The sequence below is a fragment of the Artemia sp. Qi Xiang Cuo genome, chromosome 12 (assembly GCF_049724085.1).
Source record: "Artemia sp. Qi Xiang Cuo chromosome 12, ASM4972408v1, whole genome shotgun sequence".
Taxonomy (NCBI): domain Eukaryota; kingdom Metazoa; phylum Arthropoda; class Branchiopoda; order Anostraca; family Artemiidae; genus Artemia; species Artemia sp. Qi Xiang Cuo.
This window is the reverse complement of record NC_142805.1, coordinates 61,879,830-61,948,669: the sequence shown is the minus strand read 5'-3', so window position 1 is coordinate 61,948,669 and position 68,840 is coordinate 61,879,830. Positions and strand designations below refer to the sequence as shown.

The window sequence follows — 68,840 nt, the reverse complement described above, 5'->3', positions numbered from 1 at the left end:
GTCGTTCTTAGGATACTGCTGTGATTCCTTATTGGGACTTAGCATTAGAACAGTGCATTTTGATTTAATCTTATGGCAACAATTAGTTTGGAGCCCTTTATGAAAATTCTATAACAGCTTTCTATATAAACTTTATATGCCCCTAGGGCATAACTTACAACCCTTGCACTGATGGCTCTGACAGGGGTATCATCAATAAAATGGATTTACCAAAACTTTGATTGGATGTGTTTGTGAAAATGGTGGGAGTGAGAGTGGCCTTAGTCACTCTCCAATCACTTTCAACTATTAAAAAAGGCACTAGCCCTTTCAATTTCCAATTGAATGAGCCCTTTTGAAGTTTGTGCGCTTTCAATAAAAACCTTATACGCCCCCACGGCATAACTTCCAACCCTGGCCCTTAGGGCTGTGGGGGGGGGGGGAGGTTGTAATCCTTAAAGACCTAATTTCCAAAAATTTAAACTACGTTGAATAAAATGGCTATCTAAAATATTGATTGGATGTGTTTGGAGAAAAGATTGGCGTGAGAGGTGGGTTAGTTGCCTTCAAGTCACTTTCAACTATTGAAAAGGGCACTAGCCTTTTGAATTTCCATTCGAATGAGCCCTTTTTCAAGTTTTTACGACAAAGATTTCAATAAAAACCTTATATGCCCACAGGGCATAATTTATAATCCTTGCCCTGAAGACTGTGGGAGGAGTGTCCTGCTCAAAGGTATAATTTCCTTAACTTTGAACAGCGTGGAACAAAATGGATATCTCAAAATCTGTATTGGATGTGTTTGGGAAAATGGTGGGCGTGAAAGGAGCGTTAGTCGCTCTCCAACCACTTTCAACTATTGTAAAGGCACTAGCCCTTTCGATTTCCAATTGAATGAGCCCTTTTGAAGTTTCTACGTTTTCAATAAGAACATTATACGCCCCCAGGGCATAATTTATAACCCTTGCCCTGAGGGCTGTGGGGAGGGGGGAGTTGTCATCCTCAAAAACCTAATTTCCAGAACTTAAAATTAGGTTAAATAAAATGGCTATCTCAAAGTTTTATCTCAAAGTTTCAATCGAATGACTCTTTTTAAAAGTTTCTACGACAACGCCTTCTATAAAAAACCTTATATGCCCCCCGGGCATAACTTACAAGCCTTGCCCTAAGGGCTGGGGGGGGGGACTGTCTCCAAGAACATAATTTTTACCTGGCAATCAACTACGCTGAAAAAAATGGCTATCTCAAAATTTTGATTAGATGTGTTTAGGGATATGGTGGGCGTGGAAGGGGTGTTAGTTGCCTTCCAATCACTTAAAAAGGGCACAAGCCACTCCAATCTCCAATTGAATGAGCGCTTTTCGAAGTTTCTACGACAACTTCTTCGATACGAAGTGCCCTGCTCTAATGGAAAAAATTAATAAATAATACACTGTGACGGTCTTATATGCCCCCAGGGCATAACTTAAAACTCTTGCCTTGAGGGTTGTGGGGGAATGTCCTCCTCTTTACTTAGTCCCCGTTTCTTGTCTTGTTCTCGAGTGCCCCCTTTCTTTACTTAGGCAGTGCGAACGCGCTGCCTAGAATTTATACAACAACTACCTATAAACACATTGTATACTCGCAAGTTATAACTTATAACCCATGCACTAAGGGCTCTGAGGGGTTTATTATCATCTGAGCCCTAATTTGCAGAACGTAAAACGAAGCAAAACAAAACAGCTGTCTCGAAATTATGTGTAGATGTGTTTGGAAAAATGGTGGGCGTGACAGGGGCGTTAGTTGCTTTCCAACAACTTTCAACAATTAAAAAAGGCACTAGCCCTTTCAATTTCCAATTGAATGAGCCCTTTTGAAGTTTCTACGACAACGCTTTCAATAAAACTTTTATACGCCCCCAAGGCATAACTTAAAACCCTTGCCCTGAGAGCTGTGAGGGGAGGGGTTGTCATCCTTAAAGACCTAATTTCCAAAACTTTCAACTACGTTGAATAAAATGGCTATCTAAAAATTTTGATTGGATGTGTTTGGGGGAATGATGGGTGTGTGTGGGGGGCTAGTTGCCCTCCAATCACTTTCGACTATTAAAAAGGGAAGTAGCTCTTTGAATTTCCAATCGAATGAGCCCTTTTTGAAGTTTCTACGACAACGCCTTCTCTAAAAACCTTATATGCACCCAGGGCATAACTTAAAACCCTGGGGGTCCTCCTCAAAAATATATTTTCTATATGGAAATCAACTACGCTGAACAAAATGGCTATCTCAACATTTTTATTGGATGTGTTTGGGGGAATACTGGGTGTAGGGGAGGGGACTAGTTGCCCTCCAGTCACATTTAACTATTAAAAAGGGCACTAGCCCTTTGAATTTCCAATCAAATGAGCTTGTTTTGAAGTTTCTATGACAACGCCTTCTATAAAAACCTTATTTGCCCCCAGGGCATAACTTAAAACCCTTGCCCTGAGGGTTGTGGGGGAGTGTCCTCCTCAAAAACATATTTTTTATTTGGAAATCAACTACTCTGAACAAAATAGCTATCTCAAAATTTTGATTGGATGTGTCTGGGGAAATGATGGGCGTGGGGGACCTAGTTGCCCTCCAATCACTTTCGACTATTAAAAAGGGTACTAGCCCTTCGAATTTCCAATTGAATGAGCCTGTTTTGAAGTTTCTACGACAACGCCTTCTATAAAAACCTTACATGCCCCCAGGGCATAACTTAAAACCCTTGCCCTGAGGGTTGTGGGGGAGTATCCTCCTCAAAAAAATATTTTCTATCTGAAAATCAACTACGCTGAACAAAATGGTTATCTAAAATATTGATTTGATGTGTTTGGAGAAAATATGGGCGTGAAAGGGTGGTTAGTTGCCTTCAAATCACTATCAACTATTAAATTGGCACTAGCCCTTTGAATTTTCAATCGAATGAGCCCTTTTTCAAGTTTCTATGACAAAGATTTCAATAAAAACCTTATATAACTCCAGGGCATAACTTATAGCCCTTGTCCTGAAGACTGTGGGGGGAGTGTCCTGCTCAAAGGTATATTTTCCTGAACTTTAAACTGCGTGGAACAAAATGGCTATCTTAAAACCTTTATTGGATGTGTTTGGGGAAATGGTGGGCGTGGAAGATGTGTTAATTGCTTTCCAATAACTTTTGTCTATTAAAAAGGGCACTAGCCATTTAAATTTCCAATCGAATGATCCCTTTTTGAAGTTTCTACGACAACGCGTTATATAAAAACCTTAATTGCCCCCTGGGCATAATTTACAACCCTTGACCTGAGGGCTGAGAAGGGGGGGTTGTGATCCACAAATACCTAATTTCCAGAACTTACAACTACGTTGAATAAAATGGTTATCTCAAAGTGTTGATTAGATGTGTTTGGGGAAAAGGTGGGCGTGAGAGACGGGTTAGTTGCCTTCTAATCACTATCGACTGTTTAAAAGGGCGCTAGCCCTTTGAATTTCCGATTGAATAAGCCTTTTTAAAAGTTTCTACGACAAAGCTTTCTGTAAGAGAACCTTAAATGCCCTCAGGGCATAACTTACAACCCTTACCCTAAGGGGGACTGTCCTCAAAAACATAATTTCTATCTGGAAATCAACTACGCTGAACAAAATGGCTATCTCAAAATTTGGATTGGATGTGTTTTGGAAAATGGTGAGCGTGGAAGAGGTGTTAATCAAATTCCAATGACTTTCGACTATTAAAAAGGGCACAAGCCACTCCAATTTCCAATTGAATGAGCGCTTTTCGAAGCTTAAAACCCTTGCCCTGAGGACTGTGGGGGAGTGTCCTCCTCTTTACTTAGGCCCCGTTTCTTGTCTAGTTCTCGAGTGTCCCCGTTCTTTACTTAGGCAGCGCGATCGTGCTGCCTATGATTTATACAACAACTTTCGATATAAACCTTATATACCCCCAGGGCATAACTTACAACCCTTGCACTGAGGGCTCTGAGGGGGTTATCATTCTAAAAGACCTAATTTCCAGAACTTTCTACTACATTGAACAAAATGGATATGTCAAAATTTTAATTCGATGTGTTTGGGCAAATGGTGGGTATGACAGGGGTGTTAGTTGCCCTCCTATCACTTTCAAATATTAAAAAAGCCATAAGCCCTCTTAATTTTCAATTGAATGAGCCCTTTTAAAGTTTCTTCGACAACGCTTTCAATAAAAACTTTGTAAGCCCCCAGGGCATAACGTACAACCCGTGCCCTGAGAGCTCTGGGGAGGGGTTTGTCATCCTTACGTACCTAATTTCGAAAATTTTCAACTACGTTGAATAAAATGGCTATCAAAAAATTTTGGTCGGATGTGTTTGGGGAAAAGGTAGGCAAGAGAGGGGGGGGGTAGTTGCCCTCAAATCACTTTTGCCTATTAAAAAAGGTACTACCCGTTTGAATTTCAAATCGAATGAGCCTTTTTCAAGTTTCTACGAAACAACTTTCAATAAAAACCTTATATGCCCCCAGGGCATAACTTATAATCCTTGCCCTGAGGTTTGTGGGGGAGTGTCCTCCTCTAAAATACATTTTTTATCTGGAAATCAACTGAACAAAATGGCTATCTCAAAATTTTTATTGGATGTGCTTGGAGAAACGATGGGAGTGGGGGGGGGCTAGTTGCCCTCCAATCACTTTCTACTATTAAAAAGGGCACTAGCTCTTTGAATTTCCAATCGACTGAGCATTTTTTGAAGCTTCTACGACAACGCCTTCTATAAAACCTTACATGCCCCCAGGGCATAACTTAAAACCCTTGCCCTGAGGGTTTTGGGGGAGTGTCCTCCTCAAAAACCTACTTTTTATCTTGAAATCAACTACGCTGAACAAAATGGCTATCTCAAAAGTTTTATTGGATGTGTTTGGAGGAATGACTGGCGTAGGGGGGGGGGGTTTAGTGGCCCTCCAATCACTTTTGACTATTAGAAAGGGTACTAGCCCTTTGAATTTCCAATCGAGAGAGCCTCTATTGAAGTTTCTACGACAAAGATTTCAATAAAAACCTTATATGCCCCCAAGGCATAACTTAAAACCCTTGCCCTGAGGGTTGTGGGGGAGTGTCCTCCTCAAAAACATATTTTCTATCAGGAAATCAACTAAGCTGAACAAAATGGCTATCCCAACATTTTGATGGGATGTGTTTTGGGGAATGATAGGCGTGGGGGGGGGGCTAGTTGCCCTCTAATCACTTTCGACTATTAAAAAGGGTACTAGCCACTCCAATTTCCAGTCGAATGAGCCCTTTTCGAAGTTTCTACGACAACGCCTTCGATACGAAGTGCCCGGGTATGCAGACCCAAAAGAAAACAACACATTGTGCCCGCATCGGTCTTTACATAGGCAGCGCTAGCGCGCTGCCTATGAAAGTTCAGGGTATCAGTTGTAGTAGTAAATGCCCCTGTAGAACTGACAGACGGAGATACTAGTGACTCAGATGAATTTTACTTACAGTTACAGGAGTACATAGACAGGGTCCCGGGGAGAAATATGATGTTTTTACTAGGAGATTTTAACGCCCAGGTCGGTAGAAATAGGGATAGATGGTATCCTAGTCTAGGTAAATTTGGTGTAGGAAAAGAAAACAGTAATGGATACAGATTTCTGCCATTTTGTAGGTATAACAATCTGCTACTACTAACAACTCACCGCAGCACCAAACCGCCTGAGCCCAAAAAAGCTACGGACGTTCCTTCTCCATCTCAATCTTTTCAAAACATACGTTTTTACATCCGCCCACGAAGTTCCCATTTCCTTTAAATCTTTCTTTACGGCGTTCTCCCACCCCAGACGATGACGACCGGCTTTCCTTTTAGCCCTAGACGGTTGGCCAAAAAGAAAAATCTTCGGCAATCAGTCATCCTTCATCTACACAACGTGCCCTAACCATCTCAACCTTTCTTCTATTATAGCCCTAGAGAGCGTTATTGAACCATATTTTTCGTATAGTCTCTTGTTTGAAATACGGTCAGTCAGCCGGGTACCCAGAACAATGTTTAAGCGATTTCTCTGGAAACCATCTAGCAAATCTCCATCCGCTTTTCTGAGCGTCCATGCTTCAGAGCCATATTTGACCACTGTCATCACTATAGCTTCTAATATTCTAATCTTGGTTTGTAGACTTATCTCCCTATTCTTCCAAACTTTTTTTAACTATGAAAAAACACCCTGAGCCTTGGCTATTCTACTTTTGACATCTTCACTGCTCCCCCCATCTTTACTAATAATACTACCAAGATAAGTGAAGCTGCCCACCTGAACAATCGTTTCATTGCACAACGTCACCTTTTCATCTTCACTTATTCCTAGTCTTAGTGACATAGTCTTCTTAACATTAATTTTCAAACCTATGCTAGCACCCTGAACTAACAAAACCACTAAAACTTCATTCGTTTTACTCACACTTTCATCTAGGATGTTTAAATCATCAGCATAATCTAAGCCCAGGAGACTTTTTTCTCCTCATTTGATTCCGTTGTCTCCCATCGCCTTTCCTGTGCTCCTTAAGACAAAGTCCATCAAAATAATCCATATAAAGGGAGATAGAACACAACCCTGCTTAACTCCTGATTTAATACACAACCAGCTGCTGATCTAATTTCCTACCTTAACCACAGCAGTGTTATTCTCGTACATAGCACTATTCACTTTAAAGTATTTGTCTGGTATCATAGGCAGCGCGCTAGCCCTGCCTAAGTAAAGAACGATGTGGGCACAATGTGTATTTTTTTTTCTTCTTCAGCCGGGCACTTCGTATCGAAGGAGTTGTCGTAAAAACTTCGAAAAGGCTCATTCGATTGTAAATTGGAATGGCTAGTGCCCTTTTTAATAGTCGAAAGTGATTGGAGGGCAACTAGCCACCCCCCCACTCCCCCCTACGCCCATCATTCCTCCAAACACATACAGTCACAAATTTGAGAGAGCCATTTTGTTCAGCGTAGTTGATTTCCATATAGAAAATATATTTTTGAGGAGGACAATCCCCCACAACCCTCGGGGCAAGGGTTTTAAGTTATACCTTGAGGGCATATAAGAACGATGTTGGGACAATGTACTACGTATTATTTTTTTCCTTTAGAGAGGGGCACTTCATATGGAGGAGGTCATCGTAAAAATTTCAAAAGGGAATCATTCGATCGGAAATTGAGAGTTCTAGTTCCCTTTTTAATAGTCGAAAGTGATTCGAGGGCAAATAGCCCCCCCCCTCCCACGCTCATATTCCCCCAAACACATCCAATCAAAATTTTGAGATAGCCATTTTGTTCAGCGTAGTTGATTTCCAGATAGAAAATATGTTTTTGAGGAGGACACTCCCCCACAACCCTCAGGGCAAGGGTTTTAAGTTATGCCTTGGGGGCATATAAGTTTTTTATAGAAAGTGTTGTCCTAGAAACTTCAAAACAGGCTCATTCGATTGGAAATTGGAAGGGCTGGTGCCCGTTTTAATAGTCAAAAGTTATTAAAGAGTACCTAGCCCCCCCCTCCCCACGCCTACCATTCCCCAAAATACCTTCAAAAAAAATTATAAAATCGTTAATTCGTCACGCAGAGATGTTTTACGAATAGAAACTATGTTTTTTAGGAGGACATTCCCCCACAACCCTCGAACAAGGGTTTTAAGTTATGCCCAGAGGGCATATAAGGTTTTTATAGAAGGCGTTGCCGTAGAAACTTCAAAAAAGGGCCATTCGATTGTAAATTCAAAGTGTTAGTGCCCTTTTTAATAGTCAAAAGTGATTGGAGGGCAACTAGCCCCCCCCCCAAGCCCATCATTTCCCCAAACACATCCAATCAAAATTTTGAGATAGCCAATTTGTTCAGCGTAGTGATTTCCAGATAGAAAATATGTTTTTGAGGAGGACACTGCCCCACAACCCTCGGGGCAAGGGTTTAAAGTTATGCCCTGGGGGCATATAAGAACGATGTTGGCACAATGTACTATTTATTATTTTTCCTTTAGAGCTTGGCACTTCATATGGAAGGAGTCGTCGTAGAAACTTCAAAAGGGGCTCATTCTATTGGAAATTCGAATGGCTAGTACCCTTTTTAATAGTAAAAAATGATTGGAGGGTAACTATTCTCCCAAATATATCCAATCAAAATTTTTAGATGGCCATTTTGTTCAGCATAGTTGATTTCCAGATAGAAAATATATTTTTGAGGAGGCCACGCCCCCACAACCCTCAGGGCAAGGGTCTTAAGTTATGCCCTGGGGGCATATAAGGTTTTTATAGAAGGCGTTGTCGTAGAAACTTCAAAAAAGGCTCATTCGATTGGAAATTTAAAGGGCTAGTGCCCTTTTAATAGTCAAAAGTGATTGGAGGGCAACTAGCCCCCCACCTCCCGCGCCCATCATTTCCCCAAACACATCCAATCAAAATTTTGAGATAGCCGTTTTGTTCAGCGTAGTTGATCTCCAGATAGAAAATATGTTTTTGAGGAGGTCACTCCCCTACGACCCTCAGGGCAAGGGTTTTAAGTTATGCCCTGGGGGCATATAAGGTTTTTAAAGAAGGGTTTGCCGTAGAAACTTCAAAAAAAAGCTGTTTCGATTGAAAATTCAAAGGGCTAGTGCCCTTTTTAACAGTCGAAAGTGATTGGAGTGCAACTAGTCCCTCCCCCACGCCCATCATTCCCCCAAACACATACAATAAAAATTTTGAAATAGCCATTTTGTTCAGCGTAGTTGATTTCCAGATAGAAAATATATTTTTGAGGTGGACACTCCCCCACAACCCTCTGTGCAAGAATATAAGTTATGCCCTGGGTGCATAAAAGGTTTTTATTGAAATCTTTGTCGTAGATACTTGAAAAAGGGCTGATTCAATTTGAAATTCCAAGGGAAAGCGCCATTTGTAATAGTCCAAAGTGATTTGAGGGCAAGTAACCACCCTCTCACGCCCACCTTTTTCCCAAAGACATCAAATCAAAATTTTTCAACGTAGTTGAAAGTTTTGGAAATTAGGTCTTTAATGATGACAACCCCTCCCCCCACAACCCTAAGGGTAAGGATTGTAAGTTATGCCCTGGGGCATATAAAGTTTTTATTGAAAGCGTTGTCGTAGAAACTTCAAAACGGCTCATTCAATTGGAAATTGAAAGGGCTAGTACCTATTTTAATAGTTGAAAGTGATTGGATAGCGACTAACGCCCTTCTCACGCCTACCATTTTCCAAAACACATCCAATCAAAATTTTGAGATATCCATTTTGTTCAACGTAGTTGAACGTTCTGGAAATTAGGTCTTTTAGGATGATAACCCCCTCAGAGCCCTCAGTACAAGGGTTGTAAGTAATGCCCTAGGGGCATATAAGGTTTATATAGAAAGTTGTTGTATAAATCATAGGCAGCGCGATCGCGCTTTCTAAGTAAAGAACGGGGACACTCGAGAACAAGACAAGAAAGGGGGACTAAGTAAAGAGGAAGACACTCCCCCACAACCCTCAGGGCAAGGGTTTTAAGTTATGCCCTGGGGGCATATAAGAATGATGTTGGCACAATGTATTATTTATTAATTTTTTCCTTTAGAGCAGGGCACTTCGTATCGAAGAAGTTGTCGTAGAAACTTCGAAAAGCGCTCATTCAATTGGAAATTGAAGTGCCTTGTGCCCTTTTTAATAGTGAAAAGTGATTGGAAGGCGACTAACACCCCTCTCGCCTCCACCATTTCCCCAAACATATCAAATCAAAATGTTGAGATAGGCATTTTGTTTAACTTAGTAAAAATTCTTGAAATTCAGTAAAGGATGAAAACCACCCTAACAGACCTTAGGGTAAGGGTTGTAATTTATGCCCTGGGGGAACATAAGGTGTTTATAGAAAGCGTTGTCATTTCTTAAAGGGCTCATTCGATTGGAAATCGAAAGGCCTAGTGCTCTTTTTAATAGTCAAAAGTGATTGGAAGGCTTGACATTTTTATGCTAAAGATAGAAGTGGGTATAATGTATTATTTTTTGTTTTTGTTGTTTATACCAGGGCACTTCGTATCGATGGAGTTGTCGTGGGAACTTCGAAAAGGGCTCATTCGATTGAAAATAGAAAGGGCTGATGCCCTTTTTAAAAGTCGAAAGTGATTTTAGGGCAACTAATCCCCCTTCCACTCCCACCCTACCACCCCAAACCTACCATTTCTGCTCTTAAAAATAAACCAAATCAAAATAGCGTAAGTTTATCCAAGCTATCAAAGAAAGTAAACAGATTATTTTGTGAATGTTACCAAGTTTACTATTTCAGGTCAACTAGAAGAGGTATGAAACTAAGTCAAACAGTACTATTTGTGTCTCGATTTTTAAAAGGGTGTATGATGTTAAAAATTGCTGAAATATTTTCTCTAGCATACAAAGAGCAGGCCAAACTATAAAGTTTTAAGAAACTAATAGATTTAAACTATTATTTGCTTTTTACCTGAAAAGACTATATCAATATAAAACGAACAGAAATTATTTATAAAAACTTTTCCCACAAAATAAGTTTTTAAAAGAAAAATAAAGAACTCCATTAAACCAAAAATTAGCAAAATTTAAATCAAATAATCTAATAAGCGTGAAACTACCACAAATCAGCATCGATAAATAAATGAAACCCAAAACGAACAGAAATTACAATAATTAACCGAGTCAAACTCAAAACGAGCAGAAATTAACATAAGTTTGGTGCAAAACCCATATGCCTTCCCATGGCCAGAACAAAATTTGCACTTTACTGAAAAAATACAAATGAATGTACATTGACAGTTTAATATACATATACTGATATTTAGTAATCAAAATGTTAATATTATTTGATTTATTACAGTTATAAAAGTAAAAACATTTATATCAATTATTAGCCTAAGAGTGAAAATTTGGTCGACACATCCTCTACCTTTTCTAAAACCGCACTGTTCTTCTCTTAAAACTTTGTCTACGGCATCTCTCAGTCTAAAAAGTATCATATTACTAAGCAATTTACTACCTACAGAGACCAGACAAATGCCTCGATAAGTACCACACTCACTTTTATCCCCTTTTTTATAAAGTGGCTTACTTAAGGTTTTCCTAAAATCGTTAGGTACTTCTCCTTTTTCAAAAATCATATTCATAATCTTCAGTAACTTATTTCTAACCTCAGAGCCACCATATTTAAACAACTGATTTACCATCCTATCAGCATCTGGAGCCTTATTATTTAATACTGTCGCTAATTCTTCCTCCCAAAACAAATCTTCCTTCACATCCAAGGTATCACAAACTTTTTCATTTTCCTCTATATCTTTCCCTGCAACTCTCTCAGTTAAGCAAATTCTCAAAATGTTCGGCCCATCCCTCTTTAGTTCTTTCCTTATCGCTAATTGTCGCCCCATTTCTGTTTTAACTGGGCCAAATCCGGATTGACTACTCCCTCTCAATTTATTAGCACGCCAGTACAATATTGTACTATTATACCGTATAGCTACATCTTCCATATCCTCGGCAATTTTATCCATGGCCTTCACTTCACACCTTCTTAGTTCATATTTTAATGCTTTCTCCACTTTCGTTACATTCCTTTTGTTTTCATATGATCTATCATTCAGATAATTCCTGTGCAAGTCCTTTCTGCTTTCTATTAAACATAAAGCTTTTTCGTTCATATTCTTAGCTGCAGTTCTAGCTTTCTTTCCTAAGACACCTTTAGCAACTTCACAAATTATTTTTCTATAATTATTCCAACCATCTTCCACATTATCAAATTTTAATTCTCAAGTTTAGTATTCAACTATTTCTGGAAAGTTTCTTTCAAATTCTCATCCTGGAGTCTACCAACATCAGAATTTCCCGGGAGGTAGTTACCCTTCCGATATTTCAGCTTTAAATTAACCCTTGTCACTACTAGATGGTGATCTTTACTGGGTAGCCCATCTTTACTTTTAACATCAATAACAGCACTCCTATATACCCTAGTATCTTGTATTGATCCTGCCAGTCTTCGGTTTACTGTAACATAATCAACAAGATTTCCTATCTTACCATCACGTGAATACCATGTTAACTTATGAGCCATTTTATGACCAAACACCGTGCACAAGGCTTCCATTATTGGAGGTCCCAGGGACTTCTTGCTGTCCGGTTCAAAGCCGGCTTAAGCACTTCGGTGTAGACTTGAGAAGATATGTGATCCCCGTCCTGCACTGGTATCCGGGATCATTTCTTTTCCTGAGGCGAAATAATTTCAATGATTTAAAGAGCACGAAAATTGGAACTTGGCATGTTACGACGTTAAAAAATGCCCATCGTATCGACATTTTGACTGACGAATTCAGAAAATTAAACAAGAAAAACGGGTTTTAATTTCTATAAAGCAGTGAATACAACACATTTAATTAAACACAAATGCTCCGAATATTTCGGCCCCACATCCGGGAGCCTTTCTCAACGGAAAAAAAAATTCTTACATAAACATAAAAAACATACTAAACAAAACAAAAGAAAAAATATAAATAAATAGGAAAAGAAAACTCACATATTAAATAAACAAACTCCATTCACTGCCGTATACAATCGAATGCTTTTGTTTATTTAATATGTGAGTTTTCTTTTCCTATTTATTTATATTTTTTCTTTTGTTTTGTTTAGTATGTTTTTTATGTTTATGTAAGAATTTTTTTTTCCGTTGAGAAAGGCTCCCGGATGTGGGGCCGAAATATTCGGAGTATTTTTGTTTAATTAAGTGTTTTGTATTCACTGGCTTATAGAAATTAAAACCCGTTTTTCTTGTTTAATTTTTTGTAAATGGAAAAGCAGTGTGGTCTAAGAAATTATTTACGAATTCAGACAATTCGATCTGGACTTATTATGAGTTTCAGAAACTCATATCCCAGGGGTAGGAAGCATGAAATTAGGTGATATAGAATTTGTTTACTCAGGCAAGAAGGATGGGGTACATAGACAGGGAGTAGGGCTTATGATGAATAAGGAAGCTGCTAAGTCTTGTTTAGGCTGGGAAGGTATTAATAATAGAATATTAATTGCTCATTTTATGACTAAAAAGTTCAGGGTATCAGTTATAGTAATATATGCCCCTGTAGAACCGACTGACGGACATACTAGTGACTCAGATGAATTTTAATTGCGGTTACAGGAGCAAATAGACAGGGTCCCAGGTAGAAATATAATGTTCTTACTAGGAGATTTTTACGCCCAAGTCAGTAGAAATAGGCATAGATGGTATCCTAGCCTAGGTAAATTTGGTAATGTATCCTAAGTAATGGATACAGAATTTCGCAATTTTGTAGGTATAAAAATCTAGTTATAACCAATACGGTGTTTGGTCATAAAATGGCTCATAAGTAAACAAGGTATTAACGTGATGGTAAGACAGCAAATCATACTGATTATGTTATAGTAAACCGAAGACTGGCAGGATCAATACAGGATACTAGGGTATATAGGAGTGCTGTTATTGATGTTAAAAGTAAAGGTCACCATCTGGTAGTGTCAAGGGTTAATTTAAAGCTGAAATATCGGAAGGGTAACTACATCCCGGGAAGTTATGATGCTGGTAGACTCAAGGATGAGAATTTGAAAAACTTTCCAGGAACAGTTGAATACTAAACTTAAGAGTTTAAAATTTGATAACGTGGAAGATGGTTGGAATAATTTTACAAAAATAATTTGTGAAGTTGCTGAAGGTGTTTGAGGGAAGAAAGCTAGAACCACAGCTAAGAATTTAAGTGAAAAAGCTCTATGATTAATAGAAAGGAAAAAGGACTTGTACAAGAATTATCTGAGTGATGGATCATATGAAAACAAGAGGAATGTAAAGAAAGCGGAGAAAGCATTAAAATATGAGCTAAGGAGGTTTGAAGTGGAGGCCATGGATAAAATTGCCGAGGATCTGGAAGATACAGTTAGATGGCATAATAGTAAAATATTGTACTGGCATGTTAATAAATTAGAGGGAGTAGTCAATCCGGGCTTGGACCAGTTAAAGATAGGAATGGGGCCACAATTAGCGATAAGGAAAGAACTAAAGAGAGATGGGCCGAACATTTTGAGAATGTGCTTAACCGAGATAGAGTTGCAGGCAAAGGTGCAGAGAAAAATGAAAAAGTGTGTGATATCTTGGATGTGATGTAGGTTTTGTTTCGTGAGTAAGAACTAGCGACAATACTAAAAGGATTAAACAATAATAAGGCTCCGGGTACTGATAGTGTGGTAAATGAGTTTTTTAAATATGGTGGTTCTGGGGTTAGAAATAAGTTACTGAAGATTATGAATATGATTTTTGAAAAAGGAGAAGTACCTAACGATTTTAGGGAAACCTTAATTAAGCCACTTTATAAGAAAGGGGTATCTTAGCAATAAGATACTTTTTAGACTGAGAGATGCCGTAGACAGAGTTTTAAGAGAAGAACAGTGCGGTTTAACAAAAGGTAGAGGATGTGTCGACCAAATTTCCACTCTTAGGCTAATAATTGAGAAGTGTCTGAGTTGTCAAACGCCTTTGGTCCTCAGTTTTATAGATTATGAGCAAGCGTTCGACTCTGTTGATAGAAGAGCTTTAGTAAAGGTTTTATCCTTGTATGGTATACCAGACAAATACATTAAAGTAATTAGTACTATGTACGAGAATAAAACTGCTGCGGTTAAAGTAGGAAATGAGATTAGCAGCTGGTTTTGTATTAAATCAGGAGTTAAGCAGGGTTGTGTTCTATCCCCCTTTATATGGATTGTTTTGATGGACTTTGTCTTAAGGAGCACAGGAAAGGCAATGGGAGACCACGGAATCCAATGGGAAGGAAAGTCTCCTGGACTTAGATTATGCTGATGATTTAAACATCCTAGATGAAAGTGTGAGCAAAATGAATGAAATTTTAGAGGTTTTGCGAGTTCAGGGTGATAGAATAGGTTTGAAAATTAATGTTAGGAAGACTAAGTCACTAAGACTAGGAATAAGTGAAGATGAAAAGGTCACGTTGGGTATGGAAAAGATTGATGAGGTGGGCAGCTTCACTTACCTTGGTATTATTATTAGTAAAGATGGCAGGAGCAGTGAAGATGTTAAAAGTAGAATAGCCAAGGCTCAGGGTGTTTTTTCACAGTTAAAAAAAGTTAGGAAGAACACGTAGATAAGTCTGACAACCAAGATTAGAATATTAGAAGCTACAGTGATGACAGTGGTCAAATAAGGCTCTGAAGCATGGGTGCTCCGAAAAGCGGATGAAGACTTACTAGATGTTTTCCAGAGAAATTACTAAAGGATTGTTCTGGGTACCCGGCTGACTTACCGTATTTCAAACAATAGGCTACACGAAAAATGTGGTTCAATACCACTCTCTAGGGCTATAATGAAAGAAAGGTTGAGGTGGCGAGGGCACGTTCTGCAGATGAAGGATGACATATTGCCGAAGATTGTTCTTTTCGGTCAACCGTCTAGGGCTAAGCGGGAGGCAGGTCGTCCTCGTCTGGAGGGGGAGGACGTCATAAAGAAAGATTTAAAGGAAATGGGAACTTTGTGGGCGGGTGTAAAAAGGGAGGCTTTGAATAGATTGGGATGGAGGAGGAGCTTGCGTAGTTGTGTTGGCCTCAGACGGCTTGGTGCTGCGGTGAGTTGTTAGCAGTAGTAGACACTCGCACTGTAATTGGACTGCAAGAAAGCAAACTTCCCCCTTCATATATCTAGTAAAAACTCTAAATATATTTCGTTTTTAGTAAATGGCAAGTTATGTTCTGGTCTTGAGAAGGCATGGGGGTTGTCAGTCCTATGAAGGTTAATTTATGTTCGTCTCGAGTTTACTGAAAAAAAAAAAAAAAATGATGGGATGGAGGAGGAGCTTGCGTTGTTGTGTTGGCCTCAGACGGCTTGGTGCTGCGGTGAGTTGTTACCAGTAGTAGACACTCGCACTGTAATTCGACTGCAAGAAAGCAAACTTCCCCCTTCATATATCTAGTAAAAACTCTAAATATATTTCGTTTTTAGTAAATGGCAAGTTATGTTCTGGTCTTGAGAAGGCATGGGGGTTGTCAGTCCTATTAAGGTTAATTTATGTTCGTCTCGAGTTTACTGAAAAAAAAATAAATGATGGGATGGAGGAGGAGCTTGCGTAGTTGTGTTGGCCTCAGACGGCTTGGTGCTGCGGTGAGTTGTTAGCAGTAGTAGACACTCGCACTGTAATTGGACTGCAAGAAAGCAAACTTCCCCCTTCATATATCTAGTAAAAACTCTAAATATATTTCGTTTTTAGTAAATGGCAAGTTATGTTCTGGTCTTGAGAAGGCATGGGGGTTGTCAGTCCTATTAAGGTTAATTTATGTTCGTCTCGAGTTTACTGAAAAAAATAAAAATAAATGAAAAACTTAAAAACAACGATCCTCCTCCGAAATTTATATATCAACCTTTCTATTAATCAAACCTTTTTATATATACCTTATATGCCTACAGGGCATAACTTACCTTGTCCTTAGGGCTGTGGGGTTGTCATCCTCAAGACATAATTCCCGGACCTTTCAATTTCGTTGAACAAAATGGCTATCTCAAAATTTTTATTGGATGTGTTTGGCGAAATATTAGGCAAGGGAGGGGGTTAGTTGCACTCAAATCACTTTCTGAAACTAAAAAGAACACTGACCCTTTCAATTTCCAATCGAATGAGCTGTTTTCGAAGTTTCTACAACAAATGGCCAACTGAAAATTTCTGTTAGATGCATTTCGCGAAAAAACGAGGTTTGGTGAGGGGGGGGGGGAGTATCCACCCTCCAAATACTCCGAGTTTTGAAAAGGGCACTAGAACTTCTGATTACGAATCCAAAGAGCCCCCTCCAAAATTTATACGATCGTCCTTTCTATATATACCTTAGATACTCCCAGGGCAAAACTTGCAACTCTTGGCCCGAGGGCTGTGTGAGGGGGGGGGCATCCTCAAAGACATAATTTCCAGACCTTTTAATTACGTTGATAAAATGGTTACCTAAAAAATTTTATTGGATGTGTTTGGGGAAATAGTAGGTGTGGGAGAGGAGTTAGTTACCCTCCAATCACTTTCGAATATTAAAATTGGGCACTGGCTCTTTAAATTTCCAATCAAATGAGCTGTTTTTTAAGTTTCTTCGACAATATATGGCCATCTCAAAATTTATATCAGATACATTTCGGGAAAACACGAGGTGTGAGGGGGGGGGTATCCAACTTCCGATTACTTTGAATCTTAAAAAGGGAGCTAGAACTTCTGAATACAGACCCAATGAGCCCCCTCCAAAGTTTATACGACCGTCCTTTCTATGCATACCTTATATGCCCCCAGGGCATAACTTACAACCCTTGCCCTGACGGCTTTGGAGGGTTGTCATCCTCAAAGACCTAATTTCATGACCTTTCAATTACGTTGAACAAAATGGCCATCTCAAAATTTGGATTGGATGGATTTGGGGAAATGGTGGGAGTGGGAGGGGAGTTATAGCCCTCCAATCACTTTCGACTATTAAAAAGGACACTAGCCCTTTCAATTTCTAATCGAATGAGCTCTTTTCCAAGTTTCTACGACAACATACGGCCATCTCCAACTTTCTATTAGATGTATTTCGGGAAAATATGAGGAGTGGGGGGTGTCCACCTTCCGATTAATCTGAATCTTAAAAAGGACGCTAGAATTTTTGATTACCAATACAATAATCCCCCTCCGAAGTTTATACGATCACCCATTCTATATATATCTTATATGCCCCCAGGGCATAACTTCACAGCCTTGCCCTGAGAGCTGTTGTCAACCTCAAAGACATAACTTCCGGACCTTTCAATTAAATTGAACAAAATGGCTATCTCAAAATTTCGATTGGATACTTTTGAGGAAATGGTGGGCGTGGGAGGGGGGTTAGTAACCCTAAAATCACTTTAGACTATTAAGAAGAGCACTAGCCCTTTCACTTTCCAATCGAATGAGCTCTTTTCTAAGTTTCTACGGCCACAGATGGCCTTCTCAAAACTTCTATCAGATGCATTTTGGGAAAATACGAGGTGTGAGAGGGGGTGGGGGCGTATCCACCTTTTGATCACTCTTAATGATGAAAAGTGCACTAGAACATCTGATTTCCAATCAAATTAGCCCAATTCCAGAGTTTTTACGATCACCCTTTCTATATATACCTTATATACCCCAAGGGCATATTTTATAACCTTGATCAGAGAGCTGTGGGGAGTTCCCATCCTCAGACATAATTCCCGGACCTTTCAATTACGTTGAACAAAATGGCCATCTCGAAAGTTTGAATGGATGTGTTTGGGGAAATGGTGGGCTTGGGAAGGGGATTAGTTGCCTTCAATCAACTTTGACAATTAAAAAGGGCACTAGCCCTTTCCATTTTCAATTGAATGAGCTCTTTTTGAAGTTTCTACGGCAACAAATAGCTATCTCAAAATTTCTGTCCGATGCATTTCGGGAAAATATGAGCGCGTGGGGGGGGGGGGTGTCCACCCTCCAATCACTCTGAATCTCAAAAAGGGCACTAACACTTCTGATTAACAATCCAATGAGCCTGCTCCGAAGTTTATAAGATCACCCTTTCTATGTAAACCTTAAATTCCCTCAGGACATAACTTAAAACTCTTGCCCTGAGGGCTGTCATCCTCAGACATAATTTCCGTATCTTTCAACTATGTTGAACAAAATAGCTGTTTCAAAATTTTGATTGAAAGTGTTTTGGGAAATGGTGGGCGAGATAGGGGGGTTATTTGGCCTCCAATTACTTTCGACTATTAAAAAGGGCACTAGTTCTTTCAATTTCTAATCGAATGAGCCGTTTTCGAAGTTTCTACGACAACTCCTTCGATGCGAAGTGCCCAGGTCTAAACAACATCGGAATACCGTACCCAATTTCATTCAATATCAAGTTCTTTAGCAATTAAATATGTCAAACAAATTGTGTCCAATTTCGTAAAGGAAATGCTGATGAAGTTTGGAGCTGATATCCTAAAGTCCTCAAAACACCGAGATATCCTTCCTCCGTTTACTTCAGAGACCCACTACACTTTTTGGAGTGCCCGCCTACACATTCGACAACAAGATATCTAAAATTGTTTGTGCCCTACTACGTCAGATATTACAACAATAGTGTCCTGAAGTAGAGGTGATGGTTCATCATTTGTGTTTTTCTTGGTGCTGTGTCTTGTTGTGCTTTTCTTTTTTTTGTGCTTAAATTGACAATACCCATGTTATTGCAGTGTGATAAAGGGAACGAATAAAGATTATTATTATTATTATTCGGTGTTTTTTGTAGGAAACAGGTGTTGATAATGCAAAAAAATCCCACCTGGGTCCTTTCGCTTTAAACTCCGAATGACAACTGAAATACACTTTTATTATGTATTTACTTTTGGATACTTCAATTTAATTGGAATTATTGGATCATAGAGGGATGAGTGACGAATTCATGTTTTTGGGGTTTAAGAGAACTAAATTTTCTTCTATGGGATGGGAGGATGAAACGCGTTTAATACTAGACAAAACCCATCACCTGCGAGTAGGATAGTCCTAAAATTATACTAGGATACTTATCGGTTATATAATACACACTCGAGAATTTCGATCGCAAAGGATGCGAACATGACACAAGAAACTGGTCAAGCAACTTCTTTATACCAGAGAATTAGCTTTGGCTAGTTTGGGAAATAAATTGTAGGTACATCTTATTTAAGTATTTAGTTGGTATTTTGGTCAGGTAAAGTTAGGTTACGTATTTAATACATGCTATGCTTTACCCCCCCCCCTCTTATGTGCAAATATGCAGCCCAAATCTGTTTCTAAACTATTATATTTTCATCATATTTTGTTTGATTTCATTAGCATTAATCAAACTTCACTTCTTGAGTTTGTATTATGTAACCGATATGCACCTTATACTAGCCTGTATTAGTTGAATTTGGGCAATAGCATTGAAATTTAGATCGAGAAACGGAATTTTATTGACAGCAGAATTAGAAATGGACACAAGGATGATGATGATATATTCTCTTAAACAATAAAAAATAGAAAACATGCATAATTTGATTGCAATGGAATTGATAAGCTTTGGGTGTATTTATTCAACAGAAAAACCAATAATATGAAAAAAACAATAGTCACCTTGCCTTCAAAATTGGAATTTTTTTTTTCATAATAAGAATGAAGAGATTTTTCTAGGATATGACACATGCTTCTTGGAGTAAATCAATAATTTTTAGTAGCTAACCTTAAATATAGTTTATAAGAAATTTGAATCCCCATTTTCATAAGTGAGCTCAGTAAATTTTACATGAATCTCAAAAGAGAAAAAAAGGAAGAAAAGCAAATCTTTGAAATCGCAGTAGGCTAATCACTAAAATATGCAGTTTGAAGTAGCAAATGGGTTTTGTTTTACATTTATCTTGCCTAAAAATTCAAAACAAATTAGTAAATTTATATAACCTCATTTTTAATCAAAATTCATTTAAATTACTTTCAAGGACCACAATATTCTCCGTAACTCATTTTGAAAACAACTAGCCTTCTGCTTGGCCCGAGATAAATGGCCAAAACAGCCGGCAACCAGTAACACGTTTGTTCTGATCAGTTAAAAGAGCACTTTATTCTCTGAAAGAGCTGAAATAGGTTCTTCTCCAATCCTTAGAAGTAACTATATCTGAGAGTAATACTCTTTACTATGCCTTTAAACTTTCCAAATTGAAAACTTTTCGATGTACCAACAAATTTGAAAACTGCCAAGTAGCATTGCTACTTTGCTACCCATCTTTTTCCATGACAGGCCCCCTCCATCTCAAATCAAACTTGTGGTCCACTTAAGATAGTAAGCAAAATTGAGAACCCTGCAAATTTCGAACTAAATCAGAAAATAAAATCGTTAGCCCATTTTGAAAAAGGAACACAATGGAATAATTTCTAAGCAATTTGAAAACAAAACTTTTGGGTCTTTTGAACAAACTTGAAAATACTGATTATTATGCAATTCAGTTTTGGACAATGTAGACCTGTTTCTTTTGATAAAAGTTTTTTCAGCAAAAAAGAGGGGTGGGGGTAAAGTATTTGGACAGTGTGAAGTCAGAAAACAATTCTTACTTCATTATATCAGAATAATTGTAGCTAACACATTTTGCATGCAGACCCACTGTACTTTACACCAAACCCCCTAATGTGCAAATATATAGCCCAAATTTGTTTTTAAAGTATTATATTTTTATCATAATTAGGTATATTTGGATTAACCTAACTTCACTTCTTGAGCGGTAGGGGGTATATGTTACATATACCAAAACTTCTTTCAATAAAAAACTACTATTATGCCTGAAGGTCTTGTTGCAGTCTATAAACCAAGATGCTTTTCTTAGAATGGGTTGTTAGACGTTAATTCCGAATTAAATGAATCTAATTCAACGGTAAGTATTTATAATTATTTGTGAGAACAATGACAACAAGCCAATGAGGATCCAGCTTGTATTATTACAATCTCACTAAACTCCTGCATACACTCTTTGATGCCTTTAAAAATTGTTCAAATCATATAAAAATTTTCTAACACAGATTACATTTAAAACGTTTCCCATCTGTGTGCAGTCTTTGGTCTGTATTCAAAGAGCAGACTAGTTTTTTTCAATTTTATTTTTGTTCGAACCAACTTTTATGAAATTCTAGTGCTCTACTAATTGTCAGTTTCCTGAAAAAAAAATCTTGCATATAAACTCGCTCAAAACTCTTCTCACCTACAGAACATTGAGTTGGTTTTTCACTAGTATACACTCTTTGGTCCTGCTTCAGAAATGGCCTTTTCACATACATCACATTTTAACGTTTTTCACCTGAATGCAGTCTTTGATGCGCGTTAAAACTTGCTGCTTGAGAAAAGGTCTGGCCACATACTTCTTATTTAAAAGGCTTTTCACATGTATGCACTCTCTGGTGCGTCTTTAAAGTATACAAACGAGAAAAAATCCTGTCACATACATGACATTTAAAGGATTTCTCACCCGTATGCACTCTTTGGTGCCGGTTCAAACTTGCTGCTTGAGAAAAGGTCAGATCACATCTGTCACATTTAAAAGGCTTTTCACCTGTATGCACTCTCTGGTGCCTCTTTAAAACATGCAAAAAAAGAATGCCTTGTCACATATATGACATTTAAACGGTTTCTCACCCGTATCTCTTTGGTGCTGCTTCAAACTTCCTGCATCAGAAAAGGTCTTCTCACATACATCACATTTAAACGTTTTCTCACGTGAATGCAGTTTTTGATGCGCGTTCAAACTGTCTGCTCGAGAAAAGGTTTTGTCACATAAACCACATTTAAAAGGCTTTTCACCTGTATGCACCCTCTGGTGCGTCTTTAAAGAATTCAATTGAGAGAAAGTTCTGTCACATACATGACATTTAAACGGTTTCTCACCCGTATGCACTCTTTGGTGCTGCCTCAAATATCCTGCTTCAGAAAAGGCCTTCTCACATACATCACATATAAAAGGCTTTTCACCTGTATGCACTCTCTGGTGTGTCTTTAAACTATACATACGAGAAAAAGTCTTGTCACATACATGACAATTAAACGGTTTTTCACCCATATGCACTCTTTGATGCGAATTCAAATGTGCTTTTAAAGAAATCTTGTCTTGTCAAAGAAATCTTGTAAAGAAATCTTGTCACATACCTCACATTTATATTTCTTTTCTCCTTTATGTGAGCTTTGATGTCTTTCTGATTTTCTATGCTTTTTACTTTGCAAGCGACTTTTCAAACATGTTTTATCATTTTCGAAGCCTTTTGCTTCAGATTCCAATGCAAATGGATTTGAGAAACCACTTAGAGTATCAACAAGTAGTGACGCACTTCTCTGTAAGTATAGTCCAGACACGTGTGGTGAGAAGCGACCTAAAAAATTCGACCGAGTTAAAAAAGAAAACAGTATATCTTTCGATATATTTTAACAACAAATTTTATTTTCGAACCCTCTTCTCTAGCTCTTGCTGATGCTTATATTAGCTATTAAAATTACATATTCTGATGTAAGTAAAGAGCGAAAATGAAACCTTAAACGATCAAAAAAGACACCCTAGGGTAAATCCAACCATAAGTGGAGGAGATGCAGTATAACAACAAATATTGGTATTTTTCTTAACTGAATGAGGAAGAGCAAAAAAATATACATCATTTGTGGAAGTCAAACACTTTTTGAGTCACCGCAAAGCTGAATATTGTGTCACCAATATGCTATCCGTTTATCCGGTAAACAATATGCTTATCCGTTTCAGAAACCATGGTTGTAACATGAGTATTCAAGTTCACTATTTATATAGCCATTTGAACTATTTCTCAGAGACTTTAGTCACTACTAGTAATGAGCAAGGTGAAAGATTTCACCAAGACTTAAAGACTATGGAAGACTGCTACAAAGATGGGTACTATGCCAAAATAGGGTGAGACCAAGAGGATCATTGGATAAAAAATCGGAAGTTCTAGAGCCCTTTTAAGGAATTAAAAAATATCGAAGGGCAACAAACCACCCTCCACGTCTTTTTGATTGATTGAAAAAAAAATGATTGAACTACATAAGTGATCGCTATGTAGAGTTTCAACTTGGATGCATGAAAACAAACTAATATATATATATATATATATATATATATATATATATATATATATATATATATATATATATATATAGTGATCACTATGTAGAGTTTCAACTTGGATGCATGAAAACAAACTAATATATATATATATATATATATATATATATATATATATATATATATATATATATATATATATATATATATATATATATATATATTTGATTTTACAAGGCATGGAAGGCGTGACACTTTCAATTGTTCAGGTAGGGGGACAAAAACTTCTTCTTTTGCCTTGGCTTTTCTTTTGTCATTATGAAAGACATATTGCCGAACCTTTTTTTTCTTTTTTTTTAACAAAGGTATGGTAGGCATTGATGACCTTATCCATGTCAAAATCACAAACACAATAATCATTGCTATAATTTTTAACTTTGACACGTTTTGATTCTCGCTGTCCAGGCTGATTTTCATTGACTCGCTCCTCTGTATTTTCATTTTTGACTCACTGCTCTTTATTTTCATTTTTGACCCCTTACTTGTTCGGTGTCGTATGTCTTATAATTTGCACTTTACTGAAAACAATACAAATGTTTTTACTTTTATAACTTTAATAAATCAAATAATATTAACATTTTGAATAATGAATATCAGTATATGCATATTAAACTGACAATGCACATTCATTTGCATTTTTTTCAGTAAAGTTCCTATTCATTTTGAGTTTGGCTCGGTTATTTAGTGTAATTTCTGTTCGTTTTGGGTTTCATTAATTTATCGATGCTGATTTGTGATAGTTTCACGCTTGATAGATTATTTGATTTTATTTTTGCACATTTTTTGTTTAATGGAGTTCTTTACTTTTCTTTGAAAAACTTTTTTGTGGAACAAGTTTTTTTTAATTAAGTTCGTTTTATATGATATAGTCTTCTCAGGGAAAAAGAAAATAATAGTTTAAATCTGTTCGTTTTTTGAGACTTTACAGTTTGGCCTGGTATTTGGATGCTGGAGGAAATTTTTCAGCAATTTTTAACAACATACACCTTTCTAAAAATCTGGACACAAATAGTAGTGTTTAATTTAGTTTCATATCTCCTCTAGTTGACCTGGAATAGAAAACTTGATACCCTTCGCAAAAAATCTGTTTACTTTCTTTGATAGCTTGGATACAGTTACGCTATTCTGATTTGGTTAAATTTAAGAGCAGAAGTAGCCCCGAAAGTTTGAACTTAGTACCCTCAGTCGTTCGTGGGATACTGCTGAGATGCCTTATTGGGAATTAGCATTAACACAGTGCATTTTGATTTAATCTTAAGGCAAAATTTAGTTTTTAAACATGATGGGCAAATGGGAGGGTGGGCACGGGAGTGGGATTAGCTGCCCTCCAATCACTTTCAACTATTAAAAAGGGCAATAGCTCTTTCTATTTTCAATCGAATGAGCCCTTTTCGAAGTTTCTACGACAACTCCTTCGATACGAAGTGCCCTGGTCTAAACAAAAAAAAATACATTGTACCCATATCACTCTTTACTATAAACATGTTAGGCCTTCCAATCACTTTAGACTATTGAAAAGGGCTCTAGCCCTTTCAATTTCCGATCGAATGAGTCAACGCTTTCTATAAACACCTTACACACCCCCAGGGCATAAATTACAACCCTTGCCCTGAGGGCTCTGAGGGGGTTATTATCCTCAAAGACCTAATTTCCAGCAACAAAATGGCTATCTCAAAATTTTGATTGGATGTGTTTGGAGAAATGGTGGGCGTGAGAGGGGAGTTACTTGCCCTCCAATCACTTTCGACTATGAAAAAGGGGACTTTCTACGACAGTGCTTTCTATAAAAACCTTGTATGCTCACAGAGCATAACTTATAACTCTTGCCCTGAGGGCTGTAGGGGATTGTCATCCTCGAAGACATGATTTCCGGACCTTTCAACTACGTTGAACAAAATGGCTATCTCAAAATTTTGATTGGATATGTTTGAAGAAATGGTAGGCGTAAGAGGGGGGGGGTTACTTGCCCTCCAGTCACTTTCGACTATTAAAAAGGGCACTAGACCTTTCAATTTCCAATCGAATGAGTTCTTTTAGAAGTTTGTACGACAAAGATTTCTATAACAAAAACTTATATGCTCCCAGGGCATAACTTACAACCCTTGCCCTGAGGGCTGTGGGGGGATTGTCATCCTCAAAAACATAATTTCCGGACCTTTTAACTACGTCGAACAAAATGGCTATCTCAAAATTTTAATTGGATGTGTTTGGGGAAATGGTGGGTGTGAGAGGGGTGTTAGTTATCCTCCAATCCCTTTTGACTATTAAATACGGCGCAGGCCCTTCTAGTCTTCAATCGAATAACCCGTTTTTGAAGCGTCTACAACATTACTATCTGTAAAAACCATATATGCCCTCAGGGCATAACTTACAATAACTTGAAAACATAATAATAGACAGATTTATATTTTAATTTATACACTATAATAAACGATTGTAAAAACTATAAAGATATATTAGTTTTAGGGATTATTATCAAGCCATTTCAAAAACAAAATTAGCAAACCTTCTTTCAAGCAAAAACTTGAAAAATTTCATCCATGACCACAAAATTATTTGACAATCACCTGGGCATTGGAACAACATAAAAGAACATCCATTTTAAAATAAAATCCTTTTATCCTATTTTTGTCCCATAATATATTATCCAATACATTTGATTCTACAAAAAACAAATATTTGAGATTTACCTTTATTGTCAGAACATGCGAGTCCTGATTCCTGGGTATCATATTCAGATGACTTACAAAACATAATATGGCCTCCCAAAGTTAAGCAGCTGAATTCAAATTACTTTATCCTTCTCTTAAATGTCTTAGAACTTGATATCCCTATCTGAATTCAACATTAATTATGTTATGAAATTAAAAAAAAAATCTTGCTGTCTCATAATTACCCCTTCTTTAGTCATAATATTTCCTTCGTCATACATACATACAAGAAAGGGCAAGAGAAAATTATTCTACCAGATCATTAGTTGTCTATCCCAACTTCTTAATGGTTAAATCCAAGTACATATACAGTTACATTTATTTTTATTTTTACTTAGGACTACTTAATGATTAAGAAGAATAAAAAGTAACTATAATTTTCACTTTTTATAGAAAAAAAGACAAAGGAGGACCTGTAAGTAACAACTCAATGTAATGTCATGGTCATCATTACGTAACTGTTATGTTTTGGTCATCTTTGGTATGAGAAAATCGCATCTCTAACTAGGGGTAAGTCTATTATTCCTTCTGACACATTTGAGGTTAAAACATTTCTGTTATATGTCAGCTATGGAGAGGGGCGCCCAAGTAATTGTAGGTTGCAAGAGAACAATCATTTTTTTCGTTAAGGAGTTAGAAATTTCCACAAATTAGTTTACCTTTCATTTGATCAAAAGAACTGGGAAAGCAGTTTTCACAGACAAATGAGAAATTATTAAACAAGGATTAGTTCCAAAACCATCATTATCTTCAGGGATGATGGGTTCCACAGTTCTTTCTACTAAAGTACCCTTTTTTATTTGTAGTAGCGCCAATCCTAAGTAGTACGATTATGAAAAGAAAAACAATTTGTTAGATCACACGAATTATAATGTAAAAATATTACATCAGTCTTTCCTTTTTTTCAATTGCTTAAATCTGATTATAGATATTGGCCAGATAGGCATAGCATAATTAGGAGATGTTCCAAGTTTTGATCCGTAACCACACAAACAGTCAAAAAGTTGCAAGGGGCTACAATATCAGAATGTGTTTCTGTTTTTTTTTTCCTTTCTATTAAGCGTTCTACCATCAACTTCTTTGGCAATGATGAGTCAACATCCCTAATAGCCCCAATATTCCGACTCAGTAATCTTTAAAATCTGGAAGGAAGTAATCTAGAGTAAATGCCCCCTGATATTCCTAGAATTCCATACCTGTGTAAAACTTGACTTTCTTCTATATTTTTAAATCGTATTATATTTTTATATTTAAAACAAATTGTTTTACGGGGGCAAACCACTTAGACAACATCGTTTTATATTTAAATTAAATTGTTTCACAGCAGTGGACCACTAAAACCAACCCCTTAACTTTTTTCTGAATTTTCTACATGTGACTCTTTTCTTAAAGTTGATAGGTATCCCTCATAGCCCGAACACTCCAACATAGTTATTTTTATAAATCTGGAGTACATGAGTAATGCCCCCAAAATGTCCCCGGAATTCAATACTTGTGTAAAACATAAATTTCTTTGTTATTTTTAAAATCCAAAGGGACTAATTATGTTCTTATAGCTGTATATTTAAGAAAAATCCTTCTAGAGACAAACATAAAAACTTTTGACTTCAACTGAAAATTATATATTTTTGTTTAAATGTATTGTTTTAGAAAATCAATATCATATACTAAAAATTACTGGTAGGCAGTTCAGTTTATAGCCAAAACCTTGTTCAAGTAAAACTTTTCATTTATGACCACAAAACTGTTTGGCAAACACAAGCTCATTGAAACAGGATAAAGGAACTTCCATTTTCAAATTAAGTCCCTTTGTCCTATTTTTGTCCCAAAAATATTATCCAATAGATTTGTTTCTACAAAAACTAAATATTTGAGATGTACCTTTAATGTCAGAACATGTGAGTCCTGATTGCTGGGTATCATATTCAAATTTGCAAGGTCCTGAAATAGTGGGTAAAGTAGGCAAAGAAACATCTTCACATTTTGGAGACTCAAAATGGTTTGGAATGTGAAACATCATATCACTGTTACCTGGCAAAGCATGATCAGCTTCTAAAATTAAATTTAATCAAATGGAATTAATCTAAATTTATTCAAATGGACACATATAACATTGATAAAACTTACTAAACAAATCCAACTACATTTTCTTTTAGTTATGTTAAAATAAAAACATACATGTATATTCAATGTTGTATATACATTGAATATACATATCTGCATAAAATCAGATGCATATGCAGGTTTTTTCATTAATCGTTTTTAAATCTGCTTTTTATAAAGAAAAATAAAACCAGAAACATTCAGTAAAATTCATAGAAATTCATTAAAATAGAAGGTACTGGATAAAGGTAAATCAATAATAATAATACATTGCAACTCGAATAATTAAATAAAAAGCAACTCGAATAATTAAATATGGCAAAAAAAAGTTTATGTTGCAGAAACAAAGAAAGTTTTTGCCACAATTAAAAGTACCCAAAATACCAATCAATTGAAGTTTTTTGCATCAAGTGGATTACTTCTAAAAACGTATAAAACAAAATGTAGCCTCCCAAAGTGAAGCAGCTGAATTCAACTAACTTTATCCCTCTCTTAAATGTCTTATAACTTGATATCCCTCTTTGGTCGTAATATTTCGCTCATCATCAGTGGCGTTGTTGAGGGGGGGGGGGGGGGGGGGAAGTTGCCCTCCAAATAATTTGGAGAAAAATTATTGAGTAGCTTTAAAACTGTTGCTTGTTGTAAGTTTCAAGTTCGTTCTTTACTTTGGGCAGATAATTTTGTTAATGTATGTACTATATGCATGTATGCGAAAATGTACTATACTCCCTGTTTCGCCACGTTTTCTCAAGTCAAATTGTTTCCCCTGATACGTACGGGTCTTTTCAAACAGTTTGTGGTAACAAACTGTAAGTAAGGAGCAACCCGGCTCAATAGTAACCAAAACTCTAAAAAACGGAATTTTGATACCAGTAGATACATCAAAAGAATTATATTTTTAAGCTGATTTCAAATAAATAAGTTTCATCGAGTTTAGTCTGACCCATAAAAAGTTACGTGCCTGAGAAAATGTGCCTTATTTTTGAAAAAAGGGGCAAACAACCCCTAAAAGTCATAGAAGTTGAATGAAAATCACACCATCAGATTCAGCGAATCAGAGAACCCTACTATAGAAGTTTCAAGTTCCTATCTGAAAAAATGTGGAATTTTGTATTTTTTGCCAGAAGAAAGATCACAGAAGCGTGTTTATTTTTTTTTTTTTTTTGCTCTTTACGCTAAAGTTTTTATCTTTCTCACAACTATATATTTTTAAAACAATAAAATACTATAGCGTAAAGAGCGAGGCGTTGAGAAGGGGACAGTCCCTTTCATATACGAATAATTTCTGTCCGTTTAAGTTATATATAGAAAGAAAGATTTATTTAAAAAAAACATATCAACAAAAAATTATTACTTCCTCCCCTAAAAAGCAAAGCTTGTCCATGGGGGAGGTAGAGAAAACAAGATCCTTAAAGAACAATTGGCTACCAATACCACTAATACCTTCACATTAAACAATAAATACAAAATAATATCATATATTATACTTCCTCTGGGAACATCATATCAACCAAACCCCCACAATCAATAAATCAATCAATCAATGAAAACTCATATTCAGCAAAGAGCATTTCCTTAATGATTTTTCTAAAAATATTGGGGTCACCAATAGTCTTAATATCACTATTCAAACTATTCCATTTCCCTGTACCTCTATAAAAAAACAGAAAAACATGAACGGGAAGATATACCTCTAGGTAAACAGAAGTCCGCGCTACCCCTTGTATCATGAGAATGAACAGTAGACCTAATGGACAATAAATCATCAAAAAAACGAGGCTGAACATCCGGCTGCAGTCCAAAAATAAACCACAATACATAGAACTCACGAAGGCCTGCAGCCGGCAAAATTTTTAAAGTTGGGTAAATTTCTCGAACAGACATACGTGAAGATATATCGGCTAAAATTCTTACGGCATGATTTTGTAGAACTCTTATTGGTTTTAGGATAGAAGAAAAAGTAGAGCCAAATACTCGAACAATAAAGTATATACGGGTGTATTAAAGAAAAATAAAGATGGCGAAGGACAGACTTGGGAAAACAATATTGGAGTTTCTTCATTATACCGAGATTTCTTGCCAAAATTTTGCTAGTTAAAGTTACATGTTCCTTAAAAGATAGAGTTTCATCTATTACAATCCCAAGGTATTTAAAAGACGCAGTCCGTTTTATAACGTCATTGGGCATAGCTAATTCCTTGATCCATGGGTAAAAATTTGATGATCGCGAGAAAATAATAAAGTTAGACTTAGCCATGTTAATCCTTAATTTTTTTACCCTCAGCCATGCTATAATTCTATCAACTGATTCCTTCATGGAAATCTGCAGCAACCCCGCCGTTTTAATTGTGCTAGTGGCTGTTGGGTCATCAGCAAAAACTGAAACTGTTTCATCTCTCGGGTTTACCGTTAGTTCATTTATTTTATAGCAAAAAAATTATTCAGACAATTTGGTAAATCATTAATAAATATCAAGAATAATATAGGACCGAGAAGTGATCCTTGCGGAATACCTACTTCAATACGCTTTTTTTCGGAAGAAGAATCATTTAATTGGACATACTGATAACGATTACTTAAAAAACTTCTTAAAAAATTTAATGATTTACCCCTCAAACCATACACCTCACACTTCTTAAGTAGAAGTTCATGATCCACAGTGTCGAAAGCTTTCATCAGATCTAAAAATATAGCACCTATTTTAAAACCTTTATCTAATAACTCATTAATAATAGTTGTCAAATAAATCATCGCCTGTTCCGTTGTCCTTTTTCTACGGAACCCAAATTGTGTCTCTACCAGTAACTTATGATCCTCCAAAAAACTCATCATTCTAATACTAAAACACTTCTCTAAAACACGGGAATGATGGGTAAAACAGATATCGATCTATAGTTTTTTGGGTCATTTTGAATACCACCCTTGTGAATTGGAGTTATACGGGCAACTTTAAAACAGTCTGGGAATTTTCCTTGACGAAAACACTCATTAATTAACCCACATAAAACTTTAGCTATAACAGGAAAAATACATTTAAGTGTTTTTAGAGTAATATGATTGCTACCAGATGAATTACTACGCAACCCATAAATAATTTTTTAATTTCATCAACTGTTAGAAGTCTAAGGTGAAGAGATACATCAATCGGCCCTCAGTAAGGACTCGAACGTTGGATCACCACTATCAGGTACAACTGACATAGCTAAATTCAGACCAATATTCGAAAAATAACTCTGAAATTCATTGCATATGTCCTTTTCAGAATTCAAAGTCTTTCCCATTACACTAACTAATTCATCAGGTACACTATTTATTTTTAATCCACTTCTTTTATTAGTCCCCAGGTTTTCTTAGGGCATCCTTCGACCTCCTTAAACTTTTTCTTAAAATATCTCTTTTTTTCATTTCTTAAAATTGTATTCAACCTATTTCAATAAATTTTATATAATTGCTTATTTTTTTGTGTCGGGTTAAGTATTTGAGCTCTAAACAATTTATCTCTTACATTTATTTGCTTCAAAATCACTGGACTAATCCAAGGTTTTTTACTTGAGTGCTTTCTATTAAACGGTTTCAATATGACTACTTGACTTATCAAACTCTGCAACTTTTCATAAAATAAAACAAACTTTGAATTTGCGTCCTGAACTTCGCTTAGAACATCGTACCAATTCACCTTTTCTATATCATTTTTAAGTTTTACCATCACATTTTTACTGATCACTGGAATCCTTGATTTTTTGCCTCTAACCACCTTCGTGACAGTTCTAAAGCTAGCTGAAACTCCAAAGTGGTCAGATACGTCGTTTTAATGTCGCTCCCTACTTTCTGATAAAAAAAACTTGTTTTTTTTATTTATACTCCCTAAAATCTATCAGTTCAATATAAGATTTTTGTTTTGTTTTAAAACATTCAAAAACGGATATGAATACACCCTCCACATCTGCAAATAGGACTGACATGGAATTACTACAAAAATATCACTGAAAACAAGAATTTTTTTCATTGAAGAACATGAAAAAATCATCGAAAAAGAAAATAAGACTTAGTATTTTTTTTATAAATATTCGTACTGTAGCTAGATAGGTCAATTCAGTTGTAGCTTAGTCATATAAGTTAGTAGGAGGGAGGGACCAGCTCCAGAAATCATTCCATTGTTTTAAGTGTTTTAATTCAAATGTTTAAATTTAAAACCCCAGTATAGCTTAAAATTCTCTTACTTGTAACTGAAAAAAAAAAAAAAAAAAAAAAACAGCGAGCGCTGATAACGTCCTATTCCTTCCGTTTTTTATTCAAAGTTAGTAGGGGGAGGGATCAGCTCCACATATCATTCAATTGTTTTGATGTCTTACTTCCAAAGTTTAAACCAAAACTCCATTCAAATTTCCTTATTTGTAATTGAAACGTCTAGTGAGGACTGATAACGTCCCATTCCTTCCGTTTTGGATTCATATACAAACCCATAAATGTTGAACTACCTCTATGAACAATATCGTGCTTATTTCTTGCTATTTTCACTTTTCAAAATATTTCTTTTAACAAGCTCCCAAACAAGAATTGATATAAATGTGCTGAGGTTTATTACTGTTATTAGTCGCATTTCACGCAACGCCAGCACTACTTGTGTGACATTTATCTCTACATAAGCATAATGTACGAAATGTCTGCTGCAAGCAGGATAAAGTGAATCCAAACATGACGTGTATGTTGTTCACACAATATAGAAATTTTATGCTCACATATAAGCATTATCAACCCATAGTTTTTATCTATTGTTATCAGTTTTAATATGCAACACTAGGAGACCGAGCTTCGCTTGGTGAAGAGAATTTTTAACATAAAAAAAACATTCAGCCCCCCCCCCCTTCCCCTTCTGGAAATGTATACCTCCCATACCTGGACTTACACAAAAAAAAACTTTGGGTAATTTTTTTAAATTTCAATTTTTTTACAATAATACAAAGGGGAAGGTAATTTTCAAACTCTATGTATCAATTTTTCCCATTCGCTTGGGATGCCTAGTAAGTTTCGAATTTTTTCAACGGACTACATCCTTTTTTGTAATTTTTTATTTTAAATAATGAAAAAACAACCCAAAGCGCACTTGTTGAGAGCCATCTGTCACTTTATGATTGCCTTATAAAGTCAAATTTATGTGTCTGGCCCCGCCTTTCCATTCCAAAAATGTCCTCCAAATTGTGCTTTTAGTGTAGGCTACCATGTGGCACTTTATGACGGTTTTATCAAGTCTAGGCACATAACAAAACGATAAGATACAAGATTTATATTTTATGAGTGTTTGAACAGCTCTCTTATTTTCCAGTGGCTCAATAGGGACGAAGATTAATAAGAGGTATCACTTCTGCCCATGAAAAAACGGTGATTTTTTCTTGTGCTTCAATGAGAAGGGTTGCAATTTTCCCGTAAAGGTTTCAACAATGGTAATTTAAAGGGTGTACTTTTTGATTTGCTAAGACGTCATTTTCAAATCACATGCAGCTGAATGACGTGATGCACGGGCTGTTGGAATAGTGCGTAGTTCGACTGCGCTATTTTGTCTCCCATGATAGGCACGGGAGTTGAAGGAAGTGAAGGGGGATATGCACTTTAATATTAACGGCAAAGAATCCAACTGTATTAAACTCACCATCATCCACTCGAAAGTGTTTACAGTATACTGCTGTCGCCCGCACAAACTCATTGAAGACAACCTTAGTAAAAGCTGACTCGAATGCTTAATTTATGTTTGTTTGATGCGTGTGCATTGTTCATTTATGTATTCTGCAATGTTTTTTAATTTAATTGAGGAACATCTTTCCTAAATAGTAACTTTTCTTTCTTATTGCTTAAAGAAAATCTCCTATTGAAGACTTAGGGAATGAACGGGCTATCTTTAATTTTTAATCGCTAAATAAATCTCCCCCCACCCGTCAGGTGGAAGAACGCACATGTGGTCCCAGGATTGGGAGAGCTGGGCTGCTATATATTATTATGTTTAAGAGGTAATTACTTGGGAAAAAAAAAAAAAAAAAAAAAAAAAAAAAAAAAAAAAAAAACTGTCGTCATAATCCAGCAATTGAGACAAATGTGCACTTGAACGAGGCTCTCACCTTACACATCCATCCAACTACCTAGGATCAAACAGTATACCCAAACCATCAACCAAATAGAAAAGTCCAAATCCATGCAAAGTTGTCATCAATAAATGTAAGTCGATGTAAAATTACCAGCAAAAGCACCTTAAATCTAGCAAAATATTTCCAAGTAAAACCTTCCATTTAGGGCTCATCAGAAGAATACCACCGGCCTTAACGGGTTTCGAGGCTTTACATTCTTTACCCAGCACGGTGGCGCCTCTACCATAAAAAGGGATTTGATTCCCATCTACGTCTTCTTATAGTAACACAAGAACAGAAAGAGAAATCAATCTTAACACTGAAAGAAGCTCAGCTTTGACCAAATTAATTAACAAACGTGATCCAATTAATGGTCCAGCCTCAGCTTTGGCTCATAATTGTGATGGCTCCTTTCCGCAAAGATACTTGATTTTCTCTTACACTAACTGGAGAAAATTCGGAGCAGAATCATTAGAATTTTCAGACATCTTTAAAACACATTTATGCTTGTGTTTTTCACAAGTTTTCTAACACACTTTTCCCCGCAGGTGGTTTTACAGAAGAGGGATTGAGTGGAAAATCGTCCCGGGTGCAGAAATTTTAGGGGTACAAATTTAAAATGAATAATCTAAAATTTATAATCATTTTGTGTTTTTTTTAATTTTTACCTTTATTAAAATAAAGTAGAGGTTGTAGTTGGCTTTAAGCTACTTACTTACTGTAATACTTGTATAACAATATTTAATACTTACTATAAGTATAAGCAAATTTAAGAGGCCACAACCGCCACTGCTTTCCCCTAAAGGATAGCCCATGCCCATTTACTGCAGATCACTTAAATCGTATTATTTTACAGCTATAGACCACTAAAACAGACCCCTTAGCCCTTTTCTGAATTCTCTAAATGTGACTCTTTTCTTAAAGTTGATTGGTTTCACTCATAGCCAGAACACTCTAACAAAGTTATTTTTATAAATCTGAAGTAAATGAAGCAATGCCCCCAAAATGTCCCTGGAATTTCATACTTGCGTAAAACTTGAATTTCTTGTTTATTTTTTAATTCCAATGGTACTTATTAACCGCTTCTAGCTGTATATTTTGGACAAATCATTCTAGAGACAAACACAAAACTTTGAATTCAAATGAACAATATTAATTATTTATTATTGTTTGAAGGTACTGTTTAATTAAATCAATATCAAATAGCCAAAACCTTGTCCAAGCAAAAGTATGAAAACTTTCATCTATGACCACAAAACTGTTTGGCAAACACCTACGCATCGGAAAAAGATAAAGGAACTTCCATTTTAATATTAACCCTTTGTCCTATTTTTATTCCATAAAATATTATCAAGTATTATGAAGTTATCAAGTATTTTGCATTAGGTTGCATCAAGACATGGCTAATTGTAGACAGAGAAAAGCCAAGACAGATAGTCCAAGTAATTGAGAGGCAAATGTTTAAATGGCTGGGGCACGGGTAAATGGCGGGAGTATGCATGACTCTCTTATCGGACACGTACTTGTTTGTTAGTTTTTGGAAAGGCATGCCTGCCTAGAGTCTCAGGAATGTTGACCAAGAATTTAGAATTGACATAGGACCATTAATTTGCTTGAAATAACAGGTAAACAACATTTGATTCTACAAAAATCAAATATTTGAGATGTACCTTTATTGTCAGAAAATGTGATTCCTGATTCCTGGGTATCATATTCAAATTTGCAAGGTCCTGAAATGCTGGGTAAAGTAGGCAAAGACACATCTTCACGTTTTGGAGACAAACAATGGTTCGGAATGTGAAACAGCATATCACTGTTACCTGGCACAGCATCATCAGCTTCTAAAATAAAATTTAAACAAATAAAATTAATCTAAAATTAATCAGATGGACACATAAGACATTAAACTATAAAGCTTACTAAACAAATCCAACTGCTTTTCTCTTTTAATTAATTAAAAAAAACTTTTTTCCACAAAAGAAGTTTTTCCACAAAAGAAAAGTAAAAAACTCCATTTAACAAAAAATGAGTAAAAATAAAATCAAATAATCTACCAAGTGTGAAACTACCACAAATCAGCATCGATAAATAAATGAAACCCAAAACAAACAGAAATTATAATAATTAACCAAGTCAAACTCAAAACGAGAAGAAATTAACATAAGTTGGGCGCAAAAACCCCTATGCCTTCCCAAGCCCAGAACAAAATTTGCATTTTACTGAAAAAATATAAATGTTTTTACTTTTATAACTTTAATAAATCAAATAATATTAACATTTTAATTACTAAATTTCAGTATATGTATATTAAACTGACAATGTACATTCATTTGTATTTTTCAGCAAAGTGCAAATTTTCAGGGAAAAAGAAAATAATACTTCAGATCTTTTCGTTTTTTAAGACTCTATAGTTGGGCCTGCTATGTGTACGCTGGAGAAAATTTTTCAGAAATTTTTAACAACATACACCCTTTTAAAAATCTGGACACAAATGGTACTGTTTAATTTAGTTTAATACCTCCTCTAGTTGACCTGAAATAGAAAACTTGATACCACTCGCAAAAAAATCTGTTTACTTTCTTTGATAGCTTGGATACACTTATGCTATTTTGATTTGGTTAAATTTTAAGAGCAGAAGCAGCCCCGAAAGTTTGACGTAATACCCTCAGTCGTTCTTGGGATACTGCTGAGATACCTTATTGGGAATTAGCATTATCACAGTGCATTTTGATTTAATATTAAGGCAACACTTAGCTTTGAAACAAAATGGGTGGATGAAAGGGTGGGCGTGGGAGCGTGGGAACAGAAAGGGGATTAGTTGCCCTCCAATCACTTTCGACTATTAAAAAGGGCATCAGCCCTTTCTATTTTCAATTGAATAAGCCCTTGTCAAGTTCCCACGACAACTCCTTTGATATGACGTGCCCTGGTCTAAACAACAACAACAACAAAAAATAATACATTATACCCACATCGATTTTTAATATAAAAATGCCAATCCTTCCAATCACTTTCGACTATTAAAAAGGGCACTAGGCCTTTCGATTTCCAATCGAATGAGCCCTTTTGGAAACGACAACGCTTTCTATAAACACCTTATATGCCCCCAGGGCATAAATTACAACCCTTACCTAAAGGTCTGTTAGGGTGGTTGTCATTTACTAAGATCAAATTCCCAGAACTTTCAACTGCGTTAAACAGAATGGCTATTTAAAAATTTCGATCGGATGTGTTTGGGGAAATCGTTGACGAGAGAGGGGTGGTAATCGCTCTCCAATCACTTTCTACTATTAAAAATGACACTAGTCCTTTCAATTTCCAATCAAATGCGCTCTTTTGAAGTTTCTACGACAAAACTTTCAATAAAATCTTACATGCTCCTAGGGCATAACTTACAACCCTTGCCCTGAGCACTGGGGGGAGGGGTGTCATTCTCAAAGACCTAATTTTCTGAACTTTCTACTACGTTGAACAAAATGGCTATCTGAAAATTTTGATTGGATGTGTTTGGAGGAATGGTGGGCGTGAGAGGGGGGTTAGTTACCCTCCAATCACTTTCAACTATTACAAAGGAAAGTAACCCTCTCAATTTCTAATTGAATGAGCCCCTTTTGAAATTTTATGACAACTCTGTCTATAAAAACCTTATATGCCCCCAGGCATACAACCTTTGCCCTTGCAGAACTTACAACCTTTGCCCTTGGGGCTCTGGGGGGTTTGTCATCCTTAAATACATAATTTCCAGAACTTTCAACTGCGATGAACAAAATGGCTATCTCTAAATTTTGATTGAATGTTTTTGTGGAAATGGTGGGCGTAAGAGGGGGGTTAATTACTCTCCGCTCACTTTCGACTATTAAAAGCGTCGATTTCAATTTCTAACCAAATGAGCCATTTTCGGAATTTCTACAACAACTTTCAATAAAAACTTTATATGCCCCCGGGGCATAACTTAGAACCCTTGCACTTAGGGCTCTGAGGGGGTTATCATCCTAACAGACCTAAGTTCAAGAACTTTCAACTACGTTAACAAAGTGGATATCTCAAAAGTTTGATTGGATGTGTTTGGGAAAATGGTGGGCGTGAGAGGAGCGTTAGTTGCTCTCCAATCACTTTCATCTCTTAATAAAAGGCACTAGCCCGTTCAATTTCCAATTGAATCAGCCCTTTTTAAGTTTCTACGCTTACAATAAAAACCTGCCCCCAGAACATAACTTAAAACCCTTACCCTGCGGGCTGTGGGGGGGGGGGGGTTGTCGTCCTTAAATACAAAATTTCAAAAACTTTCAAATACGTTGAATAAAATGTCTATCTAAAATATTGATTGGATGTGTTTGGAGAAAAGATCGGCGTGAGAGGAGGGTTAGTTGCCCTCAAATCACTTTCAACTATTAAAAAGGCACTAGCCCTTTGAATTTCCAACCTTATAAGACCCCAGGGCATAAGTTATAACCCTTGCCCTGAAGACTGTGGGGGGAGTGTCCGGCTCAAAGGTATAATTTCCTGAACTTTGAACTGCGTGGAACAAAATAGCTATCTCAAAACCTTTATTGGATGTGTGTGGGGAAAGGGTGGGCGTGGAAGGGTGTTAGTTGCTTTCCAATCACTTTCGACTACTAAAAAGAACACTAGCCGTTTCAATTTCCAGTCGAATGAAGCCTTGGCGGTTCTTGCCTCTTAAATTTGCTTATACTTACAGTAAGTATTAAATATTAATATATAAGTATTACAGTAAGTAAGTAACTTAAAGCCAACTACAACCTCTACTTTATTTTAATAAAGGTAAAAATTTTGAAAACTACAAAATAATTATAAGTTTTAGATTATTCATTTTAAATTGGTACCTCTAAAATTTATGCGCCCGGGACGATTTTCCACTCAATCCCTCTTCTGTAAAACCACCTGTGGGGAAATCCACCTCCATACCCGGGTACTTTGTATCGAAGGAGTTGTTCTAGAAACTTCAAAAAGGGCTCATTCGATTGGAAATTGGAGTGGCTAGTGCCCTTTTTAATAGTCAAAAGTGATTGAATAGTCAACCACATTCCTCCAAACACATCCAATAAAAATTTTCAGATGGCCATTTTGTTCAACGTAGTAGAAAGTTCAGGATATTAGGTCTTTGAGAATGACACTCCTCCCCCAGTGCTCAGGGCAAGGGTTGTAAGTTATGCCCTGGGAGCATAAGATTTTATTGAAAGTTTTGTCTTAGAAACTTTAAAAGGGCGCATTTGATTGGAAATTGAAAGGGCTAGGGCCATTTTTAATAGTTGAAAGTGATTGGAGAGCGATCACCACCCCTCTCACGCCCACCATTTCCCCAAACACATCCAATAAAAATTTTGAGATAGCCATTTTGTTTAACGCAGTTGAAAGTTCTGGAAATTTGGTCTTAGAAGATGACAACCACCCTAACAGACCTTAAGGTAAGGGTTGTAATTTATGCCCTGGGGGGCATATAAGGTGTTTATAGAAAGCGTTGTCGTTTCCAAAAAGGCTCATTCGATTGGAAATCGAAAGGCCTAGTGCCCTTTTTAATAGTCGAAAGTGATTGGAAGGATTGGCATTTTTATATTAAAAATCGATGTGGGTATAATGTATTATTTTTTGTTGTTGTTGTTGTTTAGACCAGGGCACGTCATATCAAAGGAGTTGTCGTGGGAACTTGACAAGGGCTTATTCAATTGAAAATAGAAAGGGCTGATGCCCTTTTTAATAGTCGAAAGTGATTGGAGGGCAACTAATCCCCCTTCCACTCCCACCCTTCCACACTCACCTTCCCATCCACCCCTTATTTTTAAAAGCTAAAAGTTGCCTTGAGATTATATTAAAACGCCCTGTGATAATGTTATTTCCATTAAGGAATATCCGAAGTATCCCAAGACCAACCGAGGGTAGTACGTCAAACTTTCGGGGCTACTTCTGCTCTTAAAATTTAACCAAATCAAAATAGCATAAGTGTATCCAAGCTATCAAGAAAGTAAACATATTTTTTCTGCGAATGGTATCAAGTTTTCCATTTCAGGTCAACTAGAGGAGGTATGAACTAAATTAAACAGTACCATTTGTGTCCAGATTTTTAAAAGGGTGTATGTTGTTAAAAATTTCTGAAAAATTTTCTCCAGCATACACATAGCAGGCCAAACTATAAAGTCTTAAAAAACGAAAAGATTTAAAGTATTATTTTCTTTTTCCCTGAAAATTTGCACTTTACTGAAAAATACAAATGAATGTACATTGTCAGTTTAATATACATATACTGAAATTTAGTAATTAAAATGTTAATATTATTTGATTTATTAAAGTTATAAAGTAAGAACATTTATATTTTTTTAGCAAAATGCAAATTTTGCTCTGGGCTTGGGAAAGCATAGGGGTTTTTGCGCCCAACTTATGTTAATTTTTGCTCGTTTTGAGTTTGATTTGGTTAATTATTGTAATTTCTGTTTGTTTTGGGTTTCATATATTTATCGATGCTGATTTGTGGTAGTTTCACACTTGGTAGATTATTTGATTTTATTTTTACTCATTTTTTGTTAAATGGAGTTTTTTACTTTTCTTTGAAAAACTTATTTTGTGGAAAAAAGTTTTTTTTAATTAATTAAAAGAGAAAAGCAGTTGGATTTGTTTAGTAAGCTTTATAGTTTAATGTCTTATGTGTCCATCTGATTAATTTTAGATTAATTTTATTTGTTTAAATTTTATTTTAGAAGCTGATGATGCTGTGCCAGGTAACAGTGATATGCTGTTTCACATTCCGAACCATTGTTTGTCTCCAAAACGTGAAGATGTGTCTTTGCCTACTTTACCCAGCATTTCAGGACCTTGCAAATTTGAATATGATACCCAGGAATCAGGAATCACATTTTCTGACAATAAAGGTACATCTCAAATATTTGATTTTTGTAGAATCAAATGTTGTTTACCTGTTATTTCAAGCAAATTAATGGTCCTATGTCAATTCTAAATTCTTGGTCAACATGCCTGAGACTCTAGGCAGGCGTGCCTTTGCAAAAACTAACAAACAAGTATGTGTCCAATAAGAGAGTCATGCTTACTCCCGCCATTTACCCGTGCCCTAGCCATTTAAACATTTGCCTCTCAATTTCTTGGACTATCTGTCTTGGCTTTTCTCTTTCTACAATTAGCCATGTCTTGATGCAACCTAATGCAAAATACTTGATAACTTCATAATACTTGATAATATTTTATGGAATAAAAATAGGACAAAGGGTTAATATTAAAATGGAAGTTCCTTTATCTTTTTCCGATGCGTAGGTGTTTGCCAAACAGTTTTGTGGTCATAGATGAAAGTTTTCATACTTTTGCTTGGACAAGGTTTTGGCTATTTGATATTGATTTAATTAAACAGTACCTTCAAACAATAATAAATAATTAATATTGTTCATTTGAATTCAAAGTTTTGTGTTTGTCTCTAGAATGATTTGTCCAAAATATACAGCTAGAAGCGGTTAATAAGTACCATTGGAATTAAAAAATAAACAAGAAATTCAAGTTTTACGCAAGTATGAAATTCCAGGGACATTTTGGGGGCATTGCTTCATTTACTTCAGATTTATAAAAATAACTTTGTTAGAGTGTTCTGGCTATGAGTGAAACCAATCAACTTTAAGAAAAGAGTCACATTTAGAGAATTCAGAAAAGGGCTAAGGGGTCTGTTTTAGTGGTCTATAGCTGTAAAATAATACGATTTAAGTGATCTGCAGTAAATGGGCATGGGCTATCCTTTAGGGGAAAGCAGTGGCGGTTGTGGCCTCTTAAATTTGCTTATACTTATAGTAAGTATTAAATATTGTTATACAAGTATTACAGTAAGTAATTAGCTTAAAGCCAACTACAACCTCTACTTTATTTTAATAAAGGTAAAAATTAAAAAAAACACAAAATGATTATAAATTTTAGATTATTCATTTTAAATTTGTACCCCTAAAATTTCTGCACCCGGGACGATTTTCCACTCAATCCCTCTTCTGTAAAACCACCTGCGGGGAAAAGTGTGTTAGAAAATTTGTGAAAAACACAAGCTTAAATGTGTTTTAAAGATGTCTGAAAATTCTGATGATTCTGCTCCGAAATTTCTCCCGTTTGTGGAAGGGAAAATCAAGTATCTTTGCGGAAAGGAGCCATCACAATTATGAGCCAAGCTGAGGCTGAATCATTAATAGGATTACGTTTGTTTATTAATTTGATCAAATTTGAGCTGCTTTCACTGTTAAGATTGATTTCACTTTCTGTTTTTGTTTTACTATAAGAAGACGTAGATGGGAATTAAATCCCTTTTTATGGTAGAGGCGCCACCGTGCTGGGTAAAGAATGTAAAGCCTCGAAACCCGTTAAGGCCGGTGGTATTCTTCTGATGAGCCCTAAATGGAAGGTTTTACTTGGAAATATTTTGCTAGATTTAAGGTGCTTTTGCTGGTAATTTTACATCGACTTACATTTATTGATGACAACTTTGCATGGATTTGGACTTTTCTATTTGGTTGATGGTTTGGGTATACTGTTTGGTCCTAGGTAGTTGGATGGATGTGTAAGGTGAGAGCCTCGTTCAAATGCACATTTGTCTCAATTGCTGGATTAGGACGACAGTTTTTTTTTTTTTTTTTTTTTTTTTTTTTTTTTTTTTTTTTTTTTGCCAAGTAATTACCTCTTAAACATAATAATATATAGCAGCCCAGCTCTCCCAATCCTGGGACCACATGTGCGTTCTTCCACCTGACGGGTGGGGGGAGATTTATTTAGTGATTAAAAATTAAAGATAGCCCGTTCATTCCCTAAGTCTTCAATAGGAGATTTTCTTTAAGCAATAAGAAAGAAAAGTTACTATTTAGGAAAGATGTTCCTCAATTAAATTAAAAAACATTGCAGAATACATAAATGAACAATGCACACGCATCAAACAAACATAAATTAAGCATTCGAGTCAGCTTTTACTAAGGTTGTCTTCAATGAGTTTGTGCGGGCGACAGCAGTATACTGTAAACACTTTCGAGTGGATGATGGTGAGTTTAATACAGTTGGATTCTTTGCCGTTAATATTAAAGTGCATATCCCCCTTCACTTCCTTCAACTCCCGTGCCTATCATGGGAGACAAAATAGCGCAGTCGAACTACGCACTATTCCAACAGCCCGTGCATCGCGCCATTCAGCTGCAATGTGATTTGAAAATGACGTCTTAGCAAATCAAAAAGTACACCCTTTAAATTACCATTGTTGAAACCTTTACGGGAAAATTGCAACCCTTCTCATTGAAGCACAAGAAAAAATCACCGTTTTTTCATGGGCAGAAGTGATACCTCTTATTAATCTTCGTCCCTATTGAGCCACTGGAAAATAAGAGAGCTGTTCAAACACTCATAAAATATAAATCTTGTATCTTATCGTTTTGTTATGTGCCTAGACTTGATAAAACCGTCATAAAGTGCCACATGGTAGCCTACACTAAAAGCACAATTTGGAGGACATTTTTGGAATGGAAAGGCGGGGCCAGACACATAAATTTGACTTTATAAGGCAATCATAAAGTGACAGATGGCTCTCAACAAGTGCGCTTTGGGTTGTTTTTTCATTATTTAAAATAAAAAATTACAAAAAAGGATGTAGTCCGTTGAAAAAATTCGAAACTTACTAGGCATCCCAAGCGAATGGGAAAAATTGATACATAGAGTTTGAAAATTACCTTCCCCTTTGTATTATTGTAAAAAAATTGAAATTTAAAAAAATTACCCAAAGTTTTTTTTTTGTGTAAGTCCAGGTATGGGAGGTATACATTTCCAGAAGGGGAAGGGGGGGGGGCTGAATGTTTTTTTTATGTTAAAAATTCTCTTCACCAAGCGAAGCTCGGTCTCCTAGTGTTGCATATTAAAACTGATAACAATAGATAAAAACTATGGGTTGATAATGCTTATATGTGAGCATAAAATTTCTATATTGTGTGAACAACATACACGTCATGTTTGGATTCACTTTATCCTACTTGCAGCAGACATTTCGTACATTATGCTTATGTAGAGATAAATGTCACACAAGTAGTGCTGGCGTTGCGTGAAATGCGACTAATAACAGTAATAAACCTCAGCACATTTATATCAATTCTTGTTTGGGAGCTTGTTAAAAGAAATATTTTGAAAAGTGAAAATAGCAAGAAATAAGCACGATATTGTTCATAGAGGTAGTTCAACATTTATGGGTTTGTATATGAATCCAAAACGGAAGGAATGGGACGTTATCAGTCCTCACTAGACGTTTCAATTACAAATAAGGAAATTTGAATGGAGTTTTGGTTTAAACTTTGGAAGTAAGACATCAAAACAATTGAATGATATGTGGAGCTGATCCCTCCCCCTACTACCTTTGAATAAAAAACGGAAGGACTTTATCAGCGCTCGCTGTTTTTTTTTTTTTTTCAGTTGCAAGTAAGAGAATTTGAAGCTATACTGGGGTTTTAAATTTAAACATTGGAATTAAAACAGTTAAAACAATGGAATGATTTCTGGAGCTGGTCCCTCCCTCCTACTAACTTATATGACTAAGCTACAACTGAATTGACCTATCTAGCTACAGTACGAATATTTATAAAAAAAATACTAAGTCTTATTTTCTTTTTCGATGATTTTTTCATGTTCTTCAATGAAAAAAATTCTTGTTTTCAGTGATATTTTTGTAGTAATTCCATGTCAGTCCTATTTGCAGATGTGGAGGGTGTATTCATATCCGTTTTTGAATGTTTTAAAACAAAACAAAAATCTTATATTGAACTGATAGATTTTAGGGAGTATAAATAAAAAAAAACAAGTTTTTTTTATCAGAAAGTAGGGAGCGACATTAAAACGACGTATCTGACCACTTTGGAGTTTCAGCTAGCTTTAGAACTGTCACGAAGGTGGTTAGAGGCAAAAAATCAAGGATTCCAGTGATCAGTAAAAATGTGATGGTAAAACTTAAAAATGATATAGAAAAGGTGAATTGGTACGATGTTCTAAGCGAAGTTCAGGACGCAAATTCAAAGTTTGTTTTATTTTATGAAAAGTTGCAGAGTTTGATAAGTCAAGTAGTCATATTGAAACCGTTTAATAGAAAGCACTCAAGTAAAAAACCTTGGATTAGTCCAGTGATTTTGAAGCAAATAAATGTAAGAGATAAATTGTTTAGAGCTCAAATAATTAACCCGACACAAGAAAATAAGCAATTATATAAAATTTATCGAAATAGGTTGAATACAATTTTAAGAAATGAAAAAAAGAGATATTTTAAGAAAAAGTTTAAGGAGGTCGAAGGATGCCCTAAGAAAACCTGGGGACTAATAAAAGAAGTGGATTAAAAATAAATAGTGTACCTGATGAATTAGTTAGTGTAATGGGAAAGACTTTGAATTCTGAAAAGGACATATGCAATGAATTTCAGAGTTATTTTTCGAATATTGGTCTGAATTTAGCTATGTCAGTTGTACCTGATAGTGGTGATCCGACGTTCGAGTCCTTACTGAGGGACCCGATTGATGTATCTCTTTACCTTAGACTTGTAACAGTTGATGAAATTAAAAAAATATTTATGGGTTGCGTAGTAATTCATCTGGTAGCGATCATATTACTCTAAAAACACTTAAATGTATTTTTCCTGTTATAGCTGCAGTTTCATGTGGGTTAATTAATGAGTTTTTTCGTCAAGGAAAATTCCCAGACTGTTTTAAAGTTGCCCGTATAACTCCAATTCATAAGGGTGGCATTCAAAATGGCCCAGGAAACTGTAGACCGATATCTGTTTTACCCCTCATTTCTCGTGTTTTAGAGAAGTGTTTTAGTATTAGAATGATGAGTTTTTTGGAGGATCATAAGTTACTGGTAGAGACATAATTTAGGTTCCGTAGAAAAAGGACAACGGAACAGGCGATGATTTGTTTGACAACTATTATTAAGGATGTATTAGATGAAGGTTTTAAAATAAGTGCTACATTTTTTAGATATGATAAAAGCTTTTGACACGATGGATCATGAACTTCTACTTAAGAGTTTTAAGGAATATGGTTTGAGGGGTAAATAATTGAATTTCGTAAGAAGTTTTGTTAGTAATTGTTATCATTATGTCCAACTAAATGATTATTCTTCCGAAAAAAAGCGTATTGAAATAGGTGTTCCCTAAGGATCAGTTCTCAGTCCTATATTATTCTTGACATTTATTAATGATTTACCAAATTGTCTGAATAATTTTTGTTATAGAATAAATGAACTGACGGTAAACATAACTGATAAAACAGTTTCACTTTTTACTGATGACACAACAGCAATTAGCACAGCTAAGACGGCAAAGCTGCAGCAGATGTCTATGTAGGAACCAGTTAATAGAATTATAGCAAGGCTGAGGGTAAATAAATTAAGGATTAAAATGGCTAAGTCTAACTTTATTATTTTCTCGCGATCATCAAATTTTTACCCATGGATCAAGGAATTAGCTATGCCCAATGACGTTATAAAACGGACTGCGTCTTTTAAATACCTTGGGATTGTAATAGATGAAACTCTATCTTTTAAGGAACATGTAACTTTAACTAGCAAAATTTTGGCAAGAAATCTCGGTATAATGAAGAAACTCCAATATTGTTTTCCCAAGTCTGTCCTTCGCCATCTTTATTTTTCTTTAATACACCCGTATATACTTTATTGTTCGAGTATTTGGCTCTACTTTTTCTTCTATCCTAAAACCAATAAGAGTTCTACAAAATCATGCCGTAAGAATTTTAGCCGATATATCTTCACGTATGTCTGTTCGAGAAATTTACCCAACTTTAAAAATTTTGCCGGCTGCAGGCCTTCGTGAGTTCTATGTATTGTGGTTTATTTTTGGACTGCAGCCGGATGTTCAGCCTCGTTGTTTTGATGATTTATTGTCCATTAGGTCTACTGTTCATTCTCATGATACAAGGGGTAGCGCGGACTTCTGTTTACCTAGAGGTATATCTTCCCGTTCATGTTTTTCTGTTTTTTTATAGAGGTACAGGGAAATGGAATAGTTTGAATAGTGATATTAAGACTATTGGTGACCCCAATATTTTTAGAAAAATCATTAAGGAAATGCTCTTTGCTGAATATGAGTTTTCATTGATTGATTGATTTATTGATTGTGGGGGTTTTGTTGATATGATGTTCCCAGAGGAAGTATAATATATGATATTATTTTGTATTTATTGTTTAATGTGAAGGTATTAGTGGTATTGGTAGCCAATTGTTCTTTAAGGATCTTGTTTTCTCTACCTCCCCCATGGACAAGCTTTGCTTTTTAGGGGAGGAAGTAATAATTTTTTGTTGATATGTTTTTTTTAAATAAATCTTTCTTTCTATATATAACTTAAACGGACAGAAATTATTCGTATATGAAAGGGACTGTCCCCTTCTCAACGCCGCGATCTTTACGATATATTATTTTATTTTTTTAAAAATATATAGTTGTTATAAAGATAAAAAATTTAGCTAAAATAGCAAAAAAAAACAAACAAATAAACACGCTTCTGTGATATTTATTCTGGCAAAAAATACAAAATTCCACATTTTTTAAGATATGAACTTTAAACTTATATAGTAGGGTTCTCTGATTCGCTGAATCTGATGGTGTGATTTTCATTCAACTTCTATGACTTTTAGGGGGTGTTTCCCCCTTTTTTCAAAGATGAGGCACATTTTCTCAGGCACGTAATTTCTAATGGGTCAGACTAAACTCGATGAAACTTATATATTTGAAATCAGCATAAAAATATAATTCTTTTGATGTATCTATTGGTATCAAAATTCCGTTTTTTAGAGTTTTGGTTACTATTGAGCCGGGTTGCTCCTTACTTACAGTTTGTTACCACAATCTGTTTGAAAAGACCCGTACGTATCAGGGGAAACAATTTGACTTGAGAAAACGTGGCGAAACAGGGAGTAGAGTCCATTTTCGCATACATGCATATAGTACATACATTAACAAAATTATCTGCCCAAATTAAATAACGAACTTTAAACTTACAACAAGCAACATTTTTAAAGCTACTCAATAATTTTTCTCCAAATTATTTGGTGGGCAACTTCCCCCCCCCCCCTCAACGACGCCACTGATGATGAGCGAAATATGACGACCAAAGAGGGATATCAAGTTATAAGACATTTAAGAGAGGGATAAAGTTAGTTGAATTCAGGTGCTTCACTTTGGGAGGCTACATTTTGTTTTATACGTTTTTAGAAGTAATCCACTTGATGCAAAAAACTTCAATTGATTGGTATTTTGGGTACTTTTAATTGTGGCAAAAACTTTCTTTGTTTCTGCAACATAAACTTTTTTTTGCCATATTTAATTATTCGAGTTGCTTTTTATTTAATTATTCGAGTTGCAATGTATTATTATTATTGATTTACCTTTATCCAGTACCTTCTATTTTAATGAATTTCTATGAATTTTACTGAATGTTTCTGGTTTTATTTTTCTTTATAAAAAGCAGATTTAAAAACGATTAATGAAAAAACCTGCATATGCATCTGATTTTATGCAGATATGTATATTCAATGTATATACAACATTGAATATACATGTATGTTTTTATTTTAACATAACTAAAAGAAAATGTAGTTGGATTTGTTTAGTAAGTTTTATCAATGTTATATGTGTCCATTTGAATAAATTTAGATTAATTCCATTTGATTAAATTTAATTTTAGAAGCTGATCATGCTTTGCCAGGTAACAGTGATATGATGTTTCACATTCCAAACCATTTTGAGTCTCCAAAATGTGAAGATGTTTCTTTGCCTACTTTACCCACTATTTCAGGACCTTGCAAATTTGAATATGATACCCAGCAATCAGGACTCACATGTTCTGATTCATATATATATATATATATATATATATATATATATATACATATACATATATATATATATATATATATTATATATATATATATATATATATATATATATATATATATATATATATATATATATATATATATATATATATATATATATATATATATATATATATATATATATATATATATATATATATATATATATATATATATATATATATATATATATATATATATATATATATATATTATTTCGCCAAAAATGTGTACATAAGAAAAGGTGAATGTATTTTTGAATTAAGTATGAAAAATAACAATAGGAAAAAAAACAGCGTATTTGAAATGTTTTTATTTCGAGTACCCGAAATAACTGAGTTAGTTTAGAAACAACTGAGTTTCTAAACGAAAGTAATCGGAGATATTTTTTTTTTTACAAAAATTAAAGCTTTGCTTTCAATGGATTCAATTGGAAAAGCCATGTACCTCCTCTCTCAGATTGCCATTAGGCATAGCTCAAAACCCCTATGCCTTCCCAAGGCCAGAACATAATTTGCACTTTACTGAAAAAATCTGAATGTTTATACTTTTATAACTTTAATAAATCAAATAATACTAACATTTTGATTACTAAATATCAGTATATGTATATTAAACTGACAATGCACATTCATTTGTATTTTTTTCAGTAAAGTGCAAATTTTGTTCTGGCCTTGTGAAGACAAAGGGGTTTTACACCCAACTTATTATGTTTAAGAGGTAATTACTTGGTAAAAAAAAAAATAAAAAATAAACTGTCGTCCTAATCCAGCAATTGAGACAAATGTGTACTTGAACGAGGTTTTCACCTTACTCATCTATCCAACTACCTAGGACCGAACAGTATAACCGAACCATCAACCAAATAGAAATGTCCAAATCCATGCAAAGTCGTCATCAATAAATGTAAGTCTTAGTAAATTTACAAGCAAAAGCACCTTAAATCTAGCGAAATATTTCCAAGTAGAACCTTCCATTAGGGCTCATCAGAAGAAATACCACGTGCCTTAACGGGTTTCGAAGCTTTACTTTCTTTACCCGGCACAGTAGAGCCTCTACCATAAGATCTATATGGTATACCTATGTCAGGTAAAACTTGTGAAATACATGCATGCTAGTAAAGCTACTTAAAATTACATACAACAAGTGTTTCATTGTTTCCTTAATAAAATCCCAGAGGTCACTGAGCAGAGACCATTCTGGAATAAATGAAGACTGGTCCATATGTGTCTTTTATTGGTATCCGGAACCAATTACAGATTTAAAGATCCTCAAGCTTGTTTGAATACAGTCTACAAATTCAAAATTTCAAAAAAGAAAAGCGCAAGAGAAATTATATTAAAATATCATTCAGTATTTCTTTACAATTTTTTTGTATATTTACTTAAAAGTTCATGGTACATAAAACTCAATTTTTTGAATTGCCAACTAATTTTTTTGGCAGAAAAACCTCTTAAGATCAGTTTTTCGCTCAGCTTTTTACATCTATTTTTAAAATCTGTGTAATTACTGCATTTTTTTGCATACCTAAATAATTGGGAATAATAAGCTGTATAAGTAATATTTGAATATATATTACTTTCAAGGAATGGAAAATTACTTACTTCGAAATTAAAACCATCCGTTTTATTATATATTTTAAAAACTAATTTATTATTATCTGAAATATTAATATTTAAATCAAAGAAATGGTCAGAGTGCCCCATCCCATAGCTAGGCTCCAGAATTAACTCTTGTGGATAAATATTTTTTGAAATCTCAATAAACTCTGCACAATTTATTACTAATAGATCGTCCAGATATCTTTTATTATTTGAAAGGTTATATTTTACATTGCTTGGGCTATTTTTATTTATCATATATTCGTATTCTAATTGACTTATTTTTTTTAGTTTCATTTATTTATCGATGCTGATTTGTGGTAGTTTCACGCTCGGTAGATTATTTGATTTTATTTTTGCTCATTTTTGGTTTACTGGAGCTCTTTCTTTGAAAAACTTATGTTGTGGGAAAAGTTTTTTTTAATTAATTTCTGTTCGTTTTATATTGACAGAGTCTATTCAGGGAAAATGAAATAATGCTTTAAATCTTTTCGTTTTTTTAAGACTTGTTTGGCCTGCTATTTGTATGCTGGAGAAAAATTTACAGCAATTTCTAACAACATACACCCTTTTAAAAATCTGGACACAAATAGTAGTGTTTAATTTAGTTTCATACCTCCTCTAGTTGACCTAAAATGCAAAACGTGATACCATTCGCAAAAAAATCTGTTTACTTTCTTTAATAGCTTGGATACACTTACGCTATTTTGATTTGGTTAAATTTTAAGAGCAGAAGTAGCCCAGAAGGTTTGAACATAATACCCTTAGCCGATTGCGCTGCCTATGATGTGTCTGATACAAATTTTTATATAGCCATTTGTTCGAAAAACAGTCCAAATATCATGGGCAGCGTAATGGGTACAACGTATTATTATTATTTAATTTTTTTGTTTTTTTTGGAAGGGGGGATTCGGTTGATTTTTTTTTTAGATCACGACACTTCGTATAGAAGAAGTTGTTAAACATAGTTTGCCCATAATAATAAACACGACCAGAACATAATTTGCACTTAACTGAAAAAAAAAATACATTTTGAATATTTTCACATTTTGTTACTTTAATAAATAAAAAATTATTAAAACTTTAAGGAATAAATATCAGTCTATGTATATTAGATGGACAATCCATGGTCATTTATTTTTTTTGTTTTTTTTTCAGTAAAGTGCAAATTATGTTCTAGTCTTGAGGAGGCATTGGGGTTGTCATCCCAATTCCTGTTAACTTTTGCGCGTTTTGAGTTTGACTCGCTTGTGTATTGTCATTTCTGTTCGTTTTGGGTTCCATTTGTTTCTTGATGGTGATTTGTGGTAGTTATAAGCTTGGAAGATTATTTGACTTTATTTCTGCTCATTTTTGGTTTAATGGAGGTCTTTGCTTTTCTTTGAAAAACATGTCTTGTGAAAAAAGTTTTTAAAATTAATCTTATCTTATAGACATTCGAACAATTTGTCTTTTTTCTCCTGGCTTTAGGTATAAAGACTATAAGACAGCTCGAAAGAAGAAATCAGGCGCAAAAAAAGAAAGGACTCGACTATAAATATCTTTATGTACAGGGTAAGATATAGGTACCATGATTTAATACTCTTGTTCTTCTGTAAACATCAATTTAATTTACCTTCTAAATGAAGAGGTTTTTTCTCACTGTCTAATTTAAGAGGTCGTGCTAATTCATAACAAAGGCGCCCAAGTCTCCACAGTACTTCTGCCTCATTGTTATCCTAAAAAAAGAAATATATGATAATAATAAAAGTATTTTGCTACATAAACATTAAATTTGTAACAATGTGTTTCTAGTATAGAGATTGTGTTCTGATTTCTGATGTCTATGAGCGTGGGGGAGGGGGCTAATAGTCACAAAAAGTATTTTGGCTCTTCTTTAGCCATTAGATAACTAAAATATATATTCTCACCTAATTTAGCTATTTTCTCTAGTTTATGGGGATCAACCCGAGATCCACCCGGTACGAATACGGGCAGTGCGCTATTTTCGGTCTACCATTATGCTCTGTCGCAAACGATAGCGTTAGACCTATAGTAGCTTATATATAGTATATAGTAGCCTATAATTAACTTTAATATTTAAAAGACAATCTTTCGAGTTTTAGCTCCCATTTAAAGATTATAAATTCTTGATAATCCTTCAGCCCGTATAAATTCAAATTCAAATAAATATTTTCGCGTGATTTTACATTTGGGGGGGGGGGGGTGACCAACCCTTTTATTCTGTCAGATTTACTTCCTTTTAGGAAAGCTATCCTACGGGGTAGGGTAGGTTTCATAAGAAAAACTCCCAGGCCTTCACAATACTTCCGCATCATTCTTTTCTAAAAGAAGAAGACTATGATGAAATAGAATACATTGAAAAGCAAAAGCCAATTCTTACCCCAAATCAAAACTTAATGTTCAAAAATCTACTGTTAGTGATAGTGTTGGGCGATATTTGATGTTGATATATCGATATATCGGATCAAATATCGAATATCGAAACGTATTATCGAAACCGGCATTTTTGGGAGTCTCTGATCCCCTATATTCCCCGGGGAAAACCCACCACACGAAAATTCTGCAATTTTCAGCATATTAATATTTCATGTGAATATTTACATAAAAACAAACACATAAATAATAATGTGAAATTAATATTTAATCCCTCTTGATTTCTGGAAATATTTCTGCTCTAAGCTGTTATTATGAAAGTAAAGAGTAACATTAAACCCCAAAATTAACAAACTTTATTCCATATAGAAAGCGCTGCCCCTTCCTCATCTGCACGTCCACATCATTGTTACAGAAACTTCGGAGTGTGCCAATTACGTCAGAAATTGAGAATTCTAGTATTTTTTTTATATAAGTCATAAGTGAGACCAGCAAGCCTAGGGGGATGGGGTATTTTCCGGAAGGGGGGGGGTTAAACAAAGGCTCTATAAGAACATCGTCGCACGAAAATGAAAAAAAGGAAAAAGAAATTAAGAAAAAGAGATGATAAAAAAAGAAAAGAAAATTGCGAGAAAAAATGTAATCAAAGGTTCAAGGTAAACAGGTATCAAAAAGTATTTTTGATACCAATGCAATGATACCAAACAATGCATCAGCAAAAATTGTGTCAGGTTCTTGGATATATTTACCTATAGGAGGTGAGAGGGGGAGAAATCAGTCCCCCTAGTGCAGTAGGCTAGAGAGAGATCATAAAAATTTATAAGAATAATGGGATTTATGGATGGAGGGTTAAAATAGAAACGATACATCTCTAGGGGTTCCAAGTTACGATAAGGAATTTTTAATATGCTATGCGGAAGTAAATTAGACGACAGAAAATATATTGGTGATTTTGAAAATTTCACCAAAAACGGAAAGTGGGGGGCATGCAGTTAGCAGATACCGCTCAGGGCATCTAATCAACATTTTGAGCTATATGTTTTGCGCTTTCTCAGTGATGCTGTACTTTATGTATGGGGAAAATTTTTATGGGGGGTTTTCGGCGGGGGCTGGATTTCCTCTGGGGAGGGGTATTTTCCAGGGAGAAAAAGACCAGCCCCAATTTTCCTCCCTAGACCGTTTTTCTAAAAACATTCTTACAACTTTGGTTCCTGTAGGCTACGGTTCGCTCTTTACTGTGGTGCAGCTATCGCTGCAGCCATGATTAATATAAATTGAAAAAAAAACTAGTGAATTTAAATAGAAAGTGAAAACTTTAAGCAATCTAGGAAATCAGATATATATATATATATATATATATATATATATATATATATATATATATATATATATATATATATATATATATATATATATATATATATATATATATATATATATATATATATATATATATATATATATATATATATATATATATATATATATATATATATATATATATCAAATGAAACTTAGAGAGGAAAAAAACTAACAAAATGAAAAATAAAATAAAAAAGGGTGAAAAAACAAGGATTTTATCAGCCAGTGGCGAAACATGAAGAAGACAAAATATAAGCAAATATTTCGACAAGGACCTCAGCCAAGTCATCCTCAGTGCTAAACAAAAAAGAAGACAAAGAAAAAAATGAAAATCTAACCTTTCGAAGTTTACCCTACAAAGACAGAACAGACACTGAATAAAAACCAGGCAGGAATCAATGAAAAAGAATTTACCAAGATGATTGGGCAAGAATCTTTTGCATTGCAATCGTTTTAGCTGGTCTACATTTTTGGTTTTCATTAGATATTCAAATAGGTTCTTTTAAGTTATACCGGGTGAAAGTATTGATTGAGTCCTTCAAAATTAAACTGTCGTAAATTGGGCTTAATGAAATATCTCCAGTATCTCTAGTTATTGCTAAATTTTGGTTCATATATTTTTTTTATCTCAATTACCTCTTTAAAAGTTTGTGGCACGCCATTTACAGTTAATATTAAGGTTGTTTCGTCAAACAGAACTAGATGTGTCGGATTTACGAAAATATGCGAAGCCAATGCCGAATCAAGGTTGTCATTGTTATTTTTTAATCTCAGGGACTTATCTATTGAAATTTTGTGCTCATGCAAACGTTCACCTAGTTGTTGATGGGTCCTACCAATGTAAAATTTTCCACAAGAACAAGGGATTCTGTAGACACCACTACCCAGCACAGGGTCAGTTTTATCCTTTCCTGAGTTGAAAAAGTGTTCAAATTTATGTTTGGTTTTGAAAGAAACCGAACGAGATTATGTTTTTTTAAAATTTTTCCAAGTTTATCGCCAAGTTTCGGGATGTATGGTAAAACGATGAAAGTTTTTTTCTCAATTGCCGGGGTAACTGAATCAAGGGGGACAAGCTCCCTATTTTGTTCTTTTATCTTTTTTAATCGTCTATCTATGATATTTTCAATGAGTTTCATTAGGTAACCATTGCAGAAGAGAATATCCTTGACGAAGCAACCTTAATATTTCATTTGTGAATGTTTTTTAATTAATGCAGGTTTTGATTTTGGCTCACCGTGCATGAATAATTAAAACGAAATTTGCATATTAATTGTACTTTTATTTGATTAACTGGCTTTCTCAAAACTTGTTGAATTTTATTCACGAACGTTTTTATTAGTAATAAATATACGTAACTTACGAATTAACTTACGTAACGAACTTCTATATTCATATATTTTTAATACGTATATTAGGGGGTTTGCCCCCTAGTTAATACCTTGCTCTTTAAGCTAAAGTTCGAATTTTGTTCCAATTGTTTAAAAATGACCCCTTAATCACAAAGGCTGTTAATTAGAATAAAGAGCTCTTATGAAAGTACTAAAAAATCTTTGGCTTAAAGAGCGAGGCATTGACTAGAAGGTGAACCCAATCATATAGCTAATATTTTTTTGTTCGTTTTAAGTTTTTATGTTGCTCCTTACTTTCAGTAGAAAAACTTGTTTTTTTATATTTAATTTATGATTTTTTTTAAATAATGATGGGAAATCCGGCGCCCCCGTCATAGCAATGTCCCTTCCCACATGAAATCTTCCTTCATGAAAAGATCCTCCCATATAACCCCCGACCAACCCCCACCCCCCACTATCATAAAAAATTCCCCCTGAAAACTTCTGTATACTTCCCAATAACCAATACTATGTGTTAACATTGGGTAAAGTTCATAACTTTCAGCCCTCCCCCTGGGGGCTTCGAGGGATTAAATCATCCTAAAAGACATAGTTATAATATTTTCGAACATGCTGAATAAAATGGCTATCTCAAAATTTTGATCGGGTGACTTTGGGAAAAAAATTAGCGTGGGAGGGGGCCTAGTTGCCCTCCATTTTTTTTGGTCACTTAAAAAGGGCACTAGAACTTTTAATTTACGTTCCAATGAGCCCACCCATGATATTCTAGGACCACTGGGTCGATACGATCACCTCTGGGGAAAAGAAAAACAAAACAAAAAAAAAAAAAAAAAAAAAATAAACACGCATCCGTGATCTTTCTTCTGGCAAAAAAAGGAAGATTCCACATTTTTGTATATAGGAGCTTGAAACCTCTACAGCAAGGTTCTATTATAGGCTGAATCTGATGCCGCGGTTTTCATTAAGGTTCTATTATTTATAGGGGGTCTTTTACCTTTCTTCCGAAAATCAGCCAAATTTTCTCAGGCGCGTAACTTTTGATAGGTAAGATTAAACTTGATGAAGCCTATATATTTGAAATCAGAATTAAAATCTGATTCTTTTGATGTATCTATTGGTATCAAAATTCCGTTTTTTAGAGTTTCGGTTACCATTGAGCCGGGTCGCTCCTTACTTACAGTTCGTTACCACGAACTGTTTGAAAATGCCGCAGCTAAGTGAGAAAAATTTCCTATAAGGCCATGGACAACGTCTGGAATTTTAATATCAGTAAAGAAAAAAAAATCATGTATTTAAAAAGCAGTTAAAAATTCCAAATGATTATAACATAAAATTATTTTTTAATTTTCAAAAATAAATTAGCCACACTGATACGATTGTCGAAACATAGGTACCATAAAGAGTCTTTTGAAGAAGCTCAAAATTCTCCTAGCAAAACGTGGTCTTCAATTAATTCTTTTATAAAAAAAAGAAAGGAATTCTAAGTTCCTGAAGTTATTAGTTTGGAGGATGGATCGATTACTAATAAAAAGGAGAAATGGCTGATATTTTGAATATTTATTTTGCTAATATAGGAGAGAAAATTGTTTCATCAGTAATGAACCAGTTTGATTCACGCAGCAACAAACATTTGTCTTTATACCTATCATCTCCTCAAAGTAATTAAATTTTTCTAGGGCCTGTTTCTCAGTCTGAAATAACAAAAATAGTGCGTGATCGAAATCCAGGTAATTCAACGGGAACAGACGGATCTAGTTCTATAATTGTTAAAGTAATATTGTCCGCAGTAATTTTACCATTACAGTATATAATTAATCTTTCATTTAAAACTGAAAATTTCCCCTCTGCTTTTAAAGAAGCGGGCATAATTCCACTTCACAAAGGTGACTCTCCTGAAAACCCATCAAATTACCACCCTATTTCTATTTTGTCAGCTTTTTCTAAAATATCTGATAAGGCAATTTATAAAAGGTTTTATGATTTTCTTAAATCGTCTAATTCCTTCACAAATTCCTAATTTGGTTTTAGGTCTGGACACAATACTGAACACGCTATACATGCTCTCATCCAATATATTCATGAATGCTTAGATAGAGGTGAAATTCCAGCAACAATATATTTAGATTTTAAAAAAGCATTCGATACAATGTCCCATTGTATTCTTTTTGTAAATTGGATAGTGGTGTGCGCGGACCGGCGTTGGGACTAGTTAAATCTTATCTTGATAAAAGAAAGCAACAAATAGACGGAGGCAATTTCCTCTCCGCCTGTTCCCTAGTCTTCGAAGATTGGGGTACCTCAGGGCTCTGTCCTAGGTCCTCTGCTTTTTATAATTTATATAAATGATCTTCACCGTGCTTTGGCAATCCCGTGTCTCAACCCACATTTTGCTGATGATACGGTAGTTTCACTTTCTGACAGGAATGACGAGGAGTTGGAGGCTAAACTGGATACTGAATTTTCTGATGTTCTTAATTGGCGTTCTCCAAATTTTATTGCTTTGAATTTATGCGAGCAATGCAATTATTAAAATCAGGAGTCAGATGACGTAGCTCTCAAACTCATTCAATGCTGTTTCGTGTTGGTTTGAGTGAATGAATGTTTGTCTTTTATTTCTCAGTTACTCGCTAGTATCCATCGATGGCGGTTACATTTTGAATTTCTTTGCAAATCACGGATATTGGTGAATGAATCACTTTTATTGCTGTTAGGTATTTGGTTTTGATTCTTAAAATTTTTTGGCTTTTATTGATTTTTATTCATCTTTTAATTTTTTTTTTTTTTTTTTCATTGTTTTTTGTTCACATTCGCATTGACTCTCCACGTTTTATTTGTTGGTTTGTTCTTCGGAACTCGAATTGATTATATTTTTTCTTATCGCGCTGAAGAAGAGAGGTGTTTGTCCCCTCGAAATATTCGCTTTGTTGTGTTTTTTCAGTATTTTCATTTGGCGTTTAAAAACCCCCTTTTTTCTCGTTTTTCTTTCTTTATGTTGAATTGATCAAAAACTAATTTTATAGTTCACGGCAGAAAGTCAAATATCTTCCCTCATATTACCCGAGTTACTTCTTCAAAGTATCGATTATCAATGTATCGGGTGGAATTGATAAAGTACCTTGGGCTTGTGATTGACGAAAGCTTATCTTTTAAAACACACATTCAAAATCTACGCTTAAAAATTTCAAGGTACGTTGGTTTAATGCAACTGTTGAAGCATTATTTGCCCTACTCTGCTTTACGAAGCGTATATTTTGATCTGATTCAGTCTAATATTAATTATTGTTCTTTAGTATACTTATCTACATTTAAAAGCCATATTAGACCACTACAGATTTTACAAAATAAAGCCCTAAGAAACCTGAAGCTTTTTATTCCATCACCTATTGCACTTCCAAATAAGTCTTCTAGAGCATCTTTATATACTTATCTAGATATACTTCTAGTTTCTCAACAATTTACTTTTGGAGCAATCCTTTTCAAATTTAATTACGACATTAAGAAGTTACAGCCATACTACCTCAATAAAAGTTTGTTCTCCCAATCACAAGAATTACATAATTATAACACTCGACAAAAAAAGAGTATCTACATTGACAAGAAGATCTAAATTTGCTACGTTTGTGTCAATAGCCTTGTGCTGGGATACTCACAAGGATCTTATTGATAAATTTTCTTCTATCTATTTAATAAATAGGAATCTTAAATTTCATTGAGTTCAAGATTATCTGAAATTTAGCGTCTATTTAAAATAATAATGTTATTTGTATGATTTATTGCTCTTGGTGAATGTGGTCCTCTCGGCTATCTTCTAGTGTTAATTTATATTTAATAATATTGATTTTTTTAGTTATATTTTTTTATATTTATTTATGGATCCTGGGCTAGCTGCTACTTTCATATTATTGTTGTTTCATTGCGTCTTCGCCGTCGTGTTTATTTTTGTATTGTAGTGTTATTTTATCTTTTTCTAGGCCTAGTTTTTCGAGTTTGTCTCTACATGGGCCTATGTCCAATATATACATGTATAACGTATGTGAATAATAAAATGGTTTAATTTGAACTTGATAAATGTGTATCGAGAAAGTCGTATCTTTGGAACGACCCCTTTTCAGACTATTGATTCAAGTCAAAATATACATTATGACAAAATACGGGGAAAATCTAAATAGCTACAAAAAACTCTGGCAATTACCTTAAACTGTTTCAGTAGGTCGTAAGCTTCCTTGTATTTACAATCTTCATATAGTGAATCCGCTTCTTTTAGTACATCATCAGAAATCCCCTCAGCTTGGGCTTTTAGAGTTAGACCATAGGTAGCAAGAGTAAAACAAGAAAAACTTTTTATGACTCTTGACACATTTACATACAAGTAAGGCTGAAAATAGTGAAAAGGCTTTCATTTCAAAATATATTACAGTTTCTTAAGCGGCATTCAAGTTTGTCTCGGATTGATATAGAATCTCGGTTGTAGAAGGATTGGTCCACAGCTACAATGTGAGCTCAAAATGATTGATTTGTTTGGCCAATTACAAGACATACATCAGTTACTGTTTGTATGGGTGACGGTTTTTGGATCGTGCCTTAACACTAAGTTGAACTTTTCAATTTTGGACTCGATCAAAGATAGTCAAGCATCTGAATGCCAGTTAGCATAACAAGACAGTTTTTAAACTTTAAAAAACAAAAGCATACTGTGCGTTACAGAACTCAATTATATAAATTTATTATTATTACCTTCTGTCTAAAATTCCACATTTCGGCAAATTTATCCCGTAAAATGCTGTTAATAGTTCCTACCTAAGAACCGCTTCTTTTTTTCAAAATTATACAGTTTTTAAAGCAGTACCCCGTTTTCTGCTTGTTGCCAAGTTAAACCTTGAAAATAATAGACAAAACTAATTAGTTAAATTTAACAACAGTTTCCGTCCATAAGAATTTAATATTAACAATCCCTTGGTTCCCATAGACAACTATAACATCAAAAGAAAATTACACCTTCTTAAGCTGTTTTCTGCCATATGTTTTAAAATATTTTTTTGATTTTTCACACATTTGTTTCTATTTGTCCCCCACTACTACCAAAAGCTACATAACTACATATGGAGTTGTTTTCTGTTAGAAACTAAATTCCCCATTTTTTCTAACGCAACGTTGACAGGTTGACACAACCGTCAACGACACAAGACGGTTGTGTAAGCTTCTACTGAACCAATTCAACAATTTTGACTGCATTTTTACTTCCTTAGTAGCCTACTTTAGAAAGTTCAAGTCAGCTACACTTACCATTAACAACAAAAAACAAAAATAATATAAAAAGGAAATATTTTCAGGCTGTCACCAAACCACAAAAAAACTCAAATATTTCATTCAAGACATCTGTTTTTAATAGATATTAGCAGGAGGCTGCTACTCAAGAATCGGGACGTCATGTCCTGGAGACCTAGAAGTCACTTTTCGAAAACATAGAATTTAGGAAAATCCTAAGTAGGACACAGAAGCATTACGATTCATATGTTCCAAACTTCTCAAAACTACTGAATGATAAAACCTAGTTTCTGTAAAATATTGTATAAATTAAAAAATATAAAATATAATGGTAGATTTCATTTTCACTGTAAACAAACAATGATTCAACCAAAATTTCATTACAAACAACCTGTTCCACACGCATCAACTTCCCATCTAGTTATTGAGGCATCTACAAAAATATTTTTAAAGAAAATATAGAAAAATCTTGTAAAGATTTCGTTAAATACTTTAAGTAATTGAAATTTATAATTCAAATAAGAATTCAAACATGTTAGTAGATATGTCTTTCACCTGTATTATCTCGTCATCTCATTATTTACCCATTTAGATAAATGTTTTTCTATAAAATCTTTTAGGATTAACTAGGGAATACTAGATAAATACTTTATACTTTATCTTTATCTATAAATATTTAGAAAATACTTCGCATATTACATGCAAAGGTTTGCCCATTATGTCGCAACTCCTAATATCCTAAAATTTCAACAGCAAATCATGTTAATGCTAAAAAATTAAAGCGTTGAAGACCTTCAGTTTAAATATTTGACAGTAGGTACTTTGGCCATTGAATTTCTATTCAAAAGAGTCCCTGAAACATTGAAAAGAAGTTTTTTAATCTTAAAAATGGCCCGTTTTTTTTCGTTTTAAACATGAGACCTTTTCCCCAGCCACCCTCATTTCTAGAAATTAGTTGGAACCTTCCAAAAGCAAATTCTGGTTGTGTTCTACACCAATACATTTTATATGTTTCTAAAAGAAACAATGTTCAACAAAACAGGTAAAGGATATGTCATATAATTACATGACAAAACAAAAAAACAAAGAAAAGAGGTATGCATATTACAAGCACAAATAAGAATTTTAACTGCTTGGATTTTGTCACTGTAGAGACTGATGACAAAACAAAAGACACAAAACCATGATTGATTTGGCAAAGAACAGACACAGCAAATAAACCGAAGGAACCCATTTAACAGCTAATGTATTATAAAACCCACTGCCACAATCACTGCTGTAATATACATACCCTGCTGTCACAATCACAAATTCTACATACAATTAAGTTTAGTAAATTGACATAGAAAGATGAAACTCCCGAATAAATAGTCGTTTTGAAAAAGCAAGAGTCTGCTTTATGATGATTAAAAACACTTCATCAGCTTGCAAAAAGATGCTACAGGCAGCAAGAGACTGATCAGAGAACTTCATATCCACTTCTGTCAGAGTTTTGACAGCCCTGCATCCTCCAAGCAAACGCGAAAATTCTACGACTAGGAAGTTAATCTACAACCAACAATTCCATGGTCAAAAGAAAACACTGGTAAAACAGAAGAAAGCTAAACAAACAAAGTGGCTTACATCTAAACTAATTACACTTAACAGCATTTGCACTATAACAGCCACTGAAGGTCCAGGGGCACCAAATCACAAAAATATAAAGGAGAGGCGGAGAGGGGGCAAGATGCTTTTAGTTTTCATTTTGTAATAAAACACAAACTGAATGGTATTTTTAGAAACCTAGAGGGAGGGGGGCAATTTTTACGTTTTATTTTTTTTTTTACGACAATACCGAAAAAACTGTTTTCAACATCTACGGAGGGGAAATAAAATCTAACAGACAACAGTCCCTTTTACCTATACTGGCGCCTTTATGAGGTTCTCCTCTTTAAAAAAACACCTAAAATACATTCACGATAATCATATTAGCTTAGTAAGAAGACACTTACAACAAGAAATAATGTTGTCTTCTTTACATTTGTCCCTTTCGCTAGTGCATTTCTTGCTGGGCGAGCAAATGATGCAAGTTTTCTTAAGCCCCAGGAAGTCATTTTTGGCCCTACAGGATAGCCATGATAAGGGTTTACAGAAAGATCTAAATGGATTGTAGACTTGTCAAATCAGTTAATCCTACAAAAAATGGGGAACAATTAAAGACAATTTAAATTGCAATATTCCAATAGTATTGCAAGCCTACCAATTTCCTAATTTATCTTATATTATTTGAATAGCAAAAATAAAGTAGGACAATAGTATATCTCAGCAAAAATTTACATAAATCAATCAACCCTGTAAAACCAACATAGACGAAAGTTAAAGGAAATTTCAATTACAAAATTTTTTTTTCGTAACACAGGTACCAATCTCCTAATTCTTTCCCTTCAACTGGGAGTGCAATGAGTATTTGGGGGCAAATCATCTAAGGCTTCTTGTGTTTTCCCCCTGAGCTTACAGAGCCATGCCACTGACCCCTGTTCAAAACCAAATAACCAGCAAGATCAGGACGTAATCAGGACTAAAGGGAATTAACCCCTCCCACTTATGCTCTTCAGCATAATAATTGCAATTAGAATACAAGGCATAGTAATGCAACTTTTGAACAGGAGTAAAAACAGATACAGTCATGAACAGTTGTTTCACAGCATACAGCCAAGAGACATAGGTGTTTCTAGTTCATTTTGGAATCTGGAGCAAATATTTGCAAAACCAAAAGAAAACTAAACAGATTTGTTGACGTTCCGTTGCAAAGAAGAATCGCCAGACGAGTCAGAAAAAAACGCATAAGGCACAAAGAACGGATTTTAAGGCCAACCTTTCTTTTGTCAAATTAACCCTTGCCCTATTAAGTGATCCAAATTTCTCAGCTTATGCTTCAGAGAATTAATTATGAGTATTCTTGTAGTTTTAGTAGATTTTCAGTATTCTTGTAGTTTAATAACTTTAATTTCTGTATGTTATGGTTTTCATTTATATGTTCAAAGTAGGCTAACTTCAGTCCCTTTTAAGTTTTAATTATTACATAACTTTATTCATGCTCGTTCTATTTTTTAATATTGCTCTTTACTTTTCTTTAAAAAACTACTTTTCTGGGATGTAGTTTTCTGACTCAATAGCCTACTTTGGAACTAACATATTTTAATGTATTTTTGATAGATATTAATTGTAAAGACAAGGCTTTACCTTGTTGATAATTGTAAATTATCTTTTTGGCATCCCTGCTTTCAATAAAAAAATGAGGTATTATCATTTAAAAATGATAGCCCCCTATCTTCCTACCCTATAGGCAATAATTTACAATTTATTTATGAATCATATTTTTCGGGTAACTTCCGGTTCAATCTTTAATTGATTGATCTTTAATTCAATCTTTAATCCGGTTCAATCATTAAGTCTATAGCTAAATTTTGTCTCAACCAAAGGCTGTTTTTTTTTTTGGGGGGGGGAATGTTCAAGAAAGAAGAATATATTTTCTATCAGGTGTTCATTAATTTAGTATTAAACATTAAGAAAATCTTATCTAAAAACAGCAAAAAAAAAAATCTGCAAACTTACAATTCAGCTGTAGAAACAATCTGTCGGCTGTCAATTTCAAAATCCAACAAAAGGCTGAAGCTGTATAGTAGTGAATGCATTCTATAATTCTATTCAACTTGAAAATAAAATTCTTAACTACGAATGATGTAAGAAATAGCGATTGGGAACTGCATTCGAAATGATTTAAACTCACTTCATAAAGACAATACTTTTTTTTGTCAACATATGAAGAACTGTGTGTATTGCAATATTTGCAATAGCATATTGCATCTGTCTGCTTTTTATGCAAAGTAACAAAAGAGACGAAAATTAATGAACAAGAGAGTAGTGAAGAATTATGGTATGCAAAATAATATTTGGCAGGGAAATTCAATGGTGATAAATCACTAGGGGTGGCACCGTGATTGCGTGATTTTCGGGGATTCGGGGAACCAAATTTTTTTTCGGGGTGACGCATAGATTTTCGAGAAAATACCCGAAAATTCAGGGATATTGCAAGCTCTGCTTGATTTCTAATCAGGAAAATCAAAATACTAAACCACACGAGAAGGAAAAGCTCCAATTTTGCGGTTGACGCAATAAAGAATTGCCGTAGAAATAATTTAAAGTCGACCGAACGTCGCCGCCTCTGCTGGCGGCGGCGTGGCTGCGGCACGCTGGTGGCCTTACGACACTTCGGCGGCGTTCGACCGGGCCTCTGGTTGGGGGCGTTGGGTCGATCCGCCGGCGTGGCGCCGGGGTCCATTTGTGTCTATTCTCTAACGGACTTGGCACAAATAGCTGATTTTGGGAACCAATTTCAGCATCAGTGGAAAAACAATAGTGTTAAGAACAATTTATTGCATGAGATTTTCAAAACGAAGAATCATGAACACAAATAGTCAACTAGAGTTTATTAATAGTTGCATCATTGATCTCAGCTTAGTTCTCAGCTCAGTAGCAGGGTCTTTCACCACAGACATCTCTGGCTGGCTATTTATTTGTATCCCTATTTTTTGCAATGATCATGAGGAAAATTGGTGCTGATTTTGTAAATCAGAGCTAAAAACTAGAAAATTTTTCAAGCTCAAATTGACACCAATTTCTTTTAAAATTGGCGCTGATTTGGAAATCAGTTCCTGAAATCAGCTATATGTGCCTAGTCCTTAGTCCTGAAAATTGTTTATAAAAAGACACCCAACCACCATCTAACTAATCAAACCGGTAAATATTTACCACATCATATTATTGAGTTACAACTAAAGTGAATATATCACTCAATTCTTTTTTTATGCTCTTTACAAATATAATAATCATTTTTGTCTGAAATGAATTTTAGACCCCCCCCCTACATATACCAATTCAGGGTATACAGTTGAACATTAGGGGGGGGGGTGTAATTTTATTTCTGATGTAAATGAGAGGTAAGTTTAAAATTCCTACCCCCTCATGTGCAAATATATACCCTGAGTTGGTATATCTATGGGTGGGGGCTGAAATTCATTTCCAAAAAAAATTATTATTATATTTGTAAATAGCATAAAAAAAGTCATTGAGTGGGATATTCAATTTAGTTGTAACTCAATAATATGATTTGGTAAATATTTACCATCAAACCTAACCCTAACTTAACCTAGTTTATCAGTATTTGTCTATTAATAGCCTATGCTTTGTGAAAAATAATTAGATGGCACTGATTTTGTTTAATCACATATATAGATCATTTAAAAAAGGGAAAATACAGTTGGGTCCATGTTTATTTTTCAGAATTCTGTTTTTTTTAAATGGTAGAATGGTGAAAGAAATGAAGATAAAAGTTCTCCCCCTGCAAAATATGCTAACTAGGATTATTCTGCATATTATGAAGTAAGAATTATTTTCTTAACATGTTTCCTTGTGAACTAGTACAACTCTAGGCTTATATAAAAAATAAAACATGGTTGCATCAATAGCTGCAACTTAAGCTAGCCAGACATCCACCACATGGCTAATATGGGAGTAAAGTTCATTTGTGATGCAAATGGATGTTATATTTAGATTGAGGATGCAATTCTAGGTATATATTTACACAGTAGGGGGGTGGGGGTATGTATTCTGTGAATATATAGGCTCAAAGAAATTCGTCGATTTCTTAGAAAAACTGGAAAAATAAGCAAAGAAGTGAAGATAAAGGCTCTCCCCTTGCAAAATGTGTTAACTAGGGTTATTCTACATATTTTGGAGTAAGAATTGTTTTCTAATATGTTTCCTTTAGTCCAGCTGGACTCCTAGGCTTAAAATACTGGTTGGCTAATTTAAAGATTTGTATATATACACACTGTCAAATTAGCCATCTGGTGGTATTCCAAGCTAGCCCTAGACAAAGATCAAACCACAACTAGGCTATAGTTAACCTTCAGGTTGTAAATACAAACCCTAAACAAAGTACTCTCATGTACTATTGACTCTGGATCACTTTCATTTTCAGAAGATTCCTCACAACTCATTATATTTTGAAAAACATCAAGGGCAGCCTGAATAATGAAGTTGTTCGTTTCCATTTTTTTAACTTTTAAATTCCTCGCGCAAATGAAGAAACAGCGTTCATTTTAATACGATAATACAATAAGTTATTGCTAATTCCAATAAGTTATTGCAATAACTACAATAAGCTTAACTGAATGCGGGGGTGATGAGAAACAAATACTTCTAAATATCTACTGTAGTGAAATTAACTCACGCCTTGCGCTGTGCAGAAAAAAACACGGTTCTTATTCGCAAAGTGAGAATTGGGTCAGAAGTTCCAGGATGGTCGGAAAACCCAGCTTTGGTTAATGCGTGTCAACAAGCTAAAATGTGTTATAGTGTGTGGATTGATTCGGGCCGTCCTAAACAAGACGTTGTAAACAGTGTTCGATTGTGTACAAAGCGGCAGTTCTCCAAATGTCTCGCCGTGCACCGCTCTTGTGTGATTGATGAAAACAGTGAGTCGCTACGAGTCGATCCAAATAAAATTTGGAAATTCATCAAGAAGAATCGATCTGCAGAAGCGCTCAGTAACGAATCCGCCCTTAGTGAAAGTAAATTGAATAGTTATTTCACGAGCGAATTTGCTGCACCTGATCCTGAATTGGAGTGCAAGTTTGAGAGAGATCTTGATCTCTGTTTAGAATCTTTGGAACCAGACCTCGGCCACGTAGTGAGTGTGTCGAATGTTCGTTCGTCTATCCGTAAACTAAAAAAGAAGTACTCTAAAGGAGTAGATAATAGCTGTGGTATGCATCTGATTCTCGGTAGTGAACTGTTAACAGTACATCTAGCACTTATGTTCCAAATGATTTTTAGTTGCGGTCTAGTGCCAGATATTTTTTTGTACTGGTGAAATCACCCCTGTCATCAAGAAAGGTAAAGACCCATCTGAATGTTGTTCCTACCGCCCGATTACCGTTGCTCCCGTTTTTTGTAAATTGATGGAGTTATTAGTTATTGAGGAGATAAAGTTTGTTTGTAGTACACCAGATTCGCAGTTCGGTTTCAAGAGAAATATTAGCCGCGAGCACGTGCATAGCCTATTGTCTAATGTTTTGTTGGATGCAGATGCTAAACAAGAAACCATGGTACTTGCAGGCCACGACGTCCGCGGAGCGTTTTATTCGGGTATCCATGCACAACTGCTTGTCTCTGCGTTTAAGAGAGGTCTTGACAGATCTATAATTGCTACTTACAGGAACATGTATTTTAAGTTGAAGGTTAGAGTAAGGGTACTAAAAAACCAGAGCCCGACAGTATCCGATTTCCTCGTACCAGTACGAAAAAGCATTCGCCAAGGGGCTTTATCATCACTCCCTCTTTATAATAACAGTATCATCGAGACTCAGAAGATGGTGAAAACGTGCTTTATTTTTCGTGGAATTGATTTGTCTCTTGTTAATTATGCCG

The 68,840-nt window shown here is 35.0% G+C and overlaps 3 protein-coding genes across 3 annotated transcripts; 1 reads left to right on the top strand and 2 right to left on the bottom strand.

Moving 5' to 3' along the window:
- Positions 1 to 19,901: 19,901 nt before the first annotated feature.
- On the bottom strand, positions 19,902 to 22,552 carry LOC148946378 (uncharacterized). The gene has a single exon (XM_089098425.1). The coding sequence runs from the start codon at positions 22,519 to 22,521 to the stop codon at positions 22,042 to 22,044; it is 480 nt and encodes a 159-aa protein (XP_088954551.1). The 5' UTR covers positions 22,522 to 22,552; the 3' UTR covers positions 19,902 to 22,041.
- A 1-nt stretch (position 22,553) lies between these two features.
- On the bottom strand, positions 22,554 to 67,470 carry LOC148946376 (uncharacterized). The gene is made up of 7 exons (XM_089097683.1): positions 67,337 to 67,470; positions 63,359 to 63,539; positions 60,295 to 60,477; positions 52,628 to 52,730; positions 36,187 to 36,357; positions 28,179 to 28,349; positions 22,554 to 22,828 (listed from the first exon to the last, which is right to left on the bottom strand). Exons 2-7 carry the CDS (start codon positions 63,458 to 63,460, stop codon positions 22,554 to 22,556), a joined length of 1,005 nt encoding a protein of 334 aa, XP_088953809.1. The 5' UTR covers positions 63,461 to 63,539; positions 67,337 to 67,470.
- On the top strand, positions 39,169 to 52,549 carry LOC148946377 (uncharacterized). Its single transcript, XM_089098217.1, has 4 exons — positions 39,169 to 39,214; positions 41,227 to 41,397; positions 49,222 to 49,377; positions 52,446 to 52,549. Exons 1-4 carry the CDS (start codon positions 39,169 to 39,171, stop codon positions 52,547 to 52,549), a joined length of 477 nt encoding a protein of 158 aa, XP_088954343.1.
- Positions 67,471 to 68,840: the final 1,370 nt, after the last annotated feature.

Coding starts and splice junctions, on each gene's coding strand:
- LOC148946378 (XM_089098425.1), bottom strand. CDS start 22,521: ATGGGTGAAAAACCGTTTAATTGTCATGTATGTGACAAGACTTTTTCT.
- LOC148946377 (XM_089098217.1), top strand. CDS start 39,169: ATGAAGCCTTGGCGGTTCTTGCCTCTTAAATTTGCTTATACTTACA. Junction 41,398..49,221: donor CACATTTTCTGACAATAAAG/GTACATCTCAAA, acceptor ATTTAATTTTAG/AAGCTGATCATGCTTTGCCA. Junction 49,378..52,445: donor CCAGCAATCAGGACTCACAT/GTTCTGATTCAT, acceptor CTTATCTTATAG/ACATTCGAACAATTTGTCTT.
- LOC148946376 (XM_089097683.1), bottom strand. CDS start 63,460: ATGACTTCCTGGGGCTTAAGAAAACTTGCATCATTTGCTCGCCCAGCA. Junction 52,731..60,294: donor ACCTACTGAAACAGTTTAAG/GTAATTGCCAGA, acceptor TTCTTTTTTTAG/GATAACAATGAGGCAGAAGT. Junction 22,829..28,178: donor CACATGTTCTGACATTAAAG/GTACATCTCAAA, acceptor CGAATTTTTTAG/GTCGCTTCTCACCACACGTG.